This window comes from Maylandia zebra, linkage group LG11, assembly GCF_041146795.1.
Source record: "Maylandia zebra isolate NMK-2024a linkage group LG11, Mzebra_GT3a, whole genome shotgun sequence".
In the NCBI taxonomy this organism is placed as follows: Eukaryota; Metazoa; Chordata; class Actinopteri; order Cichliformes; family Cichlidae; genus Maylandia; species Maylandia zebra.
Window position 1 is genome coordinate 2126722 of NC_135177.1, and position 60872 is coordinate 2187593.

The 60872-nt window shown below is 42.8% G+C and overlaps 3 protein-coding genes and 1 long non-coding RNA gene across 7 annotated transcripts; 2 read left to right on the top strand and 2 right to left on the bottom strand.

Annotated features, from left to right (window-relative positions):
- Positions 1–6836: 6836 nt before the first annotated feature.
- LOC143420912 (uncharacterized) lies at positions 6837–8116 on the bottom strand. The gene is made up of 3 exons (XR_013100667.1): positions 7739–8116; positions 7535–7652; positions 6837–7403 (listed from the first exon to the last, which is right to left on the bottom strand). It is a non-coding gene; the product is annotated as an uncharacterized LOC143420912 (long non-coding RNA).
- Positions 8117–9429: 1313 nt separating this feature from the next.
- On the top strand, positions 9430–29275 carry popdc1 (popeye domain cAMP effector 1). The gene is made up of 11 exons (XM_004571334.4): positions 9430–10008; positions 14938–15046; positions 19020–19294; positions 20583–20752; positions 22349–22600; positions 23618–23742; positions 24653–24840; positions 24977–25085; positions 25710–25877; positions 25981–26122; positions 27786–29275. Exons 1-11 carry the CDS (start codon positions 9503–9505, stop codon positions 27908–27910), a joined length of 2169 nt encoding a protein of 722 aa, XP_004571391.2. The 5' UTR covers positions 9430–9502; the 3' UTR covers positions 27911–29275.
- A 7920-nt stretch (positions 29276–37195) lies between these two features.
- On the bottom strand, positions 37196–53679 carry cnot10 (CCR4-NOT transcription complex, subunit 10). Of its 4 annotated transcripts, none has more exons than XM_076889670.1 (19): positions 53460–53679; positions 51854–51945; positions 50972–51133; positions 50741–50891; positions 48393–48529; positions 47574–47642; positions 45204–45287; positions 44924–45041; positions 44611–44760; positions 41949–42151; positions 41064–41185; positions 40516–40695; positions 39179–39259; positions 38967–39080; positions 38648–38778; positions 38535–38567; positions 38200–38324; positions 37729–37804; positions 37196–37524 (listed from the first exon to the last, which is right to left on the bottom strand). In XM_076889670.1, the coding sequence occupies exons 1-19, from the start codon at positions 53473–53475 to the stop codon at positions 37382–37384; spliced, it is 2187 nt and encodes a 728-aa protein (XP_076745785.1). In that variant the 5' UTR covers positions 53476–53679; the 3' UTR covers positions 37196–37381. The 4 variants fall into 4 exon arrangements, with proteins under 4 accessions (XP_076745785.1, XP_004571388.1, XP_004571389.1 ...); XM_004571331.4 differs by having other exon boundaries at positions 38200–38327; positions 53460–53678; XM_004571332.3 differs by having other exon boundaries at positions 48393–48532; positions 53460–53678.
- Positions 53680–54993: 1314 nt separating this feature from the next.
- On the top strand, positions 54994–60652 carry calhm6 (calcium homeostasis modulator family member 6). Its single transcript, XM_004571329.4, has 2 exons — positions 54994–55573; positions 58543–60652. The coding sequence occupies exons 1-2, from the start codon at positions 55028–55030 to the stop codon at positions 58975–58977; spliced, it is 981 nt and encodes a 326-aa protein (XP_004571386.1). The 5' UTR covers positions 54994–55027; the 3' UTR covers positions 58978–60652.
- Positions 60653–60872: the final 220 nt, after the last annotated feature.

Here is a 60872-nt window from a genome sequence, read left to right on the forward strand (position 1 = left end):
GATTACAAATCATTTAGCTCATTAATGACTGTAGCTTTTGTATGTTCCTCATCTTCTCCTAGACAAGTGGACCAATTTTGACCACACTTAGCTCAACAACTGCCAACTTCTGTATTTTATCAAAATCCCACAATCAAATATATTTGTACATTTGACAGTTCAACTGTGCACCGAATGAAACGGAACGCCAGCATTGACTCACGCTCTGGAATATCAGATAAGACTGGTGTGTGTCAACTCAAACACATTTCTGAAAGACTTTGTTTGGTAGGATGTGTTAGGTGTGGCTGTGTGCAGACAGGAATAGGACCCAAGGTGCAGACTCCGGAGACAGAACTTAAACCAAAACAGCTTTAATGCTGAACTCACACATAACATAACTGGGGGAAAAAGGTCAAAAATAAACTAACACCGGCGGCTCGACAAAACACACAGCAAAATAAACAGTAGATCACAACACAGACACTAAGAAACACAGGGCTTAAATACACAGAGGGAGCAATCAGGGAATGGGTAACAGGAGGGAAACACAGCTGGGGCAAATCAGGCCTAACGAGACAAGGGGAAGCAAAACCAGACACATTAACATCAGACATGGACTTTCAAAGTAAAACAGGAAACACATAACACAGACTGAACAAAGACACAGACTCGCACGCACTGCAACAGAGGGAACAGAGACGTGGGACCAGGGCAGACACAAACACTGACTGGACACGGGGATATAGCCACTAAGGACACACAGAGACGCGAACTAGACAAGGGGATACAGCTGACAGGGGAGACAGAGCAGCTAGAGAAGACAGAGACATAAACTATAAGACAGAACTCAAAGAAACCAAAGACTAGAAAGTATAAATAATATAATAAACTCAAAACCCCTGGGTCAACGACCCAGGCATCCTAACAGGATGTTCATTTGATAGCTATATCAACAAGCTTTTGATATAGTTTGCAGCTCACTGGTGTAGTGGGAAATGGACTGGCTCTTATATAGTTTTTTTGGCATTTACCATAGAATACCAGAATTGGCAGGTCCGCTTCAGATGCTCTGTGCGTTTCACAGATGAAAGCAAGTTCACCCTAAGCACACGTGACAGATCTGAGAGGTACTGGATAAGCCGTGGAGAACGCTATGTTGCCTGTAACATCACGACCAGTTTGGTGGTTGGTCAGTGACAGTCTGAGGGTGGCATATCCGTGAAGGAATATCTACAAGCTAGGCAACGGCACCCTGACTAGGTATCAGGATGAAATCACATTGTCAGACACTATGATGGTGCAGTGGCTCCTGGATTCGGCCTAGTGTCCGGCCTCATGTGGTCAGAGTATGGAGAGAGTTTCTGGAAGACGAAGGAATCATCATCATCATCATCATCATCATCACGATAATAATAATAATATCAGTGACTGACCCCAAGAGTTGCATGACCTAAATCCAGTAGAACACAAATACAACATCATGTTTTGACTGCATCCCAGATTCCACCTGGCTGCATCTGGGAGGAGATCCTACAGGATACTGTCCATCATTCCATTACAAGCCCCGAAATCTAGAATTGAATTCAAAGTCCTGCTCCTCACATACAAGGTCTTAAATAATCAGGCCCCATCTTATCTTAATGACCTTGTAGTACCATATCACCCTATTAGAGCACTTGGCTCTCGCTCTGCAGGCCTACTTGTTGTTCCTAGAGTATTTAAAAGTAGAATGGGAGGCAGAGCCTTCAGTCTTCAATTCAATTCAATTTTATTTATTTACACAGCGCCAAATCACAACAAAAGTCCCCTCAAGGCGCTTTATATTGTACAGTAGATACAGAGAAAAGCCCAACAATCATATGACCCCCTATGAGCAAGCACTAGGGCGACAGTGGGAAGGAAAAACTCCCTTTTAACAGGAAGGAACCTCCGGCAGAGCCTTCAGTTTTCAGGCCCCTCTTCTGTGGAACCAGCTTCCAGTTTGGATTCAGGAGACAGACACTATCTCTACTTTTAAGATGAGGCTTCAAACTTTCCTTTTTGCTGAAGCATATAGTTAGGGCTGGACCAGGTGACCCTGAATCCTCCCTTAGTTATGCTGCAATAGACGTTGAATTGAATTGACATTGTCAGGCCAGAAGTGACCATATTTGGAGGGTTAGAGGGTGGAGTATCCACCAGCAAGTTTTGGAAGAAGTATTCATATTCAAACTAGTAAAACACTATAATTTACCCTTCGAAACTGGAGCACCTCTTGCCCTGTGGTAGCTGGAATAGGCAAGATGGCATGACTCTTTATCATGTCATTTTTAATAATCAGCTCTGCACAGGAGCTCAAGAAGAGTCCATCCTGTTGCTCTTGGAGTCTAAAATGACAGTGTCGGCAACGTTAGTGACTGAGCAGACCTACTGACCTGTTGGGGCGATCGTGGCTCAAGAGTTGGGAGTTCACCTTGTAATCGGAAGGTTGCTGGTTCGAGCCCCGGCTTGGACTCGGTCATTGTGTCCTTGGGCGCCAGTGTCCGGCAGCCTCGCCTCTGTCAGTGCACCCCAGGGTGGCTGTGGTTACAATGTAGCTGCCATCACCAGTGTGTGATTGTGTGTGTGAATGGGTGGATGACTGGACGTGTAAAGCGCTTTGGGGTCCTTAGGGACTAGTAAAGCGCTATATAAATACAGGCCATTTATTATTGAGACAGCAGAGAAGGAACAGTCAGTACTGAGTCTCCTAAAGGTCAGATTTCATTAGGGAAAAGGATCAAAAACTTTTTCTTAAGGCTGTTTCGCTTTTCTTCAAAGACTGAAGAAACCTAACATCAACCCTCCCCAACTGGTCATGACAGATGGCCGCCCCTTCCTGAGCCAGGTTCTGAGTTTTTTAAACCGAATTATTTGTGTCAGTTTGCTGTAAGATAAAGTAGGACTCGAATGCACAACTCCTTCAAAACAGTGAATTTAATTTACACTGATAAGTGATAACAACAGTCTCCAAAAATGTAAATCCACAGTAATGATGAGTCCTGATCCCAGGTGCCAGCAATTCTCCTTCCAGATGTTGTGCTGCACTTCAGCTCACTTGGTATTTACAATTGCTCAACACATTCACCTCTGATCCACAGATACCTGCTATTTCTTCTGTACAGGAAAGTTTCATAACACGTAGCAAAAGGAATCTCAGTCACCAGAGACTGTGACTGTAGTCATTCAACGATCTGATCAGCCACTCTTGAGTAGTGGCTCTTAATAGGGTCATCACAGGTAGGCTTGTGATTTCCAGCAGGTGTGTGGAGCGGAAAGGTGGGAAAATTCCATTGAGTCCTGCTGCTGCACAAAAACCAGCACACTCAGAAACAAACATACACACATATTAACACATGAAACAGAGGACTGAGGAAAAGAGCATGAGATGGCAAGAGAGGCAAAAACTGACAGATCAGGACAGCAAGGACGGAGGGACGATGACAATTTGTCCTTAAAGACTTAATTACGAAATAAGAAATTCAAGTTGGTCTTCACTCTGTGTAGTTTATCAATTGAGATTTCAGCATTGACTCTTTTTAAAGTTTATTTCTAAGAAAAACAGGACAGCAACTTAAAAAAAGATACATCCAGGAAAAGGACATAAACGACTTACAAACACAGACAGAAAAACAAACACTGAAACAAACGGACAGAAGAGAGAGCGTAGCGCATAAATCCAGAATTGAATTCAAAATCCTGCTCCTCACATACAAGGTCTTAAATAATCAGGCCCCATCTTATCTTGATGACCTTGTAGTCATTATAGGGGGCGAGCATTTCTAATGAGAATTGGGTAGAAGAGGTTATAATTTAGATTTGTCTGGTCACTGGTTTTTGTTTGGCTGCAGGGGGAGGGGAGCAGCTGATCGGAGCAGCTGACAGAGCTCAAAGGGAGAAACGTGCACAATAAAAACAAAAGTTTTGCAAGCAGCCATTTCTGGGTCCTGCCGGGTCCTGTTATAGTTTGTTTGAAGTGAGATTAGTAATTTCAGAAGTGAGATTTAAACAATGACTCACAGTGACGCAAAGACACAGGAAATGCTCACAGTTAGATTTTCTCCTCTCTCCACATGCACTGTTCTATCAATCTGCTAAACTTAATATCTTTATTTAGTACTGGTAGAATCTGACTTTTTAAAAACATCTTCATTGTGCCTGGGTTGAAGAAATAATCATAATGCAGTCGTTATCCTCACATGTATCCTATAGAATAAAGAACTGTAAATCTGTAAAACTGTAAATAAATAAATAAATAAAACTAAATGAATGAAGTAAATTGAAGTAAAAGAAAATCTAAATTAGACAAATTATTCTAACTTTACTTGAATATTTATTGTATTAATTCGACCTCGAGAATGTCACGGTTCTGGGTCCGTTGGACCCAGTATTTTGAGTTTATTATATTTCGGTTTAATTCTGCTTCATGGATTGTTTTCTTATTCTGTGATGATAATTATTATTATTATTAGTTTCTTGTTTCTGTTTATCCGTGCTTAAGGATTTGTTCTCGGTTATATCTCACGTTTAGTTTAGTTCAGGTTCCATGTGTCATTCTGTCTGTCTCTCAGTGTCAAGTCTGCGTGCTTGTTTAGTAATTCATGTTTCCTGTTTTATTGTGAAAGTCTTTGTCTTATGTTAGTGTGTGCAGCTTTGCTCCCCCTGTCTCGTTAGTCCAATTTCTCCCAGCTGTGTCTCCCTCCTGTTGCCCATTCCCTGATTACCACCCTGTGTATATTAGCCCTGTGTTTTCCTGTGCTCAGCGTTGCGTCGTACCCTCAGAATTATGCCTGTGTGTTCAGTTCTCAGTGTCATTGTTCAGTTCACGTTTTTGTTTATCACCAGCAATAAAGCTAAGGTTCTCAGTTTCAATTCAGTCTCAGAGTCTCGCATTTGGATCCTCCTCTCCATCCGCCTGCACACAGAGCCCTGACAGAGAACAAATCTTATGATAACAGTAGCGTAAGTATCTCTGCAGCGAGCCTCTGACACTCTGTCCTGACATGAGTCATGGATGATGGTGACGTGTTCATAATTAACAGCAGGGCTGTGGTGTGATCGTACAACTGGCTTTGTGCTGAGTTAGCTTTCACTGAGTCAGCTGGACACTGATTTCATTAATCTCATTAATCACTTCTGCCTGCTAACCTTTCTCCTCCTTCTCTCTCTGCTTAACCCCAACTACACTGTGCAACAGCATTTTCAAAGACTTCTTTTAATAGCTTAGTCAAGCTGTCAGAGGTGACGTCACTGTTCCCTTAAATTTTTCATTGTTTGTCATACCCATGGACCGCTCTGATCCCTCCTGTTGAAGAGAGTGATTAAAGACACGTCTGCACCTGTGAGTGAGCAGAGCCATCAGACTGGAGGGGACACCTCAGACAAGGAGGTGCAGGCAGAGTAATCTTTCCTGTCTTCTGCAGTTTATAATCTTTTATATCTAACGTTCACACTCAGGTGAACGCATCAGAAACAGCTCAGAGGTCAGGATCTTGCCCCTTCTAAAGTCTACTCTCTATACAGAAAAGCTTCCTGGTGCAAAACACGGTCTTCCCTTCTTAATTAATTCAGTTATCATAAATAAAACTGCTTGTTTTTAACTAATATTAATATAACAATAATAATTATCGTTAGTATTTCTGTAAAACCTCTTAGTTGTAAAATGTATTTATTTATTTTTTGCCTGTCCTGTTTTGATTCTTTTGCCATCAGAATTATTGTCTAAAGGTGAAGAAAGATGCCCAACGGATTTACTTTACCAAATGGACCATCCCAGCCTCACTGTATTGGTCTGTTTGATTCACCTTTTATTGCTTATTTTATTTTATTTTCACTTGCTCCACACGGGACAGACATGACTGGGAGAAAGAACAACAGCGGGTAAGAGGGACGGGGATAAAGGGCAAAAAACAAAAACCAACAAAACAAACAGACAAAAAATCCAAATATTGATCACCTGGATCACCTTTTGAGAAAGGAAAAAAGAGAAAACAAGGAAAAAATGAGAGCAACATAATAAACAACATCATCGCGATGATCTATGTGAATATGACAGTAAATACTAAATATTAAACATTATTGTGCAGCACATAAGATCAACAGAACACAGTGTGCTTTGAGGTAGGAGCCAAAAAAGGTGTAGTTTGTGGGTGTGATCACCCGTGTGTACACCTGTGAGCATGGACGCGCTTGTATTTTGTTTTTTTAAAAGGTTCCTTCATGTAATGATCTGCTAGAGGGTGTGGGGGGGCCACAGCCCCGTCCTCCAGGGTATGAAGCAGGTGTGGAGGAGATCAAAACTCCAGACATCCAGAGGCCCCCAGAACACAAGAGACCAAGGAAGACCAACAGAGGGGCAGCCGCGCCACTGTCCCAGAAAGAGCTGAGGAGAGTCCCAGATGAGGGCTCACTCAGCAGCCGCGGAGCAGAAGCCAGGGGGAGTTGCAGTGACGCGCCCGTGAGCTCCGCCGGCAGCCAGCCGTGCCTGAGTGACCGAGCCCCAGGCCGAGGGGCCGGGGGCACCCCACCTCCGAAGTGGCCCGAGCGAGCCCCAGGCTCCAGGCCCCGATAAGCGGCCGCCAAGGAGTGAGCCGGTGTGTACCATGTGTACACCGGCATGTGTGTTCTAAGGTGCATTTAAAACCCAGGAGGGCATGGAGCTACCTGCCAGAGAGCAGCAGGTAAGCGCATGGTCCCTCCTGCTAGCCCTCAATGTCTACGTGTATTTAACATTGAGAGGTGGGCAACGACACCAGGGGTGAGGTGTACACCCTGATGGACATCTGGATGCTGTGTAGCGTGCCCACCCCCAAGATCCTATATGTAGTGATGGGCAGATGAAGCCCCATGAAGCACTGAAGCTTTTCATCCAATTGGTTCACCCCAACGCGAAGCTTCATGAAGCTTCATTTGCTCTAGCAGGACACCTACTGGACGTAAAAATAATAGCTGGCATGAATTTGAAGAGTGTGGCCTTTTGCACACAGCCTGTAAATGTCAACAACAAAAGGAGTGTGTAAAACATGTATATTGTAGTGATGGCAGTATACTGTGTATATTTATAGTGGCAGTATGGGAAATGATTATTTGGAAATGCTTGAAATGGAAATGATCATTTACTGTGAGGTGAGGTGTGGTTGGGGTGTGGACAGTGGTTGTGCTTTTGTAACGTTGAGGTATGGACAGCTACACACTGAGGCTTTGAGCCTCAGTCCTGCCTGTTCACATTTTATTCTGTAAAAACTAAATTTTCACTGCTTTTATGACCTTTTTAGTGGGGAGAACATAGCTAGGATTTAATGATTTAACAAAGCTTTTGAATCCTTTGTCCTCCACAATGCTAAATGGCTGGGAGTCCTCAATCACCATGCTGACCAGGTCTTCATCTATTGGAGATTGTTCTCCTGAGGAAAGACAATAAAGACAAAGCTCAAATATAAATATCACACACGTAACTTATTACAGTTGTATAATATTGTTATATCATTTAGTAACATTACTGCATCCTATATTATCATTGCATTTGATGGCTCACCTGGTCTTGCTCCACAATCGGTGTTCCCCTTATTCTCATGCAAAGCTCTGTAGTGCCTAAGCATGGATGAGGTGTTGTTGTTATATCCCAGCTCCCTGGCACATAGCAAACACTTCACCTTGTACAAAAGTCAAGACAGCTTAACATAAGTTTTATTGCACCATCAGTATCATGAAAATACATCTTCTGTAGAAATTTACATACCTTGTTGGGAGGAATAAAATCAAAATGTTCCCACACAGGGGAGGACATCCTCCTCTTCTTAGCTGGCTCCATTCTCTCCTGACTTTCTCTCCTCACTCTCATAAACCTCCAAACTGTCTCCAAACTCTCACTAACCGCAACTCTCCATCAAACACCCACATTTTGATTGAAGTCTGAGGGTTTATATCGCTGTCATATCTCGCGGCAAAGTTCGAACCGCTTCATGAACCAGTCACGTGGTACAGCCGGGCAGCGAGGCTTCGGACGTCATCATTTTCAGCTCCTCCCATAAATGAAGCAAGCCTCGATACGCGCTTCGCGGAAACGCCCCCTCCATTACTCGACACACGCTCCGAAGCCTCGATACAGAACGTCACATCACTACCTATATGTATGTGTTATGAGAGTGTGAGTAATGTGAGTGTCTAAGTTGTGGGATAAAGTTGAGGCACAGGAAGCCAGAAGGGGACAGAGGGGGGGATGCCTCCTCTGCACCCTGGTGAACCACCTTTACCCCAAGGCCCTGCATGTGTGGGTGATTGTGGTGGAGCGGGAAGAGGGAGGCAGCTGGAGATGGGGAGGGAAGGAAGGGAGGGGCAAGTGACCCCTTGTAAAATGTATTAAATGTCTTGTTGGTGTCAGTCAAATCAGATTAACAGATGCATGAAGCAGATTTTAAGCAGTTTTATCTCCTCAGTGTCACATCACAGCCTTGGTGTGTGTCTGTGTGTGTTCTGTTTGTTATGCCTCAGGTGTCAAGCAGTGGTTAAAGGTGTTTTTCTTTGTTTTTTCTTGTTAATAACTGTTTTTCATGCTTTGATTTTTGTCAGTGAATGTAGGTTTGTGATTAAAATTGAATTCTTATCACCTACTTTTTTTTACCCTTCATTCAGTGATATTTTTTCTACATTTAATTAGATTATCTAGAAAATAATTCAATACGGAGAGATTGTGTGGAAATACCAAACATGATTTATTAAAGACAAAAATAAAGTAAGCCATCTGTCAATTAACTATAATGACCCATCATAGAAGAAAGAATCCCAGCAGTGAAAGGAGTTAGGAGGTGGGTTGCATGACAGTGTCTGAAAGACACAAACTAGCAGCCGAAGAGCGAGGAAGCCTTCAAATGGGTTTCTAAATACTGTCCTAATTTAACTAATGCATAAGCTTAATTTTCTATATCATCAGAATATATCTGTATTACAGCTTTTTGTGTGTGACTTTGCATTAAAACTGGGACGTGTATGTAATTGTTGACATTCCAGACTCACAAAAACTGAAATAAACTAAAACTATCTTTTGAAAAATAACTAAAACAGGACAGAACTGGAAACCTGTTTTAACATAAAAGCAGCAAACACATAACCTATAATTACTTGTGGTGTGTATCATCTCAAAAGTGTAATGGTAGAGTTTATTCTGCATTATGGGCTGTAACACTGTATAATAATAATTTACAAATAAACAGGATAATCAATCAATCACAAAGCAACTGTTATCTACAGTAAGTAAAAACTGGTCTTTATCCTTTCATCATGTAACACGAGCTTTGTCCGCACCTGGACTCGAACCCGCGCTCTGATGGTTCCGTAAAAACTCCGTCTTTTTTTCATTGGATATAACGTAGCGATTTGATTGGTTGTTTCTGCGTTCCACCTATGAGTGATGGGCCGAGGTGTCAGCGTTTTTCTACCCGCTCTGGTGGCACGGAGCGAGGCTGGCTGTGGTGGATGTGCTGCGGGTCGAGTCGCTTTATACAGTATGGAGCCGCCCGACTTCGAAAGCATGAATTTTACGGTGGCGCCGGAGGTGTCTGCCTACCCGGTGTGCAAAGAGTGGAAAGAGGGTGCGGAAGGATCGGTGTTCCATCTCGCCAACATCTTTCTGTTCCTTGGCTTCATGGGGGGCAGTGGCTTTTACGGACTCTTCTACCTGTTCACCTTTCTCACTCTGGGCTTCTTCTGCTCCACTCTCTGGTCGTGGTCGGACTCCTGCACCACGGACTCTTTTCTGTGGAGTTTGGCGATCTTCGCGGTGTGTCTGGTACAAGTCCTGCACATGTCATACAGGCTGAGGAGCTTTTCGTTTGACAAGGACTTCCAGGAGCTGTATAGCTGCATGTTTAAAAGAGTCGGAGTGTCATTGTCCCATTTTGGGAAGATAGTGGCCTGCTGTGACGGGGAAGTCCAAACTTTAGAGAAGGACCGCTGCTTCGCCGTAGAAGGAAAAACCGCTATTGACAAGCTGTCAGTGCTGCTCTCCGGAAGGTGATTGCGCACACACGCTTGAACAGCTCAGTGTCAAACATGGTACACCCCAACATAGAGTTTAGCACAGTCATGCCCCTATTGATATTAGAACAAAGGGTGTGTTTTCTAGATACTCTTTGTCATGTGAAAGTCTTACTGACAGACTCCAAATGTTTATCTGGGTCAGGGTTACTGGGACTGATCAGGATTGGCTCATGAGCTAAAAGGTTCATTATTGTAATCTGCATTTCTAGTTCACTCTTTACCTGAGGAGTCTTTGCAGCTTTGACCGCGTAGCTTTGTTTGTTTGTTTGTTTGTTTGTTTGTTTGTTTGTTTGTTTGTTTGTTTGTTTGACCAGGCTTTAACCACAACAGCTCCATGTGTCTAAATTATGCGCAAGTAAAATGAGCACATGGTAAATTAGTATAGCTTTCAAGAGCCTAGATTTAAACATGCTTTTCATAACCACATGTCCTTGGGGAGTAAAGGCTGAATAGATTACACTGTAATGATTTGCTTTTCACTCATCTATGGACAGCAGCTTATTGAACAGTTAAATGTTTTTCTGCGGTTACTGTGAAAGCACTCGCATTAGGTGACTGATTACCTTAATGATTAGTCTACTAGTATTTTCATGTAAAGTCAATGCATTTTCATCAGTTTTTGTGCTTTATTACTTTTGTAGCTAAAAATGTACTGGAGTAATAGTTTGTACAAAATGTAGCCTAGTGCACAAACGCACATTGCAGAATTTATCATGAAATCAGTTTTACACGTATTAGAATATATGTAATATATGTAGTAGAGTGCTCTGAGGCAGTGGATGCTGCCTGTGAACTTACATTTTCAGATATTTGTTCTGAGAAAGTGAGGCAGAACACCACCACAAATTTTGGATGTTACTATGATGGAAAGAAGTAGAATTGGTCCTAGCACAGAACCCTGTGGAACTCCATAATTAACCTCAGTGTGTGAAACAGCACTACTCACACGTCTCTGAGTCCAGACGCTAAAAGGCAAGGAGCACTTGCTGCTGGAGCTATTTATGAAGTTCTGCATCACTGAGAGAGCAGCTCTCTTTTAGAGAGGCTAAAAGGTCATCGAAGGTAACAGGCTCACTGCACTGAATGGAGACGGGGTGGTTCATGTATATGTTAGTTTGGTCACAGCATGTCTCTGTGGCTTCACTTTGTTTTTAAACAAATTGACTTAGTGTGGAGTGAAGTGTTTGCCCACTTCCTGATTTCCTGGTGTTTTGCATATTTGTCACACTTACATGGTTCAGATCATCAATTGATATGAGACAAAGATAACCCAAATAAATATAAAATGCACTTTTTAAATGATGATTTCATTGATTAGAGGAGAAAAGTTATCCAAACCTACCTGGTCCTGTGTGAAAAAGTAATTGCCCCTCTTGGTAAATCATTGATTAACTGTGATTAACCACATTTTCTTTGGAGAGCTGTGTTCAGTTTCACTAAACACACTCAGGCCTGATTACTGGAAGATCTGTTGAATCAAGAAATCACTTGAACAGAACCTGTTAGACAAAGTTAAGGAAGGCTAAAAGATCTCAAGAAGGAACACATCATGCCATCTAAAGAAAAACTTGAGAAAAAAATCACTGATATCCATCAGTATGTTAAGTGTTACAAAGGCATTTCCAAGGCTTGGGACTCCAGTGAAACACAGTGAGAGCCATTATACACAAATGGAGAAAACATGGAACAGTGATTAGCCTTCCCAAAATTACTCCAAGAGCATGTCGAAGTCTCATCCAGGAGGTGACAGAAGAACCCAGAACGGCATTAAAGAACCACAGGCTTCACATTTCTCAGTTAAGGTCAGAGTTCATGATTTAGAGACTGGGCAAAAACAGGATCCATGGGAGAGTTCACCAAACAAAAACCATTGCTGACCCAAAAGAACACAAAGGCTTGTCTCACATTTGCCAAAACAAACATCTTGATTGACCCCAAGACATCTGTGAAAGTATTCTGTGGACCGATTCAACTATTTGGAATGTTTGAGTACCGTTACATCTGCCATAAAACTAACACAGCCTTTCAGAAAAGGAACAGTCCTCAATTACTGAATGGTTGGAAGTGATGCAAATTATATAATGTGGGCTTTGTAGTTACCAGATCTTAAACTAAAAAAAACACCATTATGAAATTAACCAACAGTAAAATATGGTGGTGGCAGTGGGATGATCTGGGGCTGTTTTGCTGCCTCAGGACCTGGAAGACTTGGAACCATGAATTTTTCTACCAAAATATCACGAAGGAGAGTGTCCGGTCCGGTTTGGGATCTCAAGCTGAAGCACACTTGGGTTCTGCAGCAGGAAAATGATCCAAAACACAACAGCAAGTCCACCTCTGGCTTAAGAAAAACAAGATGAAGACTTTGGAGTGGACTATTCAAAGTCCTGACCTGTTATTAACCTCTGTCTCTCTTCCACAGCATGTCTTTATCCTGTCTTCCTTCTCTCACCCCAACCAATCACAGCAGATGGCCCCGCCCCTCCCTGAGCCTGGTTCTGCTGGAGGTTTCTTCCTGTTAAAAGGGAGTTTTTCCTTCCCACTGTCACCAAAGTGCTTCCTCATAGGGGGTCATGTGATTGTCGGGTTTTTCTCTGTATGTATTATTGTAGGGTCTGCCTTACAATATAAAGCATCTTGAGGTGACTGTTGTGATTTGGCGCTGTGTAAATAAAATTGAAACTGAATCTGATTGAGATGCTGTGACATTTAAAAGGCAGTTTATGCTTGAAAAGCCTCCAGTAAAAGACTCATTGCCAGTTATCGCCAACACTTGAGAGCAGTTGTTGCTGCTGAGGGTGGCCCAACCAGTTTTTAGATTTATGGGTACTTATGAGCCTTGGAGATTTGGATCTGTTTTCCCTTCAATAATAAACACCTTCATTTAGAAACTGCATTTTGTGTTTTAAGCCTGGTCTAATATTTAAAATAGTTTCATCATCTAAAACATTTAAGTGTGACAAACAAACAAAAAATAGGAAATCAAGAAGGGGGCTGTATGCTCCAGGCCACTATTATTTTAAGCTGCCTGCATGCAAGTGACTTCTCATCTATATATTATAGTGAGGATGACGTCACTTAATGCTGCAAATGACATTTTCTGTTGAAAGTAGAAAACTTAGAGAACAGACAGAGCCGGAGCTAAAAATTGTCTGTTGCCTGTTTTATTTTCTCGCTGAAAGCAGACGCGATTTATTGGGATATTTTAATGATTTTACAGCTCAGTGTGCCACTCTGCAGCAGGTACACCACCTGTTAAAACTGGGGCACCAAAGCCTCATTTAGTCGTGGTCACGTGATCTGGGTGTTTTTAACCACGTTTCAGAGCAGTGTTTTGAAACATCTGCACTCGCGAAGCTCGACACAGTGTTGAAATGTCTGTTTTGAACTTCCCATCTTCTGCTGCTCAACCCAAAGATGCATTTGCATTACAAATATGGCACAATTTAAGGGGAAATAAAGAGTATAAGATTACCAAGAAGCATTGTTACAACAAAGAAATACCAAACACAAATTTCCTTACTTTTTGTGCTAAGTTTAGAAATCGGAGAGGGAAAAGGTCAATTCAGAACTTGCTGGGGAATTCTCAGAATTTTACATTTTCTGTCTTTTATTTATGAAAAACAGGATAACAAGTGAACAAGACATCTCCACGATAAGAGCAAAACAGCACAGACAGCAGGACAATCATTGGACCAGGGGGAAATAGGAATGGGTGTAAGGTGAAAAATGTGTAAGGAATTTTAATCTTAAGTGTCAAAATAAAGGAAAGAACAATATAAATGCTAATAGTTACAGTAATTGAACACACATGTGTTGGTGCCCAGTTTGTGTGTCACTGTGCTCCGATTGCCACAACGAACACTGTAACCCTTTCACCTTCTACCTCTTCTCTAGCTCCTCTCTCATCCTTGCTATTTCTCCCGCTTCTCATCTTTTTTCTTCTTGACGTCACTATCACTTAATATAGCTACATCACTTCCTGTTCATCTGTCTGCATCTGGAAGTCCCACAGGATCTTCGCTTGGTCATTCTCAACCTCCGTAGGAGCCGTATCCCATTTTGACCTTGGAATTTCCGTGCTATACTTAGCACAGATATTTTTATATACTATACCAACTACTTGGTTATGGCGTACTCAGAGCTTGTTTCTGAGCTGCCATAATTAGTGCCTCTGTGCTTTCAGTGCAGCTTTGCCGTGCAGGGGCCTGTCCTTCCATCATGGTTCCTCTTCTTTCTGTTGCCTTAGGTATTCACTAAACATACCATCAGTTGTGGCCAGGCTATTATCCCAGCAGGGTATCTGACGCCCGGCAGGGCATAGGTGTTGATTGCCTGGATCAACATCCATGCCCAGCTGACTCCTCGGGACTTGCCTTACTCTGCAGGTATTTGGTGGTTGCAGCTTTCGTAGTCCATGGTCCCATTTGCCTGTGGGATTCTGAGGCATTTGTAGCTGTCCTGCAATGTGGTCCTCTGGCTGTGCATTTAACTCAGTTCTTACTACCTTCCCTCTTTGTTACCATCTTACTACACTTCTCTGGTCTGAATGACATGCCCATGTTCTTGTTCACTCCTGGCATACAGCTCAATGTCATCCGTGTAGAGGAGGCGGCAAACGATTGGTCCATAGTTGTACCGTTTTCATTGAAATTTCATTGCAAGTATTCCAAAAAAAAAAAGTTTATTTCTGATATTAAAATGTCCTGGGGGCATGTGGTTGCCTGATCACCCTGTGTGATAAAATTACACACATGAAAAAAACATGTTGCACACTTATGTAGTAGTACAACACTACCATTACAGAATGTTTTAGGTTGTTTTAGTTAATAACTTTATCTTTAGTGTCTACTGTTGTGAACTTGACCTATTAAAATCAACTCTTGCTCCATTGTCCAACAGAATCCGTGTGACAGTTAATGGAGAGTTTCTGCATTACATCTACCCTTTCCAGTTTCTGGATTCACCAGAATGGGACTCTCTGCAGCCATCGGAGGAGGGCGTATTCCAGGTTCATTTTGTTGTAATCCAAGCTACACATTAAATACTGTGTGTGTGTCTGTGTGTGAGTGTGTGATGCACAAATCACACATCCACGAATACATAAGGAAGATGGCTCCAACTGGCGTATCGCTACATCGATCACTACGGCCGTCTTCTTCTGTTTGTCTACCACCACTATGTCCGGCTGGTTAGCCACCACCATTTTGTCCGTCTGTATCTGGAAGTCCCACAGGATCTTAGCTCGGTCATTCTCCACCACCTTAGTGGGCGTCTCCCATTTTGACCTCGGGACTTCCAGGTTATACTCGGCACAGATGTTCCTGTATACTTGGCCACTTGGTTATGGCTGGGTGTGGGTTTAAAACATTGATTTTCTGATTAAAATTGGTTTTAGTTTTAATAAAGTGATATCGATTCCTTATATCCTGAATCGATTTTTAAATATAAATGTATTTTGCCAGAAATGCCAGAATCTCATGTTAAAGCTCACAAAACTATTTTAACAACCACCAAACAGCTAAAACAGCAAATGAGAGCAGGTGAACGGATTCTGCAAAAAGATGTAAACACAAAGCGTGTGTCGTCACCCCGCGTCCACAGACACACCGTCGGGGCTGAAAGCCGACACCTCACAGATTCTGGTGCTGCAGGTTTCATCACTCTGACCAAAATTCACTGAACCAGCAGCAAAGGAAAATCCAAACTATGCTTAACAAACAAATAGATATCATCATTAATTCAGTCTGACTTTGGCTGTTTTGTTTCCACATCGATAAAAATCACTCTCTCTCTCAGTGTACTTCAAGGACAGTTTCCCATCTCAAATCTCTGTTTTCTGGATTATTTGCTTGCTTATTACGCACCAGTCTACGTACAGCGCTGTCAGCTGCTGTTTTTTGGGGGGGTTTTAAGCGACCTCTGACAAGAAAGCCTCATTTCTGCTGTTCAATACAGAAGAAATTTTAACTTTTTAAAATTATGCCAAATTGCATAACGCTTGGCTGTGTCTCTAATAAAGCTTATTTTCTTCAGTTGTTGATCTACGGCAGAATATTTTAAGGTTATCTGCTATAAAAAGCCAGGCCGGGAAAATCTCCTTCATGTTTTTCTGTGTTTTATTCTCAGTTACTTTCACACAAAGGCTCCTCTGATGAAGTCCTACAAGTGTCAGCTTTGTTTTTATACGTAGATATAAAAATGTGCACATGTACTGATAAATGATAAAAGAATTATGTTTCTGACTGCCTGAGAAAAAATTGAATCAAATCAAATCGGTGATTGAATCAAATCCATCCATCTTCTTCCGCCTATCCGGTGCAGGGTTGCGGGGGCAGCAGCCTAAGCAGAGAAGCCCAGACCTCCCTGTCCCCAGCCACCTCCTCCAGCTGGCCTGGCCCAGCTGAGAGATATAATCTCTCCAGCGTGTCCTGGGTCTGCCCCGGGGCCTCCTCCGGGCCGCCATCCCTCCCGGATGGCTGAACTCCTCACACTAGCTCACACTAGCTCTCTAAGGGAGAGGCCAGCCACTCTTCAGAGGAAGCTCATTTCTGCCGGTCACTACCCACAGCTCGTGACCATAGGTGGGGGTAGGGACGTAGATCGACCGGTAAAATGAGAGCTTCGCTTTTACGCTCAACTCTCTCTTCACCACGACGGACTGGTGCAGCGTCCGAATCACTGCAGCCGCAGCACCGTCTGTTGATCTCCCGCTCCCTTCTCCCGTCACTCGTGAACACGACCCTGAGATACTTAAATTCTTCCACTCGGGTCAGGAACTCGTCCCTGACTGGGAGTGGGCACTCCACCCTTTTCCGGCTGAGGACCATGGCCTCAGATTTAGAAGTGCTGATTCTCATTTCCACCGCTTCACATTTGGCTGCGAACCGTTCCAGTGCCAGCTGGAGGCCTTCACCCGATGAAGCCAACAGAACCACAACATCCGCGAAAAGCAGAGATGAGATCCTGAGACCACCCAGGTGAAAGCCTTCCACCACTTGGCCTAGAAATCCTGTCCGTAAAATTTACGAACAGAATCAGTGACAAAGGGCAGCCATGGCGGAGCCCATCACCCAGCAGGAACGAGTCTGACTTGTTGCCGGCAATGCGAACCAAGCTCTTGCAATGGTTTTATAGGGATTGAATAGTCCGTCACAATGGGCTAATCACCCCATACTCCCGGAGCACCCCCCACAGGACCCTCAGATGGACACGGTCGAATACCTTTTACAATAATAATAATAATAATATATTGGATTTATATAGCGCTTTTCAAGGCACCCAAAGCACTTTACAATGCCACTATTCATTCACTGGTGGAGGCAGCTACGGTTGTAGCCACAGCTGCCCTGAGGCAGACTGACAGAAGCCAGGCTGCCATATCGCGCCATCGGTCCCTCTGGCCAACACCAGTAGGCGGTAGGGTAAAGTGTCTTGCCCAAGGACACAACGACCAGGACAGAGAGCCCAGGGATCGAACCGGCGACCTTCCGGTTACAGATGCGATTCCCAACCCCCTGAGCCACGGTCGCCCCTTTTACAAGTCCACAAAACACATGGAGCAGTGTCCTGCATGGAGAAGGACACTAGAGGCTGAGATTAAGAGATCATGGAGGAAAGTTAGCCAACTGAGAGCCCCAAACGAGAGGTCATCCAGCAGCCACGGAGCAGAGACCAGAGGGGGTTGCAGTAACGTGCCCGCTGGCTCTGCCGGCAGCTAGCTGTGCCAGAGAGGACCGGGCCTCAGGCCCAGAGGCCTGAGGGCACCCACCCCCCTGGAAGGGGCCCAGCCAGGCCACAGGCGCCAGGCCCCACCAATTGGCCACCAGGAGTGAGCCGGTACATACTTGAGCGCCCAGCCCCAGACACCAAGAACCACCAACACACCAACGTCTGAAGGCATCGGCCACTGGCAGGGAGTGTGGTGAGGGGAGATAAGCCTCCATACCTCAGAGAGCCTGAGATGTTCCCAGAGAGGTGGAGTCTAAGACCCGACCTGACATATAGATACAGACGAGCAGGCGCACGCAGACACAAACGTGCATTCCCACCCCCATATACACAAACGAATGCTCGGCACTCACCCTGTAGCTGTTGGCATGATGACATTGTATATAATTTGGATTATTTCTTTATCTTGTCAAGATCCGTGTCATCATTGTAAATTGTTTAAGCTGCACATTACTTTGTTTGTTATTTTATTTAGTCAAATTTACTATTTGACAATTTACTTTAGTCAAAGTTTTGGTGCTTTTATTTTGAAATTCAAGCTTGCTTACAAGTTGCGCTAGTTTCCTCTTTGGGTAGAAAGAAGGAGAAAACACCTGTAAGTGCAGAAAGAATGTTTTTTTTAATTATAAGTTATGTTAAGAGGACATTAACTACACACGGTTAAACTGGTAAAGGAAACCTCAGAAGAACCTCAGAAAACCACTTGCATCTGCCTGTGCTTCCAGGGAATCATACACCCGACGTGGAGACAGACACAAATAGGCACTGTACACACAATCACACTCCCCAAACACACTCTATAGGGGCAAACCGTACCCAGACCCAGCAGATGTAACCCTTCTCTCTGGGGTGGAGGAAAGCAGACCGCCTCCTTATCTGCAGTAGCAGGGAGGCCCCGCACCCCAGACCCCAATCTGACGGCCAGCACCTCCTCTCAGCCCCCCAGCCCTGACGGCTAACAGAACGGGGGTGAGTGAGGCTCAGTGTCTAAACGAGTCTCACAGGCCTGAATGCGCGCTTAAAGCCTTTTATGGTTCTTGTTTGATCTGCTGCTCACCACTAACAAGCACAAGCATACGTTTTGGACTTTTCTGTAATTTTGCACATTTATTTGTTACAATTTAATTCCAAAGACTTGTGATGACAGATTTCTTTCTTTGTCACAACAGCTTTTTCTTTATCATGCAGAAAAACAACAAAAATGTTGTATTGAGGTTAAACAAAGTTTAACTTGTTTTGTGGTTTATTCTCAGGTGACGCTGCGTGCTGATAACCCCTGCCGGTACGTAGCGTGGAGGAGGAAAAAGCTCTACCTGCTCTTTGCTAAGCATCGCTACATAGCCAAGATCTTTGCCCTGGTTGTACGCAATGACATAGCAGAAAAGCTGTATTCACTCAGTGACAAGACTTTTGACAGATACGGACACCGCTACGATCTCCGCTTACCATGTTACCCTCACATGCCGGGGACTGAAATAGAAAGGGCTGATGACCATCTGCAAGTGCCGGTGCAGAGCAGGGGGGCTCCGTAAACATACACACATGCACATTCTTCATGCGCTAAATCGCAGTGCGTGGAAGTCAGTGTCAGTCAGGCTGCAGACATGTTTGCAGACAGGTAGACCGTATACCTGAGCATGAAAACAGTCTGTAGTGTTGTTACTCACAGGGCCATAATTTATGGGGCAATGAAACTTTTGAAACTTGCTTCGGATTTTAAATCAAACGATCAAGATCTGTTAGAAGTGCAGAATTTATCTTTATTTTAAGGGGTTTAGCAAAATGATTGCATTATATGACTTATACACACTTTTATACAGTTATAGCGGCGCCAAAGAGAATGGACAGTAAATTAAATTATGGACAGTAAAAATGTAGCAGATCTAAAACTCTGGATTTGATTCTAAGTGTTGAAGTTTGGAGAGTTAATGCAAAGAGACACAGATGAAGGATGACATCATCAGGCTGCAAAGCCAACAGAAGCCCGTCAGAGAGGAACAACTTTAAGAGTGGCAAATCAACAATCGTGGACATTTTTAAGAAGGATGCATTGGCCAGCTCAGCAGTAACTGAAGGCCTGGACAGCAACTAAAAGGAATAAATTCTTTCTGGGTTTTGGGGGGTTGTTGGGTGCTGGGGTCCTGATCTTTGAGACTTTTCACTCTCATTGTTAAGTGCATTTTGTGACAAACGCACATACTCAGACAAAACACAGAAAACACAAGATTGCTGGTTTGTGTATCCATTTTTTCCTTGTAGGCGCTGCTTGTTTTTTATTGTTTTGTCTTACAGGTGCAGCAGTTGGAGACTCATTGTTCTTCTGTCACAGGACAGCAGACGTCTTAAATTCATATGATATTGACGGATTCGATCAATATGTGTTGTCAGTGGTACACTGACTGATGTTGTTCTGTGACAATAAATGATTTTACTGTGTAGATGCCAAACACAAACTTAATCAGTTTTCTAAGCACATGAGTCTGGAGTTCATTTTGTCAGTATGTTAGGAAGTCTAATGTATAAATATATTTTCAGCCTTAATGCCTCTGAAAGTGAAGTTACTGCGGGTTTGTCAACCAAACGCTTCGACAAAGATCCACACACCCAGCAGAGTCATTCAGATGCTGGTGCAGTCTCACTGCTTGTGTTGAAAAAGTTCACATATAAGAGTATTAATAAAGTATGAATAACAGAGGGTCGTTTTGTGTGATTGGATCCATTGAGGAGAAGAGAAGGATGATCCGAGCAATTCTGACGATTTTGGAGAGAAGAAGCAAATTTTCTTAAGAACTTCTGCTGAAAGTTAACCTTTGATCTGTCGCCCCCTGTCGGAGCTCTTGGGCACTGCTCTCGCCTTGTTCCCCTTTTAGCGTTTTCCTGTCAGCTGTGTGGAATGTGAGACGCACACAGCATCAGAGGCTCCAGCTATCCGGCCGCTTTCCCCTCTCACTGCTGTCCAGAGCTCCTCCGGCTGCTCCTCTGATCGGTAAGTGAAGAAGTCCTCACTTTTACGGGCTTTTAAGTTGAACCTAAGAAATTCCAGCGCAGCTGCGCAGCTGGACCATGTCTATTTCTACATGTGAGCTCTGCGCGTGCTACAGCTGCTGTACAGAAGTATTCACTGGCGTCCACATTTACAGTCAGATGTTGATAAAAGAGCTTCTTTACCATGAGCTGTAACGCGTTGTGTAATCTGACTACTGCTGCGTAGACTGTAAGCTGTACTTTCCCACCGGCGTTGAAAAGACAGAAACATGAATTCATTCATGACTGCAAATATGCAGCTGTGTATGTGTGCGAGTCTTCTTCAATGACAAACATGACGGAGCTCAGCTAGACCCAGTGTAGGAGCTCACTGTTGCGTTCACTAATGAATAAAAACGAGAGGGACAGTTTCTGTCGCGAACCTAAACTTAGCATCAGTAGAGTGACTGTATGACTTAATGAAGGGCAGCTGGGTTTCAAACAAACCGAATTCTAAAATAAACGTGTCAGGGGAGATTTGTGACAGAAGGATAGCAGGAAGGCTCCGAAACCAGTGAAACCAGCTCTGACGTATGGTGTGGACACTGTGGGACCAATTAAAACCACAGGAAGCTGACCTGGAAGTGGCAGTGGGAAGATAAGATTTTTGTTGGGAGGGACCAGAAAGGATAAAATTAGAAATGAGTATAGGACAGCATATATGAATAACAAGCAGAGAACTAGTTTCACTTTAAAGCCGAGTCTGGTCCACCTTTGTTGTCCTGGAGTGAAAACAGATGACAGTTAATTATGCACGTATTTGAAACCATCTACTTTACTCTCAGATGAAATTTCGAAATGGAGATTTTGTCAGGTCCTGACATCTAAAAGACCCTTCAGTTCATAGAAGTAATAAAAGAATAAAAGCTGTTATTATTATCATGTCTGGTTTTTCCTCCTGGTCATTCCCACAGTTTCAATGGGAAACTAACCTGTAAGAACACTGGTTTGGTTCAGTTCGAGATGTTGTCCTCAAATTATTTTTGGAGGGCAAATGTTCACCGGTGTAACTGACATTCTCGTTTGGTTTAATGTTGCATTGAACAATGTTTAGTGGATGAATGGGAGCAAAATGAGAAGTGTTTTGTCTACATGGAGGAAAATGTTCTAGTATTCGTCTGCCTGTGAAACGCAGCAAACATCATGGTAAGTATTAACGTGCCATCCTGGAGGAAGGGGACTCGCTATGCTGCTGCCATACGTGACACTGACCCCAGCCAAATGCTAAACCAGTGAAACTACAGTTGGAATATATTTAAAGCCCTTCCTATTTTGGAGCGCGTCTCATTGTTGCCTGCTGTTAATTCCAGTAACACCAAAGCAGCTGAAGTTCACTAACAACCCACTTCACTCCCCAGATCAGTTTAGCAGACTCGATGCTGTACTCTGATTAAAAGTGTTCCTTACATTGTTTGAGAAGTATATTAACATACAAGTACCTTAAAATATTAGAAGCAAAGTACTTGAATAAGTATACTTAGTTACCTTTCACAGCTGTGTAGTTTGTATGCTTTGAACAACCATCCTCCCACATTCACTTGTGCTCGCCTTACTCCAGTGTCCAAGGTGCCTAGCCAAAGGATGTCCTCCACCCCAGATGGGCCCACCCTCCTGCTCACCACGCTGTCCTCCTTCCCTTCTTCCATCCCGGCCGCCACGTCTGCAGATTCAAATGCCACCTCGTGCCAGGAGTGGGAGCAGACCCACCACCTGCTATTCCATGTGGGAAACCTGTCCCTGCTGTTGGGCCTGGCCATCCCGACTACCTTGGCTCTGCACATGATCACGCTGCGCCTCCTCCTGACAACAGGTCAGTTCACAGCTCGTTCCCGTGATGGGATCCAGAAGCAATGTAGTGGGGAAGATTTAAGGAACATAAAGTTATCACATCGTAAGCAGATGCGTATTCTGAGTAAAAGCTGCCCGTGCGTTAGTAAACTTCTACCAGGACAGGCTTGTTGACAGTTGACTGTAACGCTGGCATTTTAAAGATTTATTGGAAACTGTTCTGCACAAACAGGGGAGACCCTAAAAGGCTGTGACAGTGGGAGATAAAAGCAGGATGGAAAAAGCACTTCCAACATGTTTATCTTTGCTTGGCAAGAGAATGGAGACAGGAAGCAGCAGGACTTATTGAGGCTGTGGTTGTAATGTTGACAGCTCCGTTATTTATGCTGCTATTTTAGAGCAAGTCAAGTTTCAGTCTCTCAGAGAGCGAGTAAAGGAGAGTGCTGAAATGTGTAAGGCAGCAGTTTTGGTGGTTTTATCATAAGACTGGATGGGTAATCATTATATAACACCGAGTAAGACATTTATTCATGTATCCAGACGAGCACATTTCTAAATAATTGTCATGATGTCTAAAATCAAAATATGTGAATGCAATCATTATGAATTTGTGAGCGATACAAAAGTAAAGTTTTGGACAATACTCCCATATATGAGCTTAGAAACAGAGCAGTGTGTGGCTCAGCGTTGTCCCGTAAGTTTCCCATAGAGCGATTTATTTTAAACGTACTACATTTATGGAACAATTAGACTACCTCGCTTGTTTGTCTCACTGCCCAAAGCTTTATTATTGTTTTGCTGGCAAATTCAGATTCTGAAGTTCGAAATGTGCAAAAGATAAGTGAACAGAAGAAATAAACTGGGAGGAAATCATAAATGAATGGTGGGGTGGCTCAAGACTTTTGCACAGTAGTGTACATTAAAGTAATTTCTGATATTACAACCATACCAGATAATTTCTCCAAGATAAGATGAAGTGTTTCTTGTCTCAGCGTGGTGTGTAATCAAGTGCAGTGTGTAAGTCGGGTTGTTCTTGCAGGATGTGGTTTATTCATCGCGTGGGCCACGCTGTTCAGGTGCAACATGGATCTAATGGTGTGGAACGTGGTCTTCCTGGTGATCAACTTCGTGCACCTTTTCTACCTTTTGTATAAACGCAGGCCGGTGAGTTCAGCATCAACATCACTCACATTATACAAGATCATTGCAGGCCGCCCACGTGTGCTCATCAGAGGAGCAGTGGAGCTTCTAGCTAATAAATATGGGTTCAGTTCTGTTTCGTGGTAACACAATGCGATTATGTCTGCAGCAGCACACACCTACACTTTGGAGCAGCAGACAGGAGGAGCAACAAAGTGCAGCCGTAGTTGTTTTTTCATCAGAGAATTAAAGCCTTTCATTCATTAAAGTTCAAAAAACATTTTTATAACTTTTATAAAAAACATTTTCTCTCGAGTTACTTTGATTGTCTTAATAAGTGACTTGACATAAAGGACTATTTTTATTTCTTTCATCCTTTAATTAACCAGGAAAGTACGAATAAAGCTTTTTTCATAGTGTCAGTGTCTGAAGTGTTTCTGAAATATATCTGGAGGACAAATTACAGCTGTTCTGGAAACTTTCCAGAGGTGTTTTTGTCTTCGGTGCAAACGAGACACGACTCGAGTGTACAAACTGTGGAGGCAACAGAATCATCCTGGTTATTCATGCGCTGGTTCCCTTTTCTTAAATGGTCAAACTCTCTGTGTGTGAGGTTTTTTGAAACACTTTTGTGACTATTTACTCTTTATTCTCTTTATTTGTAGTACAACAGTTTTAAAATGTATCCACACAAAGTAGCTAAACAAACATAGTAAATATGCAGAATGCCCCATTTAAGAACAATATGCATCATGTTGTTGATTCATTAACTTGTGAATTCATATAATTCATGTATACTTATTATTTTCTATACCATAATTTATAAATGGCTCGTGTCATTATCCCAACTAGGCCTGTGCTTCAGTGCGCTGGGCTACACTGACTGTGGATGAATGCTCAGGTCAGACTAACCGTCTCAAACTGTTGCTGTCAGATTAAGATTGACAGGGAGCTGCGGTCAGTCTACAAGAGGATGTTTGAGCCTCTGCATGTGCAGGAGGCTTTGTTCCAGCGACTCACGGGACAGTTCTGCACCATTCAGACGCTGAAGAAAGGCCAGGCCTACGCTGCTGAGGACAAGACGTCTGTAGACGAACGCCTCAGCATTCTGCTCAAAGGAAAGTATGTGCTGTTTGTTTCCCTAATGAAAGTCACATAGGTCTGACTAATACACACGATTAAGGTTATTATTTTAACACCGTGCTTTTCTGATTTAGTTGGTCAGAATTTTGAATTTCATTTTTTTTGTGTGTGATAGGATGAAAGTTTCATACCGAGGCCACTTTCTGCACAACATCTATACCAACGCATTCATTGACTCTCCAGAGTTCAGGTCCACTGAGATGCACCGAGGAGAGAAGTTTCAGGTAAATTCACTTGCATGGAAGCTCTGACATAAAGGATGGACATCGTTTGCAGGGCCGATTTCCTTCTCTGGCTGTAAAAACATGTCTGACTTTGCAGAACATGAATATTCAATAAAGATTTAAGGAGGTCAAATTTCTTTAAACAGAGCTCTGGAACATCATAAAGTTTCACATGCATGGTAATTCAATGTAGCATATTTTTGAAGTACTAATAATACTAATAATAATAATAATACTAAACATAGTAAAATAAATGTTCTTTTGCATTCAGAAATAACAAAAAGCTTTTGAGAAAGTTGTCATAAAATAAAGCGCTTAATTCAAAAACTTGTGGAAAGGTATCATTTGACTTTCCCGTCTTCTTTTTTCCTTAACTACACTTCATGTAAGCAGTCTGAAGTAATGTTAACTTTAAATCCTCTGAGGTCTCTGAACGTTCCCTTACTCATCTCCTTACAGACTTCTGTTCAGCCATAGACGCGCAGAGACGGCACAGTGTCTCAGTCAATCTGTAGATAGACGACGAGAACAATCAGGCCCAAGAAAACCGTGAAACGAAGCATATAAAAATATGTATCCCTACCTGTGGACACCTTAACACTTGTTAATGTGTCTGATTGACAGGTGACCATCATGGCAGAAGAGAACTGCAAGTTCCTGTGTTGGTCGCGAGAGAGACTTACCTATTTCCTGGAGTCAGACACTTTCCTTAATGAGGTTTTCAGGTTCCTCATCGGCAAAGATATCACCAACAAACTGTACTCTCTGAATGATGCCACACTCAGCGACAAGGTGAGTCCCGCTGGTGTCGATTTATTGGAGCATCTTGTTTAATGTGACAGCTGTAAGAGTGCTCACTGTGCTGACGAGGATGTTGGTCATGGATATGTTCTAGGCTGTGAAGAAAATGGACCGACAGCCCAGCCTGTGCTCCCAGCTGTCTATGACGCAGGTGAGAAACAGCATGGCGAGCAGCAGTGACACCGACGATGTTCTCAACCAGATCCTACGAGGTGGATCTGCTGGATCATCACTCCGTGAGTCTTAATGGGATATTTACTCTGTCACTGCAGCACGTGCTACAGCAGCGATCCACAGCTCTGCCAGTGTTCCCAGCAGCTCAAACGAGTGGGGCTCCCTCACTTCCTCCATAAATGTTCAGTGATGTTGAGGTTTATCTTTGGACTTCTGCATGTTGCCTCCTCGCAGGCTTCTGTTCACACGCACACATTTATATTTCTAAAGGTGCTGCTGAGATGAAATCCTCACCAGATGTTGGTAACAATCCATTCAATCCACACGTGAAAATTAAAATATGTTTAACAGTGAGAAACGACACATGAACACAGTGAGGTGCAAATAGTCATGAACTCTGAAATCCTGGCTCAGCTGCAGAGGGCTGGTGCAGTGGATTCAAGCGGAGGCTATGGCCACCTTGGGCGCCATGCAGATCCTGGTCCACGATACACTGGTTTGACTCGAGACGTTGTTGGACGCAGAGCGGATGGAAATTAAGTGTGTGCATGGGGATAGTCACATAGATCCCACGGTGCCAGTGGAAATAACGTATACATAGACTCGAGGCTGTGGTTTGACAAGTTAATGGGGCAGTGTGAAGAGGTGCGCTCACAACGTGTAGGGACATGTGATGTTTGTGCTGCGCTCAGTGGTGATGCAAAGTCGTCTAACACTGCTGATTCTACTGGTAGGGCAGATAGTGTGCTAGTTTGGGCCATTAGTGGGGGTCCTGTTCGAGCACACTGGCATGGACCCCATCATGGCATCATGGCACAGGGTATCGCTTTCATAAGTTCCTTCATGAGGACGAATGCAGTTGGGATCGCTGGCTGGACCCTGTGTTGTTGGCACTTCGGGAGGTGCCCTAAGCATCCATGAGTTGCTGTTCAGCAGGAAGCTGCAGGGGCTGTTGGACCTTAAAGAACACCGTGAGGAAGGTCCAAGCCCGGGTAAGAGTGAAATTCTGACGTTCCTTGTAGCACACCTGTGCATCAGAGAGGTTCCTGAGGCAGGCGGGGCTCACAGCCAACCTGAAGAAGTGTGCGGTTGGATGGAGGGAGGGACAGTATCTGAGGTCCCACTTGGGATGGTTGTTACCGACATCTGGTGAATTTTATGTCAATAACACCTTTAGAAATATATTTCTTCAAAAATTGGTGAAATGTTTACTCGCTGTATGTGATGTTAAAACAGTTCTTCTGTAGTGCTAGCTAAATGCTGTACACACGCTTAATGTAATTGATCTGTGCAGCATGAATGCATAAAGATGAGAAGGGGGAAAGGATGCATGGTAGGATTGTAGGATGACATTAAGTAGCAAATATTATGCTGCTGGCTGGAAGCAACGCAAGGGAATAAGATAGCAGTGAAGGAACACACAGGTGGACTGTCTTATGCAGAAAATGTCATCTGAAAGGTAAACTGCATGGTGGAGTCAGCAGAGAATTCATTTCATTCACTTTTGTCCTATAACACCAAAACACAACACAGTTGCCTCAGGGCACTTTATATTGTAACGGCCAAGGAGGGGCGCCCAGCTGCAGTGGATGATACAGGACAAGGACACCCTGTGGAAGAGAGATTAATAATAACTAATGATTACATGCAGAGTGCTGCATATGCTCACACTTCAGATTGTTTAGCCACAATGTTCCATATTTTTTTCATTTTGTGTTTTTCTAGAGATTTCACCCGGCACCAAAGCATCCTCAAAAATGAATCCTATAGAAGAAGGCATGGAGGATGATGTGTTTGAAGAATCGGCCTCGTCTGACCACATGCCCAACACTTCCACTGAGAATGTGTAGCCAGCAGCGCCCACAGGGGCATACTATGGAGTCCAACACAGCTGACACAACTTTCCTTGTGTTAGCTTGAGGGAACGCAAAGCCCCATCAGACACGATGGGTATCATGACGGTGGTTGTCAACTTATGTTTCCTCACATAAAAATGTGCATCTCATGTGTCATATGTCTTTTCATCCCTGTGACTGCAACATACTAATTAGGAGATGTTATCAGAGAAGAATCTTTAAAAAACTTCAAAAATATAACTACAATGTAATATTGTTGCAAATAGGACCAAAGTTAATGCTGCAAACATCTTTAATACAGTGATTTAGCACAAAGTAAACCTTTTTAATTGAGATAATATATTTATTTTACCCCTGAGTGCGCTCTAAAGCTGAAACTTCAAACTGGATCGATAGCGTAATAAAGGCTATAGGAGCAGTTCAGGCAGTGTAAAGGAGACACGTAAATCTCAGAAGGTTGATTATGTTCTCTCACTGAAAACATCCAGATGAACAGAATCAACCTTTAAAGTATAAAAACATTTATATATTTTCTGCATCACCAACTGAGACATACAACTTAACAAATTTCTCATATAAAATTTATTCTCCCAGCAAAGAATCCTTTTAAGAATCAGTGAAACGTGGTACTAACTCATTTTAATCTGAAACTCTAAACCACGGAGTTTACAAAGACAGCCACTGTCATCATGCAAACCTCTGTGTTTAAGTCCAACATAGCTCACTAACCCTTAATCTTGCTTCATAGCACATCACTCAGCTCTATAGTCTATAGATATGTTTAGCACTAACTGGGATAGCTGCAGCTCCGGAGGCAGAGCAGATGGTCTACGGTTGGCTGGTTTGATCCCTGGCTGATCTCCAGTCTGCACGCTGAAGTATCCTCAGGCAAGATACAAAACCCAGAGTTGCTCTCTGATGCACTCATCAGAATATGAATGTGTCATTGTTAGATAGAAAGCACTTAGGCTTAGAAGGTCTTGCATGAGCGGATGTGAATAGATGACTGAGGCATGCTGTACTGACTTTGAGTGCTCAAGTAGAAACTGTTCATTTACCATCAGTACATATTTGTCTCAGACCTGAACAAACAGCAGCAAAGTTGATACATTATGTCATATTACACTATAATGTTCTTAGTTCTTACTGCAATTGTTTCATTTGGAGTTCACTGTGTATTAAATGTATGTGATCACATGTATGTACAGTGCATCCAGAAGGCATTCACAGCTAGTTCCATATCCTGTCATGTTACGGTGCTTTTCCACCCTAAAACCCTACACACATACCCCGCAGTGACAAAGGGGAAAATGTTGGCTTGAAAATTCTTCAAAATGTATTAAAAAAACCAAAAACGAATTACATGTGCATATGTTTCCATAGTTTTCACAGTCAGACCTGAGCTAAGGAGCATCCTGTTTCTACTCAGTATCTGTCACATGTTTCTACAACTTTGTTGACCGTCGTAAATTCAGTTAATTGGACAGGATTTGAAAAGGTATGCATCTGTCTATATGAGGTCCCCTAGTGGACAGTTTATACTGAAGCACAAACCAGTCCAGGAGTCTAAGGCTACGTTCACACTGCAGGTCTTAATGCTCAATTCCGATTTTTTGATCAAATCCGATTTTTTTGTCTGCTCGTTCACACTACAAATAAAATGCGACAGCAAACGCGCTCTAGTGTGAACGCTCAAAGCGGCCCGCATGCGCAAAAGAAGCTGTCACACACAACGAGCTCTGTTTAGACCCAGAGCAACAGTATTGTTTGACTGATGGCCCTTAATATGCAGACTTCGGACTTCGTTTCCCAATTTTTGCTTTAAGTTATTTTGTTATTTACATAATAATGTAAATAACCTAATAATGATCCTTATTGCTGTTTAAGAGAGGAGCGGTGCTTCAAATGATAGCTGCAGATTTCTGTCAGAATCTGCAGATTATACAGTACAAATAAAATGTTCACATTGTCTTCCCAACAGTTTCACTAACATCTACACTGGATGGCCAGGAAGCGTTCGCGTTGTCTTATCGGGCGCTTCTCTGGCGCTGATAATTGGCTTCAGTCTTGTGTCGGTGACGTAAAAGGCGGATTTAATGCGACTTGACCGTTCAAACAGCAGTCGCTTTCTAAAACATCGGATATGTATCGGATTCAGTACCACATACGAAAGTGACCCAGATCGGATTTGAAAATATCGGATTTGCGCCGTTCACACTGTCATAGCATGATCGGATATGGGTCGCATAGGGTCAAAAAAATCGGATTTGATGCGCTTTCGCCTGCAGTGTGAACGTAGCCTAAGAAGTTGCCTGTACACTTCCAAGACAGGATTGTAATTGAGGCCCAGATCGGGCGAAGGGTACATTTCTGTCACATTGAACAAATGTTGGACCTTTTTTATTTTAAATTCACTTGTTTTCTGTGTAGTTAGTCATGCATTTTTAAATTAAATACTGTGAAGATATCCACACAAGCTTTGGTGTAGAAGTGGCCGTAATAATACTGCAAAGATCTGATTTCTGATTCACTGATAGTGAAGAAACGCACACATCATGGGAAGCAGCAGCCTATTGCAGCGACACTAAGGGAGGATTCGGGGTCACCTGATCCAGCCCTAACTGTGTCAGCAAAAAGGAAAGTGTGCTTTAAGTCTGCTCTTTTGGGGTAATACGGTACTGAGAGTTCATTAAGATTTGAGCCCTTTTTGAAATGATTAAACTATTTTTAGGATTTAAACCCTTTAAATCTCAGTTTAAACATTTGAGTTACTAAATAATTATTGAAAAAAAACTAACAGAAAGCTGCTTTTTTCCATATAAATAGTACGGGAGTGGGACGCTGGTGCTGATTAGAGTCTTGGACGTTTCAAAGATCAGCAACAAAACTGATTTTCATGCATTCTTTTGTATATATGGTTCCAGATACTCCCTAAAACGTTCACCTCAACTAAAACCACATGTTTAATCTCTGCCATTGCAGTGTAAAACAGAAGTATTGATTCCTTACTGGAGGGATGGATTTTGTCATTTAAGTTATTTAAAAAAGTTACAGAATTACTGAATCTAACACAGAGCATGAAGTTAGTTTGTACAGTGGGTCAAACGTCATCCTGCTTTACGCCTCCTTGTTTGTTGCAGACTAAATATATATGATGGATGAAAGTGGAGCTAAAGGCAGAGGAAGAAGGAGATGCTGCGGCTCGATGATGACAAAATGTCAGTCTACTGGAAGTGCAAAATACTACAGACCCCTGGCGGCATCGTGGTGGGGGGCGGCATCACAGCAGAGTGAAGCTGACCCCCCACCCACTTGAAACGTAAAGGCAAATAGGCGGAGCGGTTAGTGCTACGTTTGTGCAGATTTGTGCAGGTAAAATTAGCGTTTGTGCTGCTACGGTTTTCGAGATATTAAACTTTATTTTATAGGTCATTCAAAGGTCACCATCCCCCCAGACTGCTCCAAAACAAACCAAAATGGTCGACTTTTTTAGTGCTACGTTTGTGCTGGTTTGTGCTGCAAAAATGTTTGTTTGTGCTGCTAACATTTTAAAATGTTTAATAAAATAACGTCTTGATGCGTGCTTAATCATCCAGGTAAGTAAATCCCAAAAGGTTGATTCTGTTCATCTGGACATTTTCAGTTGGAGAAACGTTTCGTCATCATCCAAGTGACTTCTTCAGTCTCAGCTGACTGCAGGTTTCCCCAACCTTATAAACACATGTGAGTGAAGTTGCCCCCCCTACCTTCTTCAAATCGAACAAAATTGATGTCAAACATTTATCCTGCAAATTATTTTGTTTGTGCAGGTTATGTTTCCCTAATTTTATAAACAGTACATGTACAGTGAGAGAGAGATGTTACATCTGTCTTCACTTGCATCCCAGTCATAGAAGCGTTGGAGGTCGTTCATAAGAGATTACAGGATCATCCCAACCTCAGCAACAGGACCACTCTCAGCACTGATCAGTTGTGTTTGCTTTTGGAACTGTCTTAATTCCACCTATTTTGCATAAGGGTCAGTACAGGCAGAAATCTAGGTGTGCCATGGGTTCCCACAGGCCCCTGGTCAAAGTCACCAAACCAGTTTGTAAGCAGGTACAGGTGTGGCCAGAAGGGTCTTCAGAGGCACTGCTTTTCCACCACAGGGTGAATCTAGGTGTGCCATGGGTTCCCACAGGCCCCTGGTCAAAGTCACCAAACCAGTTCGTAAGCAGGTACAGGTGTGGCCAGAAGGGTCCTCAGAGGCACTGCTTTTCCACCACAGGCTGCCACACACGACAACACCACAGACTTTCAGGAATATACAGAAACTGTCACTGCCTACATCCCAAAATGCATCGATGATGTCACAGAGACCAGGACTATCACTGTCTGGGCCAATCAGAAACCATGGCTCACAGGTCAGGTTTAAATGCTCCTAAAGTTGAAAAATGCAAGCCTTCAGAGCCGGGAATTAGGTGAGTCTAAGAACAGCAAGGGCAAACCTGTCACGTGGCATCAGCTACAGCAAAGCTTCAGCGACAGCAGAGATACTTGGAGGCAGTGGCAAGGAATACAAACCATCACAGACTACAAGCCCACTCTACAGACCGTGGTGACACAATCCCCAGACAGTGTGTGGAGATCCCTCCACCATCATTACTGAACCCAAGAAGTCATCTATCTCCTGCTTTAAGGACTACCGTCCTGTCAAACTCACCTCCATCATTATTAAGTTAAGTGCTTTGAACGGTTAGTCGTGCATCAAATCAAATTATCGCTTTCCCCCAACCTGGATCCATTTCAGTTCGCATACCGGTCAAAACGCTCAGCCGATGATGGAATTTCAACTGCCCCTCACTCAGCCCTCACACATCTGAACACTAGAGACTCATATGTCAGAGTGCTGTTCATAGACTTCAGTTCAGCATTCAACACCATCATTCCCCAGCAACTCATTCACAAACTGGATCTGCTGGGGATCAGCACCTTGCTGTATAACGGGCTGCTAGATTTCTTGACAGGAAGACAGCAGACAGTACGGGTCAACAGCAACACCTCCAGCCCAAGAACACGGAATACGGGGGCTCCCCAAGGATGTGTGTTGAGCTCCCTTCTCTTCACTCTGCTGACCCACGACGAGATCTACTACAGGGGTGAAGTTAACCATCTGCCAGAGTGGTACAGCAACAACAACCTGTCCCTGAATGTGGAGAAGACCAACAGTGACTCTACTTCCTCTGCAAACTGAGAAGCACAAGAGATTCAACCCCCATTATGAGCACCTTTTACAGAGGCACAGTTGAGAGTATCCACACCAGCTGCATCACTGGTGTGGTATGACTCCTGCATTGGGTTCTGCAGGAAAAAATGACAACGGGTAGTGAGAGCAGCAGAGAGCATTGTGGGGACCTCTCTTGCCTCCCTCCCCAGGAGATCTACTGCACCTGCCTCATCTGGAAGGTCCTCTCCATTACAGGTGACTCCACTCATCCCTTCAACAGCGTCTTCAGTTTGCTGCCATCAGGAAGGATACTGAAGAGCCTCCGGGGCAGAACCAGCAGACTGAGAGACAGCTTCGTCCATCGGGCTGTCAGGATGCTGACCATCTCTGGATCGAGAAGGGGGGCCCAAGGGTACATCTTTCGCCATCCTACAATGCTGTGATTGTAGCCATTCCCCACTTTCTGTGAATGGTACTCATGGCCATTGATCAATAGGCTTTGATTAGTTGTCATTGATCAATGGTCATAAGAATTTGCATACTAACAATCATGGAATTAACCCCCCAGCACATTGTTCATTCAGTGGCGCTAGTTTCCTTCACTATGCAAATGTACTGTTTATATGGTTGGGGAAACCTACAGTCAGCTGAGACTGAAGAAGTCACTTGGATGAGTGACGAAACGTTTCTCCAACTGAAAATGTCCAGATGAACAGAATCAACCTTTTGGGATTTACTTACCTGGATGATTAAGCACGCATCAAGACGTTATTTTATTAAACATTTTAAAATGTTAGCAGCACAAACAAACATTTTTGCAGCACAAACCAGCACAAACGTTTGACATCCATTTTGTTTGATTCCATTAATATGGGGGGGCTGGTTGACCTCTAGAAATTTTTGTTAATATCTTTAAAATAATAACGGCACAAACAAAAATTTCTGCAGCACAAACCAGCACAAACGTAGCACAAACGTTTGATACCACTTTTGTTGGATTTGGGTAATGTGGGGGGGCTGGTTGACCTTTTGACCTTTACATTTTCATTAATATCTTTAAAACAGAAGCAGCACAAACGAAAATTTTAGCAGCACAAACCAGCACAAACGTAGCACAGTTGATTGACACCCATTTTGTTTGATTTAATTAATGTGGGGGGGCTGGTTGACCTCTGATGACCTCTAGAAATTGTTATTAATATCTTTAAAATGATAGCAGCACAAACGAAAATCTTTGCAGCACAAACGTAGCACGAATGTTTGATACCACTTTTGTTGGATTTGGGTAATGTGGGGGGGCTGGTTGACCTTTACATTTTCATTAATATCTTTAAAACAGAAGCAGCACAAACGCTAATTTTACCTGCACAAACCAGCACAAATGTAGCACTAAAAAAGTAGACCATTTTGGTTTGTTTTGGAGCAGTCTGGGGGGATGGTGATGTCATCAGCAAAAAATATAACTTTTAATATCTCAGATACTGTAGCAGCACAAACGCTAATTTTACCTGCACAAATCTGCACAAACGTAGCACTAACCGCTCCGCCTATTTGCCTTTACGTTTCAAGTGGGTGGGGGAGAGGGCGGGGCGGGGCGGGGCTGGAGGGAGCAGCGTCTAATAACCAACATCGCAAAATAAAAACAAAACAACAAACACGAAAACAGCAGACATCATGATGCAGACTTATAATTTGCACCCATGTTGTTGGGTTTTCTTCGAAATTCTATACGCGAAAAGTGAGCGCGAGAGCCCTCAGTGCGCATGCTCGCTGCTGAAGTCAAAGTAAACTTTATTGCTACATACAGTCCAGCATATAGAGAGACGAGACGACGAGGCTCCAGTTACAGCAGTGCAAGCAAACAAACAATAAATATAAGAAGAGTAAGAAAATAAATATGCACTTTAGGACTCGGGGCAAAGGATCAATAACAATTTATAATTTATATTTTGATGATTTAATGTCTCACACACAACCCGTGGAAAGGGGAGGGGCCGGCTGCTTCCAAATAGAGCACATTTCATTCATAATGTTGTGAATCCAAGCCCATCATTCATTCATGCAGAGGGAGTCTTCGCCCAGGGCGCCGAACAGGCTAGGACCGCCACACAAACTGGTTCATCTCAAAGACAAACTTAACAATGTGCTGTACAGTGTGGCTCGGACTCTACATTGGACCAAACAGCCACTTCACAAGTGCATAGCACAACAGAAGAGTCACCTCCAAGACTCGGCTGTTCATCGGCATCTGAAGGTCAAAGGTCACTCTTTCAAGGATGCCGATGTTCACATTTTGGACAGAGAGGACAGATGATTGGAAAGAGGAGTGAAAGAAGCATCTGTGTCCACTGTGAATGACCATCTTTGAACAGAGGGCGGGGCTTATGACACCAACTGTCTGCCATCTATAATCCAGTTTTGAGATCAACAGATACTCAACATTTGATTGTTCAGCATGTCAGCAGCCTATGTCTATTGCAGCATAACTAAGGGAGGATTCAGGGTCACCTGGTCCAGCCCTAACTATATGCTTTAGCAAAAAGGAAAGTTTGAAGCCTAATCTTGAAAGTAGAGATAGTGTCTGTCTCCTGAATCCAAACTGGAAGCTGGTTCCACAGAAGAGGGGCCTGAAAACTGAAGGCTCTGCCTCCCATTCTACTTTTAAATACTCTAGGAACAACAAGTAGGCCTGCAGAGCGAGAGCGAAGTGCTCTAATAGGGTGATATGGTACTACAAGGTCATTGAGATAAGATGGGGCCTGATTATTTAAGAGCTTTGTAGCCGTCGCATTGAAATGTAATTATTATGTGATTGCAATGTTCAAAATTTGGTGTTTAATCTGGATTCATGTTGTGTTGTCGCCACCTACTGGTGGGCCTGAGTGTGGCACTTTGTGGTGCGCATGCTTTGGGGTGAGGCTCAATTAAGTGCACATGTCACCAGAAACTGAAGGCTCGAGCCAGAAAGAGAATGCTGGCTTGTGTAAAAGGTGGAAATATAGAAGATATGGACTACAATTGCTCATGAATGTTCAGTAGAAAGGTGCACACGGTATGTTGGTGCATTTACTTTGTGTGTATCTTTTATTTGAGTTGTAATTTTTGTTCTGCTGATGTAATATCCGTGTTTTTATTGATCATTTCACCATAGTTTTTCACGGTGTTTGCTGGTGAAAAGAAGATTAAAATACTGGCTGAACATCAGTTGGCCCTTTATTCTACTTCGAACATGAAAAACCTTCAGGAGCAGTTACAACCTTGTATGTGAGGAGCAGGATTTTGAATTCTGGATTTAACAGGAAGCCAAAACAGGAGAAATCTGCTCTCTCTTTCTAGTCCCTGTCAGTACTCTTGCTGCAGCATTTTGGATCAGCTGAAGACTTTTCAGGGAGTTTTTAGGACTTCCTGATAATAATGAATTACAGTCGTCCAGCCTGGAAGTAATAAATGCATGAACTAGTTTTTCAGCGTCACTCTGAGACAGGATATTTCTAACTTTAGAGATGTTGCACAAATGGAAGAAAGCAGTCTTACATATTTGTTTAATATGTGCGTTGAAGGACATGTCCTGGTCAAAAATGACTCCAAGGTTCCTCACAGTGTTACTGGAGGCCAAGGTAATGCCATCCAGAGTAAGAATCTGGTTAGATACCATATTTCTAAGCTTTTCAGGGCCGAGTACAATAACCTCAGTTTGATCTGAATTAAGAAGCAGAAAGTTAGCGGCCATCCAGGTCTTTATGTCTTTAAGACATTCCTGCAGTTTAACTCATTGGTGTGTGTTATCTGGCTTCATAGACAGATATTGATCTGATCTTCTCCACCTGCTCGCCTCACTCAGACTTTGAGCCTTTAGACGTTCTGCCCGAGACTTTGGACGCACTTCCACCAGATCTCCGGACTACAACCCAAAGACTACAGATGGACAGGCTAACCATTTAAGACCAACTACACCTCCGCAGTCATTTACAATCCAAATGTTTTACACACACACACACACACACACACACACACACACACCCCTCGCTGTCCTCTTCCACATCCTCCCAGGCAAACATAAACCGAGCCACATGTGATTCAGTAAATAAAATTTATTTTCATTCTTCACACACAAATTCCTCATACAGTGAAAATAAAAGAGGCCGCTCTCTCGGCCATTTGACACCAACGCAGATGGTGTCAAAAGTCCCCTCAGTTCATACAGCTTCATAAATATCAAGGTTCGGCCAGGATGTGTGGTCTGGAATGGGTGAGGTGGCTCATTTCCTCTGGATCTGAGTAAAAGATGAGGGCAACTGGAGCGGCTGGATGGGTTTCTTACGGAAGTCCGGGGAGACTCTCTGTTGCGTGGTAGGCAGCAGCTGGTTGCGTTTGATGATCTGCAGAGCCAGCTGAGTGTTTCCTGAGGACCAAACATAACATTCAAGGATCAGGTTTAAAATGCCCTCACAAACACAACAGCTCAGCCTGTTTCCACTGTTTGCAAAGCCAATACGACGCTTTGATATGTGGAATACGAGTGTGACAAACCAACCCAACCAAAACAGGGCGTCAGGCGAAAAACACGTTACAACAGGTGTAACTGGTGACGCAGCAGCTCACTGACCATTCTGCAGCTCCAGGTACACTCCCAGCAGGATGGCTTCAGGTGGGATCTCCTTGCTGTTCATCATCGACGCAGCCTGATGGTGACAGCACAAATTAAATTATTACTGAACTGTCGGGACGCTCACTGCTTTAAGCTTCCTGATGGGTTACACACATAATTACAGCATTAAAGAAACGGGGCGAATCAGATGCTTTTGAACAGTAACAGTTTCCAAAATGAATTTTAAAAAGGCTTTAATACATTTGTCGAGCATAAAATGCAGCAAAAACAATCAGCAACCAGTTTGATCAACATCGTCACTGAAATGTGATCGTCCCAGATTCTTCAACGTTTATTAGTTTCTCTTTTCTCCCCATAAAAACATTTCTTCGAACCACTGCAACAATGAAGTAACATGTCTAATGCCAGAGTAACTAGATTTTGATTGGCCAGTCCTGGACATGAGTTGCATAAAGTTGCCATGGTTACCTGAGTCAGGCACTTGCGGGCCTTGTCGTACTCACTCCTTAAACAATAGGCACTGCCCAGGTTAAAGAGCATCATAGCTCGAGCTGATGTCACACTGCTGGGATAACACAGTGGAGTCTGCTTCCCTGCTGCAACACATGCGCGTACGTACACGCACACACACACACACACACACACACACACGCACACACACACACACACACGCACACACACACACACACACACGAGCACACGCGCACACACACACACACACACGTTATTTTCCTGCTGCAATGTTATGCTGTATATAAGATTTTGGAATCAAAAGCAAACACGTTGCTTAAAAACAAACTCACAGGACTCAACAGGCTCATCTCCTTTGTCGGACCCTGCTGACAGAGAGGAAATTATTCAGTGAAAACAAGACTGCAGCAAAAGTTTAGGCGAGGAATGATTTCAGCCCACGCACCCTGGTCTTGTTCGTTCATCAACATGCCCACTGACACATCACTGACGTTCTCTGGATTAAGGTGAGCGATAGCGTCGGAAATCCTGTCCAATGAGATGAGGGCTTCGGCAGCATAGAGGTGACCGAGGAACCTGAACAGAAAAGGTCCAAACAGAGAACAGTTAACTCACTCAAGTACATGAAGACCCTGATCGTACAATGACAGGACTCTTTTCTGTGTCCTTCTTTCTCAGACTTTATATCCTTTTTACAGACTTTCTGATTTTTAAAATCACTTCACAAGGATCCTGTAAGCTTCTCCCCACCTGTAACCACTTACTTGAGCGATCCGGACAGCTTAGTTTGATGGAGCAGCTTCTCGGCGTGGTTTAGGGCTATCAGGTTGTCTCCCAGCGCCAACGCTACATAACTGCTGCAGGCCAGGATGGAGCACCTACTCACACAGCGAGAATCAACGAGTGGCATTTTGGTCCTAATGACATGAACCGTCAGGACGTGTAAATGAGCAGAGAATACGGAAAGCATCATTACCTGAGGTTTTCTACCTCCTGTTTTCTAAGAGGAGAAGATGGAGCAGCGGACAAAAATTTATCAGCATCCTGACCTTTTCCACTGCAAAGAAACACAGACCCTCCATCAGAGCACATATCAGCTCTGACAGTTTAATGTGACCGAATCACAGGCCACCACAATTCAGCCATCACCGTTTCTCAGTCCTGCATCAGAAAACATTCTGAGATGAAGGTCTCCTTGCAACTCCACCCTTCAGTCCAGATCCTCTTCCCTGTAATGGAGTGACTTCCAGATCTCTTCACTGTAGATCCTGGTGGGTTGGATCAACTGGTCAGTTTCACTGACTCCCGGTGTTTAGCTTCACTCCTGGATCTACAGCTGTGTCTGCTCTTTGTGGTGAGATGGCTGGACACACCGTGTGCACGAGTGTGGCACTGAGTTACAGGCTTTCTTGCAGTCAACCCAGGCAGTGGTCAGGCCGCCCTGTCTGGTGTGCACGCTTCTTGACCAGCAGCTGATATTTTGACCCCATTTTGACGTTCAGAATGACGAGCTGTGTTTGCAGTTTGTGTTCATGACTCTATGATGACTGAGTGGATCCAACTTGTCATGCAGAGGAAGGTAATGTTCCAATAGCTGAAGGCGTCACTGTAAGGATGTTGTTGCTGTTAGGCCAGTCTGGGTGTAACCAGGCATCCACAGTGTGCTGTTAGCTGCGGCTCGTCTTTGTGGCATCATTTCATTGAAGCTGCAAGCACAGCCTGAGTGGATCTTGGGAGAATATGTAATTTTTTCTGTGACCTTGTTGCCAGAGAGATATGAACCATAATGTAGTAGTTTTAGAGCCTCAGTTTATGTAAACATCTCCCATCTCTATACATCATTTTGCACTGGGTAGCATTGGGAATCTAACCTGATGATCCTTAATATCGGATGCTACATGACTTTATGCATAGCAAAAAAGAAATCCAGAAAATGCATTTTAAAGATTATGTACGATATTAATAAGATCTATTCTTTGTTTTTCCATCATAGTTATATAATGCACGAAAGTACCAGACTTAATGAGTGTATATTTCTTGACATTATGACGGATATTAAGGACTCTAAGTTGTAGTCCTCCTCAGTATGCAGCAGAGAGTGTGCATTTTAAATTCAGCAGTAAATACAAATTTACACACAGATTGTGTGACTTTGTACAGTTTTTGAACATAATCACTGGAGAGATGTGTTGGGAATACAGAACAAACAGGAACACTTTATGGAAAAACAGAAATATAGTTTGGAACCAGCGAGTTAAGAAGGCATCACTGTCTTTCTGTAACAGGTGGGTGGGGTGGACAGACGTGTCTGACCTGCAGGCGTCGCTGTTCTCGCTGCCACTCTCGGTGCTTCCTGACTGACTCGAGTTCTTGGAGCTGTTCTCTGTCTTGAGTTCTTGCTGCTGGTGTTCAGGCAGCAGCAGCAGCGCATTCCTCAGGCAGATAGCTGCAAACTCCATACTGGCCACTGGAATAGCTGCTGATTGGCCCTCACTATACAAAGACAAACACTATGAGGTCAGTCTACCTCACATTAAACTACAGTAAGATTAAATATCAATTGGATGTTAAAATGTACACATGGACAACCTGTTAAATATGATAACTTCATGACATGATAGTGGAAACACAATAACCAGCATGTCAGTGATGTAGCAACTGATGTAACGTATGTTACTCTGTAATCATTGTATGTAGGCTGAGATGCTTTAAAACAAAACAAAAAACAGCTTTTGCTAACCACTTCCTGTTTCATACTGTGGACCCCGATAGTTTAAACCAAACTGGCAGAACTCTGTTATCGAGGAGTCATGTGTGTAATTTATTGGCTCCGTGTGGATTTATGGGTAGTGAGCACTGACCTGTACGTGGTGTTCTGCATGGACTGGGACGCCAGGATGATCTTGCGATGGTAGCCCTGGCCAACAACAGACTGAACGATACCTTTTTTACAAGGCAAACCTTTGCTTTCCTGCTCTGAACCCTTGAAATTGGAAAATAAAGATGATATAATTTTAGATTTTACCCCCATAAATCCATTCAAAGATGCAAAAAACAAACAAACATTTGACTAAAGTAGTGTGGCTGAAATATTTTGTCCATGGTAGAATAAGTTAGAAAGGAAAACCATTACAGGAGGACGGCCTTATGTATCCTTGAGCCACCAGATAGGCATCAAAAATAATAAAGGAGAAAATATGTGCACATGTGAGAGCAGTTTGATCTGATCTCCATCAGAGATGAACCCAACCACGGTGTCATCAGCATACTTGATGATAACATTGATTGGGTTGGTGTGTGGGGGGGCTTTGCTGCGGACCAGTAACCAGGAAGTATTATTAAACCATACTGTAGCCAGTGGTACCCTTGGCTTCCTGGCTTCCTACTAGATACACGTACGGTATCAATTTGAAAATTTGACGTCACTTTGTTCTCAAGATATGAACTCCAAGGTTTTCAATGGATGCACCTATGGCATGAATTTCAACTGTTCTTCTTGGGTTATCACATTCACAAGATTTTGAGAACACTTGACCTTTGACCTTGAAGTCAAGGTCAGAGATTTAAGCTTGTCCAAGACTTTTTGCATTCACAAACTTGGGTGCCATTACTGCCGGCCTAGCAGGGTGACAACAACATCCCGTTAGCCTTTTACGGCTGAGGGGTAAAAATGACAAAGAATAAACAGGTAAAAAGGAAAGGTCACCATCGAAATGCTCAAAAACATCCACATCTTACAAACATACCCCTTTGTTAGCAGAGATGCAGCACTCGGCAAGCCGCAGCCACAGCCGAGGGTTGAAGTGGTAAACCTGCACCGCCTCCATCAGACATTCAAATGCTGCCAGAGGTCTGCCAATATGCAGTAGCTGAATACCGCAGTTATACAACAGCTCGTAGCGTTTGTTGGCTAGTAAAGCGCACATCGGGATACCTGTGAATTTTTTAGCTGAAAACAAAAGAAAAGGACTTTTTGTTACTGAGGAACACATAACTTACACCTGTGTGTAAAAACACAAAATACATACCAATATAAAACATTTCTATTGTGTCAAAGCTGAACAAGTCCAACACAAGACAAGAACAACCAAAAGGGGATAAAAACAAATTACTTCTGTGAATTTTAAATCCTACATCATCTTGTTCTTGAGTCATTGCACTCATGAACATGCGTGTCCACGCCCCCCACCCAACTTCCTGGGCGAAGGCAATAACCCATCAGCCTTTACAGCTGAGGCGTAACAACAAAGATCAGCAGGGTGACAGACACTGAAAAAATGATAACTATATCAACCACTCACAAGGCTCAGGGTATAATGCACAGATTCAAACTGACATACTTGGGAGTAAATTTGCCGCCAGACTTCTCCGAATTAAAATCTAGAAATAACGGTCCTTTAATTATTGTGGCCCGTATGTCTTCCCCACTTCTCTCTCTGCCCCCACTTTCCTGTCGTTTCTTTACTGAATCTATCAAATAAAGCTGAAAAAGCCCCCCCAAAACATTTAAAGTTGTACATAGCACTGGAAAATTTGAAAGCGAGCAGTGAAGCACACATAAATGAGAAAAAGCGGCTGCAGGGAGGTTATCGATTCAGGTTTGAGTTTGAGCCAATCGTTATCACGTCTTCCAGGAATGTCTCTAAATTGTTCCGTACTGGCAGGAGTTGAAGAATTGCATAGAAAGGTTTTAAAAGTATTGTTTTTACATTCAACTTCCTTTACATGGGAACAAACACGTACAAAGTTGATATGTTTAGGATCATGTTAGTCACTAGTAAAAAATCCATTACTAGGGATTGGCTGAAGACAGAGGCCCGTAAGCAGCAAGTTTGGACTGAAGTGATGCATAATGTTTATGATGGGAATGGTGACCTTCACTGGCAGACTAGAGCTGGGCAAATGTAAGTTTTTCTGGAAAAACTGGGTGGACAGATTTGGTAGAGTAATAGTTTCTGGTTCTGTGAAACCCTCAGTTTAGTGCGACAGACTGTATGTAGTTGGCCAACTAATTTTCAGGGTATAATAATTTGTTTGTCTTATTTGATTCTGCTACATGGATTATGTCAGAAGAAGAAGACACAAAGAAAAGTGGAAAGAAGAAACGATCAAATGTATTTTCTGCTTGAAGTTAACGTGGTCATTAATGCGTGTAAATGACAATCAGGGTGTCTACAATGTCCCAGGACAGGATTCTGGTGATGTTGTCATTTGCAGAGGTTCATAAAAATAGAGAACAGAAAAAAAAAAAGTAAGGAAGTCCAGTCGCTTTCTTTGCAAGCTTCATTGGCTTTCTCAGATCTTTTACCATCAAAGTCTGTACCAGTTTTTTCCATAATAGCTGGTAGACGAGGTTTGCTGTGCTCTTTGTTATCGTTTTTCCTACCAGGTGAAACGTGACAGTCTCGGGCTTTTAAGTATTACAGACGAAATCTGTTATTTAACACACAGTTCACAAAAGTTAAAACAAAAGCCGAAAAATAAATAAATAAAAATAACCAACAACAAACAAGGTTGGCCAGATTCAGCTTCATCTTTTTGCTGACAGTACGTAGCAGTGAAACTTGTTTCCCCACCCTTCCTAAAATATAAAACCTAATATAATCACAGGCTTAATGCTGGCTTTCACAACTGTCTCACTGGCTCCATAATACCAACTATGTGCACATATCTGAAGGTTTTACAGCAGAGGAACTGATGTATACGTGAAAGGATAGAAACAGCACTAACAGGATAGTCATAGTAATACTAAACACAAACTACTAACACTCGGTAGCTGCTCCTGTTATGCTAGCTTCGGTTTGGTTTTACTGGTATCCAAAGCTTTGTTTATAAATGGGAAAATCTTCAAATTCTCTTCAAACCTAAATACTTTTTATTTTGAGTATGGACACAACTGTGGGAAACAGTAATGTGTATATCTTTCACTTGGTTACCCAAGTTTCCGCCATCAGCCCCAGCTGGTAATGGCAGATAGCTGCCGGAGGTCTGTCCCTGCTAACAGGGAGCTTTTCACTTCCCACTGTCACCAAGTGCTCACTCAGAGGAAGTCGTTTGATTGCTATGGTTTTTGCTGCTTCTATACATTATAAAGTGCCTTGAGGCACCTGTGGTTCTGAATTTGTGTTATATAAATAAAATTGCATAGAATATAAGTAAACTGGGGCAGCATACTGGTGGAGTGGTTAGCACTGTTGGTAAGGAGTTTGACTCCACCTTCGGGCTTCAGTTTGCATGTTCTGTTTGCGTGGTTACTCTCGCGGTACTCAGGCTTCGCATTTCTTGGGGTTAGGTCAACTCATTATTGTCCAGCCTGCCTCGTGCCCTGTTGGTAGCTGTGATAGGCTCCAGGCCCTCTGGGATCCTGATAAGTGGAAGAGAACAGATACATGAACTGCCTTCACTTACACTGGCCATTGCTACCATCTCCCAGCTGTGCACAGGTGTGGTCATTCTCTTGCAGAGCCTTCTTGAAATAGAAAATGCCGAGATTGTGTTTCCCCATTGCAAAATGAATGCAGCCCAGGTTGTTCCAGAACATACATCGAACACATTCACCTAAATGAAAACAACACGCATGCAATTAGCAAATCATGAAAGCCAGTTACCCCAGTAATGACGTCAACATCTGGAAATGCAATTAGGCAACAAAACCTGAGGACGACAAAGTAAACAGCAGGATTATAACAGAAAGCCAAATGATCCTGCGAGCAGCCGTTACCTGTCTTGATGGGCCCAGCATGTTCTGCAATATTGGAGCTGTTCAGCAACTTCACTGCTTTCCGGTAGTTTCCTCTCAGATACTCAAAATTACTCTTGAGGAACAGTGAGGGTGCAGACTGATGACAGAGAACAAGAGAGCGTGGAAGCAAAGTCAATTTCCAATGAACTGCAGCGCCCAAAGAAATATTTGAGACAAATTTTAAATTGCATCATATGCCAATCGCATAAGGCATACTGCATCCTCTCCCCTTTACATTAGAACTAACAAGCAGACTTACATTCCCTGCTGTGTTCATCACTGACTTGATCTCCCTTTTACAGGCCTTGGAGGACTTCATCTGAATGTACGCTCTCACTTTGTACTGCAGAAAGGACAACATCAGTTAGAACAGGGGTCGGCAACCCTGGGCACGCGTGCCACAGCTCCCACAGAGGCAGCAGGTGGATGAGGGAAGGGGAGGCAGGAGGAGAGCCCCGAGGCGGCCGCCGGTCCGAGTGTCAGGTGAACTGAACTTCAGGTAAGAAGTTATGACCTGCAGTCTCTCTGGGTCAGATATAAACCAAGTTTAGGTGGAGTTTATTTTTGTTCTGCTGACTTTTTACAATCAGTTGCAATAACTCGTACTGCTACTAGCAAGCATGACGGAGTTTAAATACAGCTGGGTGGGTGCTATGTTACTGATAGTGAACTTGATTTTATTCATAAGGTTAGTAGAGTTGCCAACGGCTCCTTGAAAAATGGAATGGTCCCTCATTCAGAGAAAATATTACACGTTTCGTATTGAGGGGAAAAGGAACACAAAGCTGGATTTATTCTGTGTCTTTGCTGCACAGCTGCCTCTTCTCCTCTCACCCTCTCTCTCCTGTTTCTACTTCAATCATGAAACTGATCAATGATCAGCTGATCGTCTCTCTTGTTTATTTATCGCCCACTTTGCGCCAGAAAGAGGAAACCAGCGGATGTAGCGCTAAACAACAGCAGCACGTTTAAGCTTGATCAGCTGTTGTTAGAATGTATTTAATATTAATTTCTAGTATCAGCTGATGTTTGCTGGAGCCAGAACAGGTTTACCCTTCAGGTGACATGAATGAGTTGAAGTTATGAACTGTTTCTGAGAGACAAATAACACCAGCATCCTTTTCTAAGCAGCTGACAGCTGGTAACTGTGCAGGGGCGGATCTAGCAAAGTGTTGCCAGGGGGGCAGGTAGGGCATTAACAGGGAGAGGGGGGCACAAAGAAATACTTTCTTATTCTCATTTAAAATGTTTTGCTTTTAATAAATAATTATCTGAATCTTACAACCAAAGTTTTTATCTGATGTAAAATGTATAGAAATCACACATATACCAACAAGACTGTACATCACTGTCACCACAGCGTTTGTTTTCATTCAAAGGCTTTATGGCTTTTATACCTGGGGGGCCGGTCTCTAGTCAAAATGTCCAGGCTGATGTTTTGTCCCAGTCCAGCCCTGGGCACGACACGCAGTGAGTTAATCTGAGAGGTGCATTAAAAAATAAATGGCCGGGCCAGCGGTGCACATCGCAAATTGCAACACAACTAATGTGTCCCATAGACACATTCTTAATGACGGTATCTTAGCTAACGACCCCAACTACCAGATTCAACTTGTAATTGGCTAAAAATCACTTAGCCTAGCGGTGACAGGGACGTTGTTAGCTGGTAGTTTTTTCAAGCGATGTTGAAATTTTCACGTTCTGACACTTCAAAAGCTTCAGCAGCTGTCGGCTCAGCGCAGCATCAGCACCGCGGAGATACACGGATACATCCGTAGACTCGAGACAGAATTCACGATGTGTTTTCAGGACTTTCAGCTGTTTGGACCAATGTTTTCTTTTCTGATCAAACCAGAAGCTTTAATGAGCAGCTGGATTTGTCTCGCATTAACTGGCTCGACACATCGAAATGCAGCTGATTGAACTGAACAGCTCGACTCTGTGGGGTCAAAGTTTGCAGAACTACGAAGCAGCTGGACTCCACAGCTGTGTGTGTTCATGGAGCTGCATGTTCACCTGCTGGACGTCACTACCTGACAGGTTTAACTGTCTTCAGAACATTGCAGAGGCCTTATTGACAGTATTTGGCTCTACATGTCTGTGTGAGCAGGTTTTCTCTCACATGAGTCCTCAGGTCTGAATGCTGGACACTGGGAGACCTGTGTCTCTGAGTGGGAGACCAGAGATCACAGTAACATGTGTGTCTCTGTATTAACAAACATGCCATATTGGCCCAGTTTATTTTTCTTATCATTGTTGTGAGGAGACCATAAATAGCATTTGTATTTTCTGTTGTTCAGTTCATTTGCTGTTATGGATTAAAAGTGTTTTGTTTCTAAATAGCTGATAACTATTCGCTGACAGCTGCAAACATCTGTGAACAAATATAATCCTATAACGTTGTTCTATATAGTGAGTAACTGTTCATATAGAGTGTTATTAGATTTATTGCTAATGCAGTCATACGGCACACTGACCTCTGAGGAAATGTTAGATGCACTCATCATCAGAAAGGTTGCCGACCCTGCTCTAAAAGCATGCATTACAAATATTACAGCCCCTGAGTTAGAGCATGCAGACGAAGGCTGAAGCAGTTAAAGAGTGAAACATGGGTGAACCCAGCTCTCACCTGGTGAATTTTTGATTTGGCTGCTTCAATCATAGCTGCTAACTCGGCCTTCTGGTTTCCTCCATCTTTCTGAAATAAAGCACAGAACTTAGTCAGCTTCATTTCACAGACTTAAACTTGTGAAGTCGGTGACCTAAGAAACAGCTTCATGACTAAGGTCCTTGCAGTTTAATCATTTAAAGCTCAGCTATTCATCGACTCTTTGATGTTAGTTCTGTTTGTGGTTGAAAGATTCATTTGCTTTGATAGAAACATTTTCTGTAAGAGAGTACACTGTTCTTCTTCAAACACTGTGACCACTGCAAACTGAATTCAGCTCACTGTAGTAAGAAATCTCACAACTGTGACTCTTCAAAGTTACCTTTTAAGCTGCAGCTGCAAAGCTTTCAGCGCTGATATGTTTTTAGATGCCTTAAATAAATATGGAAGGTGGTGAGCGATAACTGTAGCTCAAAAAGTGACTTTTTTCACTGCATTGTGCGTCCAACAGTTCAGACCCTTTCACATGAAAAACTCCTGATGGACAGTCTGAGCTGTGAGACACATTCTTGATGCATAACACCATGGATGCTGGAAAAAGATTTGTGGGCACAGCCAGAGATTTCATTTCAGATTTCAGGAGTGAAATCTCTGGCTACAACAGACGCTGATATGAAAGTCTGTGAGTTTGCACAGAACAGATTATCAGGGAGTATTCTATAAGCAGCAGCAGGTGTCTGCAGTGCTGCTCGAGGAGACGATCTTGAATGTGCACACTAATGGGTTTGCTTTTGTTGTGCACATTCCTGTTTTTATCACACAGACTGTATTTGTGTCTACCTCTCCTTTGCCGTTCTTGTTGCTTCCTTGCACAGAGAGTTTGTCCAGCACAGTCAGCAGGTGGAGGGCCTTCTCTGGCTGGAAGGTGAGCAGGTAGAGATCCACCAACAGGAAGCACACAGACTGTGCAAACTTTTCTTCTAGGGGAAATAACATAAGACATCAACAACAACTACTACAAGTACAAAAACAACAACCATTATTATTATTAGCAGTACAAAACTGTGCAAAAGTCCTGAGCCAAACTCCTTCGTACTTTGGTCCCGAGGGGCCAGACTTTGTTTTTAACGTGGTCTTGAGTTGGGTCTCCAGGCTTTTCAAGGTCTTTGAACATCATCTAAAACAGCAACTAGTCATCTGCAGAAGAGCGGTTTGATTGTTTCAGTCAGGTTTCACACGTCACCAAAGTACAGAACAAGTACTGGGAAGGTTACCAGTAGCATTTATACGGCCTCTGACACTGGACTCATCTCTTGTCCTGCTATCAGTGCAGCGTTACAGTTGTCCTTAATATTAGAGATCAGTAGGTATGAAATATTTACTGCTGATTCAGCTGCCTGATGCACTCCAATTTTTCCATGTAAACCCACAGGGTTCCATGATAGGACCAGTTATTAACATTACACATGCTTCCATGTATAACATTTAAAGACATAGTATACATTTTCACTGCTTTATTATTATTATTATTCCATGAAGCCAGATAAGATCACACACACACACACCTCAAATTTCCTGCTTTTAAATTTAGATAAAAACTGAGGTTATCGTGTGTCATCTGGCTTCACTGATGATGGAGCGGGGAATCATCTGCATAGCAGTGGTGCTGCCTGAGGGCAGGATGTATAATGTAAACAGACCTGGCCCTTAGACTGAAACCTGTGGAACTCCATAATTAACCTGTGTGTTAAGAGGACTCTGCAGCACTGCAGTGTTGGGCGATCGTGGCAGTTCGCCTTGTAGTCGGAAGGTTGCCGGTTCGAGCCTCGGCTCTGACGGTCTCGGTCGTTGTGTCCTTGGGCAAGACGCTTCACCCGTTGCCTACTGGTGGTGGTCAGAGGGCCCGGTGGCGCCAGTGTCCGGCAGCCTCGCCTCTGTCAGTGCGCCCCAGGGTGGCTGTGGCTACAATGTAGCTGCCATCACCAGTGTGTGAATGGGTGGATGACTGGATATGTAAAGTGCTTTGGGGTCCTTAGGGACGAGTAAAAGCGCTATATAAATACAGACCATTTACCATTTACTTTTAATTCCAATAGTATGCTCTAATCACGGTAATAAAATAAGAAAATCAGGTCAACAGTACGAAACACTGCACTGAGGTCTGGCTGGGCAAACAGAGATGAGTCCACTGTCAATCATTTACTTTCTTTTTTAAGATAACAATAAATAACAACAGTCGGCTGTCTGTTAAACGTTGTCTAAGGAGCTTGGAAAGAAAAGTGTCTGCACTGAAAAGGTTTCACCTCTCATCTGAGAAGCTTCTTCAGTTCTGGGACTACAATGAGCTGGATGACTGAGAACCTTCACAGACACATCTGTTAAAAGTTGTTTAGATTTGATCATTTTAACCTTCACTAACACAGTTTCTGTACTTTGTTGAATTCTGAAGCCTGACTAAAACTCTTCAGATAAAGCATTCTCTGAGCTAATGACTTCTCTGAGCAGTCTTGAAGTAATGGGATCTCACAGACATGTTGATGGTTTTGATTACTGAAGTTAACTCAGATCAATCAGAGAGTCTATATACATATCAGTACTACTAAACTACTAATCTCTATGAGACGTCTGCGAGTCATTTTTCTCTAATGATTTAAACTTTATTAGTGAAGAAAATCATTAAGTCATTACTTCTTAAGGTCATCTTTACTCTGATGCTTAAAGCCTTATTGTTGATTCAACCACAGTCTCTATAGTGAAGCAGTTGTTTGACAGGATGAAACGGGGAAAGAGCCCAACTTGTTTCATTGTTGTGTGAGCAAAACTGTGACATCATTACTGCTGCTGCTGATACAACTACAGGTAAGGTCTCACAAACCCTACCCTGTACTGCCTGATTGTTTTTGTCATTTCATATATTCAAAGTATCGTCACCATCAGTGTAATACACAATACAGACAATAATAAAAGTCATTCTAAAAACCGTTGCATGCTGCACTTGAACTTAACACTTTAAACATACATAAGAGGGGACTGGCTCTCCATTCACAGTCAATAAGATATTTCAGAAAGAGCGCACAACTGAGCCGGCCTTACAAAGAAGAAAAACGGCAGCTGACAACATCACATCCTGGAGCTGATGCTTTGCAACAACCCTGCCAATTAAATGCATGGAAGTTAGCACGACATACCAAACGGTTCCAGAAACTGGTAGAGCTTTTCTCCGATGCAGATCGCATCAGAGAACTGCCGCATGTAATAGTGGATGATAGCTTGATTGTAGTACAGGAAACTATTTTCAACATCATCCAAACCATCAACATCTTCTGCTGACGTGTGAACCTGAAACACAGAAAGTAAGCCAGGCTCTGAGTTTACTGCAAACAAGGATTAAACCTATGAAAAGAACTCGGTTTAATTACCTGGTTCTTCATTGACATCAGGGTCTGCTTCAGCAGCCCTGTGGTCGTCTGACCGCTTTTGTAAAACTCAACAACAGCTTTATTCATTGCAATCTTGTAGTCCTCTTTAGTGAGCTCCTGCAGGGCTTCAAGGTGTCTGAGCGCCTCGTCACATCTCCCAGCCTAGAAGAAAAAACAACGTTTCACAATGTTTGGATTTCTTCTCACAAATACGACAAATAACAAGAAAAAGAGCAGCTGGTCAAACCTGAGTATACAGCGTGAACTGATGAGCAGGAGTTTACGAGTACTTTCATTTTATTCAGGATTTCCACGGCCCTCTAAAAACTTGGCTGAGACTGGAATTGCCTCATAAATGTGGACGGTGTCACATTTTAGGGGCTGAGACCATTTCAGGTAGAGATACTGTTGTGGAGCGAGCAGTTTGCTCATTTTACTCTGGTTAGTGTGACTCACTCGTCATAGATGATGCACTCAAAAAGACTATCTAAAATACCTAGAAGACCCCTCATGCTGTGCAACAGTTAACATAATATACTCTGACACTGCCTCCACTCTATCCAGTTAACCTCTTGAGCCCAGCACCCTCGGTACTGGGGGGCAAAACGGGGCAGATCCTGTTGAATCGGCTGTAACATAAGTCCCAGCGTGTGTCCACAGAAACCTCTAGATCTCAGCTAAACGCTCATATAGACCATTTCTACAAACACAGCAAAACAACATAAAAGTGACAGTTGCTTTGCTCCAAGTACTGAATGTGTTCATATTCACATCTCTCTCACTTCTCTAAAGAAGAAATTAGAACCACTTGCAGTATTTTTTTATATACACATTCATTGTCAGAAGACACTGTGGGTTAAGTTGAAATGTTTGATTATTTACCGTAAATGCTTCGTATGCGCTGGCTGCCATCTCCTTCTCCTGGTCTGTCATCCCCGGGGACGGTGAGCCGTCATGCTTTGCCTCATTTTGCTCTGATTTAAAAATAAATAATAATATTAAGTATAAGCTGAAACACCAATTTGTGAATACCCATAAATAGTATATATTTTATTTGTTGGTTACACGATAAACATTTGTGAGAATTTTTTTAGAAACGTTTTTGCAGCAAAAGTCAAAATTAAGCAAAATGGACTCACACAGATGATGTGAAGAAAATATTTGCTGAACTTCCATTAAGGGGGTGTACCTAATAAAGTGCCACTGAGTGTAATATGCATAACAATGTACAAACAAGCCAGCTTACATAAATAGTGCCTCTTTGATTGTATGATTTATCCATATAAAACCAACCTGTTCAGAGCATTCACCAAACAAGGCCAGGGTTAGGGTTATCACCTGCTCCTCCTGTCACAGGTCAGCCCTTGCACCTCGCCCCCCACCTGTTTGACCCGCTGCCCTTGGCTTAAAAACAGCTTCATCCCTGGAGCCTTTCGGACCGGTGTTGTGCCAAATAGTGATCGCCTCAGTGAACGGGGTTTACAAAGGGCTTATATATAAAATTTAAATATTACCTGTTTTTCAAGTATCTTTAAACTCTGTGTGTTGTACTTGCATTATAACCTATCCAGTCCTTTTCCTCCACTTAAAATATGTTCACAGAACTGTTGTAATATTTGTTGCAATTCCCGTTTGGCCAGATTAGTCTTACTAAAGACAGTTTCAATCTTAACGAGATTTTTTTAAATATAAAAAGTCACTGCTAAAAACTGATTGTGGCTTGTACTTTGTTACAGGAATGTTGTTTCTAACTGACTTGATATCATTCGTGAGGGAAACATCTGACATGTTTCACATATTACAGACCAACAAGTTATTTATAACAGTTTAAATACGAACAATCAGTTTTTTGCAGACATAATCTTTTGGCACAACACTGGTATCGGACACGATCCCACCCACGGTCTGAGTAACACACTCAGACCAAGTCCTTTACAACCTGTTCTCCAATGTGCGCCGTTCTCTTGTTTTGTATATATTCCTGCTGTCTTACTGTTTCTATTTTATACCTACACAGTTGGCGTGGACAACGTCGTACGTGTACATCGATAATAAAGGGCTACTCGTTCTAATCTGGTGCTGCATTAGCTGCTAGCTGTTAGCGGCTGACTGTTTTTGAAAGGGCTCGAGGACTTACGGTTTAATTACCGAGGTTTTACTATTGGCTGGATTAAATGTACCATAAAGCTCACATTGTAAACGAGCGAGGACTAAAATTCCGTTGATTCATCTTAGTTTAGCCCAAACGAAGGCAGAGAGGGAAAAGCGCCTGCTGCAGCACACAAACCGTCTAAGTTAACCGAGAGAAGTCATTGGGATCCCGAGGATCCAGAACACACCAATAAATAAAGACTGAAAGACCAAGACATGAGTAAATCCCAGTGAAATACATGGGCGGCTTTTCATGAGAGACAAATGGGTCTGCTTAATGGGTTAAAGCTAGCTCTTGTCAACCACAGCAAGCTACTTGGGTAATCTTCACACTCACCTGTATTTTCTGCCATTTCTGAGGGCTTCTTAAGAGAAAATTAAAAGTAGACCAGACCGGGTTACTGCGATAAACTAAAACAACACCAGTATAACGAATAAATGTGGAAACTTTTCAAACACAGAGGTTAGCCTAGCAGAAATCTATCCAATTATCACGGCACTGTTTCTTCTTTGCTGTTTGGCGATAGCTTCAAACGTCGCATGATAAGGCAGTACCGCCCCCTGTCGATATGCGCGTGTCAGGAAAATCTTCTTCTTCCTTCCTTTGTTGGCGGTTGGCAAACAGCAAAATGGTGAAATACTGCCACCCTCTGGTGTGGAGTGTGAACTGAAGCGTTAAAAAACACTCAAATCGTCCCAAACAAATGAGTCTGCCTTAAAAACCAAAATATAGCCTGATAAAGTTCACCATACACCAAGTCCAGTTTCATATGGTAAATGGCCTGTATTTATATAGCGCTTTACTAGTCCCTAAGGACCCCAAAGCGCTTTACATATCCAGTCATCCACACACTGGTGATGGCAGCTACATTGTAGCCACAGCCACCCTGGGGCTCACTGACAGAGGCGAGGCTGCCGGACACTGGCGCCACCGGGCCCTCTGACCACCACCAGTAGGCAACGGGTGAAGTGTCTTGCCCAAGGACACAACGACCGAGACTGTCCAAGCCGGGGCTTGAACCGGCAACCTTCCGATTACAAGGCGAACTCCCAACTCTTGAGCCACGATCGCCCCAAGTTATTGATCAATTGTCTTCTTTCAGCATAAACAAGATGCTATTCAAACCAGTGAGTCGAGATAGAACCGTCTCCTTCCTCCTGTTTCTTCCTGTGCTTCTCATTTCTCCTGTTTTCCTTTGGATTTTGTAAAACCATCACCCCTTCCTCTCTTCCTCCCATTGCTGTCAGGAAAATTGAGGTTCCTGAACTTCAAAGATTCACTCACCGGGCCTAGTTTGTTAGTCAGGTGGCCGCAGGGCTCTCTCTCTCTCAAGTTTGGATTAAAATAGCAAATTCAAAAAGAACATATATTAAGTAAATTAATCAATAAATCAGATTTTTGGAAATGTGATACATTCCCTTTGTACTTTCCTCAATAAAAAGTATAATTCAACTTGTTCTTTATTACTTTCTGCAAAGGTGGAAATGGAATTGCTGTTTAGTAGACTCTCATATGCTGACTGGGATTTCCTTTTAACCAAAAGTAACGTTTGACATTTATGTCCTGTTACAACAGTGCCGGATCTTACAGAGCCTGCTTTGTTTTCACTTTATTTGGTGAAATCTGCTCCAGTGTTTTCTAATTTCTGCTACATAACTTTGCACTTTTGCTGTAACAAAACAAATTTCCCACCTGTGAAACTAATAAAGGTCATCTTATCTTATCTTATCTTTATGCAGGTGTAAACAAGGGGCCCTATAATGCAGGAAGAGCAGTCACTGTCATCTCGTGTGCTATTTTTCAAAGAGGAAGTGGTAGAGGACTCAGCGGTGCAGCTAACGTTGAAGCTGGAAGTGAAACAGACGTTGTTTCTCAGCGGTCGCTTATTTACGCAGCAGTTGAAGATGGACAAGTTTAAGACTGTTCTGAACATTGCAGGCAAACAGACCAACCTTGGTTTTGGCCTGATAGCTCTGTTGACAGCGGGAGGAGAGCAGATATTCTCTGCAGTGGTATTTAAGTGTCCCTGCAACGAGCTGAACTTTGTCTATGGGATAGTGTTCCTGCTGGTGCCAGCTCTGGCTCTGCTGCTGCTGGGTTACATCCTCAGTAAGAAAACGTGGAAGCTGCTGACGGGTCTGTGCCGGCGTACGGACAAGCTTTTGTGCTGCAAGAAGCTGGTTGCCGCTGGTGTGGTCCTCTGTCAGATCGGCACCTTTGCGCTTGTTGCGCCTTCTACTTGGATAGCTGTAGCTTTACTCAATGGAAACTACTACGAGTGCGCCATGACAGGTACCAATGTGAGCATTTACAACAAACACGTGTGCAGAGATAGGAACTCTGAGATCCAGTGTGAGAAGGAGCTGCACCGGTTCCCGTGTGGGAAAAGCATTAGTGTACCTCAGGCTGCGAGAGAAGATGTTCTGCTTAATCTCCGAGCTGAGTCTCAGGTACGTAAAATGCTCTGCTGCTTTCACACTCATGTGAAAGAGTTCTTTAGATCTGTTTGGGTTTTTTATCTACAAACTATCAGCAAACTGAAAGTTATTTGCTCAATAGAACAGCTAGAGATGCCTACGGTGTAAATGCTTTGATTTTCATTGGCATTGTTTATCATATTTTTAATGTTATTATTTGTGTTACTTAATTCTGCAGTGGTTCCCAGTTGTGTTCAGGAGTTAGTTCATGTTCTCTCAGAGCTTTACGCTCCTGTTTATACAATCTGCTATGATCTGCTTTACCATCAAACGTCATTTGACCCAGTGTTTTGTAGGTTTTGGGTTTTTTCTAGTCATTATTTTGAAATTCGATTTGTGGTTTGGTTGGTGTTTTGTGTGTGTGTGTGTGTGTGTGTGTGTGTGCGTGTGTGTGTGTGTGTTAGGGTTAGGGTAAGCGACTAGGGAAAGCATTGTGTCAATTAGGCGTCCCCACAAGGATGTAAATACACACGTGTGTGTTTGTTTAGATTTCACTTCTCGTTTTCTCAGCATCATAAACAGCTCATTTTTTGTTGGACGCACCCTGGCATGTCTACATTTGGGCAACATTTTTCTTGTAAAACAAGGGGGGCCCAGCAAAAAAGTTTGGGAACCACTGTGCTAAATGAAGCTCTTAACACTGGCCACACAGAGGCTAACAGTAGAACACAGACAGATTTCGACACATAGTCAGTGTTTCTCTGTGTGAGCACTCTGAGACAGCAACATGTACCTGCACTATACTGAACACAAAACAACACAGCGCAGGGTTGAACTAGCTTTGTTAACTAGAAAAGTTTAATGACTAGATTTACTCATCACTCCTAATGTCACAGTTTGCAGAGTGTGAGGAGTGGACCCAGGTGCAGACATTATCAAACTCAACTGATGATGAGCCGTTTATTAAAGCAGACAGAACAGTACAAAATAAGGGCGAAAACAATGCAAGCTAAGCAATAACCTAAACAGGAGGCTAACGAGAGAAGTGGGACCACACGGCAGAACAGCTGACACACAAGAACATAACGACGTCACAGTGGAAGAGTAAAACTAAACACAACGAACACAGGAACACAAGACCTCTTCAAAATAAAACAGGAAACATAAGACACCGACATGAAACACATGAAGGGCAAGGGAGACTTAACAGGGGTGGAAGACACAAGGGAATCTAATAACAAACTATAACAACCTAGGCATGATAAAAATGAACTTAGAAAACCCGAAGGGCTTAAACATAACCCATAAACTAAAACTCAAAATGCTGGGTCAAAAGACCCAAGATCGTGACACCTACAGAACTAAATACACCCAGGTCAATATTTAAACACTTCCATGACTTACTCTTGATATTAAGGGTGCAGAAAAGCAGTTCTTCAACTGGTAGCTCTGAGGATTTGTTAGCTTAACAACCTTCTGCTCCCAAACTGTTCCCACTTGCTTTGATTTGAACTTTTCCCGGGTTGTGGAGCGTAGGGTGACCATATTTTGATTTCCAATGAAGAGGACACTTGGCCCAGTCATGAAGAACTTTTACAAGTCAAAAAGGGCAAAAAATAACTTAAAAACCTCTGGAATTAAATAATGGTACAGAAATAAGGCCTCATATAAGAAAACTTAGCAGTACCAGGACAGTACGAGGGAAATAACTTTTGCAGTCGTCTGAAAAGCTGCAGTTGCACTTTGGCATCTTTTTAAAATCACCAGGCTGCTGCGCACTGTCTGTCTGTGAGCGCAGAACAACTCACAAAGCTGCAGCTCGGGCGTGACGTCACACATGTGGGTCCTCTGTAGGAAACCCGGACATTTTCATCAATCTCGAACATCCTCCCAGACATCCCGGACAGAACGTGAAAAGAGGACATGTCCGGGGAAAAGAGGACGGTTGGTCACCCTAGTGGAGCATGTGCAGTAGTTAGCAAGGAAGGAGTTGCAGTTTTGAAGTAAATACTTCCGATGCTTGTGCTGTTGTCAGTCAGCAAGCTGTCGAGAAGAGTGAAGTACAAAGAGCCGAACGGAAACTGAATGAGTGCACTGCAGCCACTGTCTATGGTTTTCATGCTGTATTATTATTTATTTAATCTTTGAATTGTTTTCACAGTTCTCCCATTCTGGGTGAACTCTGCTGTCATCATGTGCTTCCAGCAACATGCAGCTAGGTGATGTAGGGCTGCACAAAAGTGCACCTGGGGTGGGTGAAAATCATCCGTGACCCCCAACCTTCCACCCAAATGGATAGATGGAGGATAACAGTTTGATGATGTTTTCATGGATAAGTCTGGATGGTAATTTGTCTGTATAACAAAGTTTGGATGATCATGGGATGGCTGTAGCCACTTCTTCCACTTAACAGATTGTTTTTGTTCCGATCCCTGGCTGCTCCAATCTGCGTGCCAAATATTCTCGGGCAAGATACTAAACCAAGCGGCTCTCTGATGCTTCCATTAAAGTAAGACAGTACAACAGTAGGTACGTAGGTTGTATATGTTGTGTTCAGCTAGAGGAGAAATGTGCTACAGTAGAACCAGTCAATTCACCATTTCAGCAGGTTGAGACTTTTATTACACGATTAGTCTGGAAGATCATGGTTAAGTTGATACATTCATGGGATAATTAGTCTGATCATCATTTTACTGGATCACATGGTTTGCATGATGAGTTTAGTGGATCATGTTGAGTTCATGAGTGTGTTTTTGTGCTTATCAGTGAATTAAAAGTGTAACAGTATAAACACAATACACATAGAAATGTGATACTGATATTTAATGACAAAATGTACCAGTGTTCTGTTTTCATTTGTAGCCGTTGACCTAAAGAACTTCAGAAACGTTGTTCCCTTGTTATTTATTTTGACTTTCATTTCCTGGTGTGTGACTAAACGGTTAAACTGCTTTTATTACCTCTATTACCTGTTTACTATTTACTATAAATACTGTCCGTAGATTCTCGGTTGGATGCTCATCACTCTCATCATGTTGACAAACCTGGTGCTCACCTGTGTGGCTCGGTGCTCCTCCCCTATTAGCTACCTGCAGCTGCAGTTCTGGAAGGCGTATGTGCATGAGGAGAGCAATCTACTTGATTCCTATACGGCTAAGCACGCCAAAGCGTTTGCTGAGAGAAACCTAAAGACCTTCTTTGAAAAGACACCACCTGAAAATGTCATCACACCATCCAACCGAGACTGGGAGAAGATCTCCTCTCTCTACAAGTTCACCTCCAAAGATACCTACTACAGCACTTTGCACCGATATGTGGAGAACTGCCAGGAGACTGACAACGGGACGATGAGGATGAGTTCAGTCAAGTCAAACGAGTCTGTAGAAGATAACCCAGCTGTTCTTAGTTTTGTAGATGATGGGAGAATGCCACTGTGAGTCACAGACTACCCACATTAAACTGTAAAAGGTGTGAAGTAGAGAAGCTCTAGAAATGCTCTTAACTTCGTAATTTTGAAGAATAAATGAAATATGCATGAAATAATCATTTGTATGCTTAATATTGTAGTTGCATAAAGTGGGACAGTGAAGGATAGTGTGCAGCAACTTTTTATTATTTTGTATTTCCTTTGTCATGTCAGTCTTTAGTTTTTAATTCCATGTTCTGTTTGCAGACTCAGGAGAATCTGTCTGATCCTCCCGAGTCTTTCATCCTGTGTGAAGTTTGTGTGTCTGCATTTACCCCACTGCGTTCCCACAGTACCTCCTATATTCTGTTAATAACCTCTTTGCTTTGACCGTCCTGCAGAAGTTTAAAGAAGAGAAAAAGCAGATGAACTCTACTCTAACACTTTGTATCACTGTAAACATAAAAGGACGGCTGCAAGAAATTTATGTCCTAACTTAGGTAGTAACCAGAAACGTGTTTTTTCCCTAGGCTGCAATCTTCCATGCCGTTCGAGTTGTTGTGGTATGCATCGAGCAGATGTGTAGTTAAATTTCTCAGGAAGTGTACATCAGGTTATGTAGAAGGTTGCAACGCAGAGCTAAATGGGGTTCTGGTGCATAGTTACCCATATGGAAAAGAAATAGAAAAAACTTATAAAAGACTTGCATCAGATGTGGCCTACTTCAAATAGTGAATCATAGAAGGCTTATGTGATCTACTCATGAAAGTGGCCACTTTCATTTATTGTTTTAGTATCCAAAACATACAAGTTTCATTTATATAATTTTTCAAGTTTTCACTCTTGTATGCTTTTCATACAAGATTCACACACGACACATACAAACTTTAGAAGATTTATAGATCTTTTCCATGTGGGTATTCAAGTACAACATGCAGTGAAATGTGACGTTATGATGTAGATCTGATGCAGGAGTTGAATCAATGTGTTACGCTTGTCTCTCCTTAACAACGTGACATCAGATCTCCGTCACATTAAAACTACAACTGCACTGTGGCCATGAAACATTCATCTTTCATGGCCACAGTGTGTTCTGGCACCATTGTTTTATAGAAGTCGTATGAACGAGAACAGGCAAAGGTTTCCTTTGCACTGATTATTTTGTTGAGAAATGTGGGATTAAAAGTTTACCTCTGATTACAACGGCGAGAGTAAAAGGTCTTAACATCCAGCCTCTTAAGGTTACAGTGACACAACGTGTTTGAACACAGTTTCTCTATATGTGCTTTTACTAATAGTAAATCAGCTTTATTCTTAATCAAAGATATAATCAAAGTAAGTCTAATTAATATGATGGATGAGAAATGCAGTTTGAGTAATTAATATCTGACCTTTTCCTGTGATGGGTTTGTGTTGTATGTGCTTCTGTGGTGGGGTTCGTTGTACCAGTGAGAATCTGAGGGCTGTAGTGCTTGGTCAGAACAATAAACAAATATTCAGAGACAGTATTTTAATATATGATTTAATAAAAGAAATTAAGCTGAGTATATTATGACTGAAAAAAGAAGTTTTGAAGACAAAAAGTGAGTGAAAATGTAACTGAAGTAAAACAGTATTAACTGAGTGAAACATGAAGAATTCATTTGTGACTGAATGTTCATATGTGATGGAATTAACAATAAAAGATGTTAAGTACAACACAGAAGAGAAGGAAATGTAACAAAATGATTTTAAAGCTTGAACTTTGTTGTAAATCCCACATGTGAAACAGTCAGAGAACCGAGGATGGTTGATGGACATCAGCTGAGTCACTGAGAATTTTCCTCTGTGAAGAAAACTCATTGAACTTTGTATTTTGTAAATATTGGAGTCCTGGACACACAACTCACACGTCCTTGTGTTGTCACTGTTTGTCTCACCGTAAAC

Excerpts from the sequence above, each read along its gene's own strand:
- popdc1 (XM_004571334.4), top strand. The coding sequence starts at position 9,503 with ATGGAGCCGCCCGACTTCGAAAGCATGAATTTTACGGTGGCGCCGGAG. Across the intron at positions 15,047-19,019 it reads CGGAGGAGGGCGTATTCCAG|GTGACGCTGCGTGCTGATAA; the intron begins GTTCATTTTGTT and ends GTTTATTCTCAG. Across the intron at positions 26,123-27,785 it reads ATCTGCTGGATCATCACTCC|AGATTTCACCCGGCACCAAA; the intron begins GTGAGTCTTAAT and ends GTGTTTTTCTAG.
- cnot10 (XM_004571330.3), bottom strand. Across the intron at positions 44,761-44,923 it reads TGCTGGGCCCATCAAGACAG|GTGAATGTGTTCGATGTATG; the intron begins GTAACGGCTGCT and ends GTTTTCATTTAG. Across the intron at positions 37,525-37,728 it reads GTACCTGGAGCTGCAGAATG|GAAACACTCAGCTGGCTCTG; the intron begins GTCAGTGAGCTG and ends TTTGGTCCTCAG.
- calhm6 (XM_004571329.4), top strand. The coding sequence starts at position 55,028 with ATGGACAAGTTTAAGACTGTTCTGAACATTGCAGGCAAACAGACCAAC. Across the intron at positions 55,574-58,542 it reads ATCTCCGAGCTGAGTCTCAG|ATTCTCGGTTGGATGCTCAT; the intron begins GTACGTAAAATG and ends TACTGTCCGTAG.